Raw genomic sequence first — 72089 nt, 5'->3', positions numbered from 1 at the left:
CGCTGAGCTTTTGGAACAATTTCCATTTTTATAGGTGGATCATAATTGCGGATTTAGAAATATAGAGTGGGGGAGTGTGAATCTCTTCCATGGCACAGTGCAGACTCAACTGGCCAAATGGTTTCTGTATGCACTGTGTCTAATTCCATTAACTTTGTATCTGTAAGTCTTTGTCCTGTTTTTAGCCTTTGTTATTCACATCTATCCTGTCATGTGAATTGCAGAACAGGACAATCGACATTTTGGGCATAAGCCACCACCAAATCGTTACCACCTGACGCCTGGAAGATGAACGCCTCATATTCTGCCTTAAGACCCTGCAACCACATGGGACAAATGTGGATTTCAATGGCTTCCACATTACCCCTCGCTACACATTATTACAGTCTGAAGCATCAAACTCAGCACCGCCCTCCGGACCCACACCTCTCTCCCCCTCTGACATATCACCTCTTCCCCTGCCTCGAACCACCATTCGCTTTCCCAGCTACCTTGCACCCAACTCCAACCCCCTCCCATTTATCTCCCAGCCCACACCCACAACACTCAGTCCTGTTGAAAGACTTATGCCAGAAACGTCGATTCTCCCGCTCCTCGGATGCTGCCTGACCTGCTTTACCTTTCCAGCACGACATTATCACCTTGCCGAAGATAGACGAGCTCTGCTCAGGCTCTTTTTCTGGGAGCGAAGAAGGCTGAGTGAGGAAGTGATTAAGGTGCACATTAAGGGGATCGGTATGTGTGATAGGAACAAACTTCTTATGGGAAGAGTTAACAACCAGGGATCTCCGTTAAACACAAGGGAGAGGGTGCTCAGACGAGATTTCGGAAGAGCGTTTACACTCTTAGAGTGTTGTTTATTTGGAATTCACTGTTTGAACGTTCGTAAAGGTATGAGTCAGCAAAACATTTCAGGAGTATTTAGCTGAAAACTTGAGAAGCTAGAGCACACATGGATAAGGATCATGTACTGGAAAGTGGGGTAAAGCTAAACAGATGTCTGATGAAAGAACCGAACACTGTACAGAAAATACAGAGCATGAAAGCATGGAAAGGGTAAAGGCACAGAAACTACTGGCGATCTATTACAAGGGGTCTGCGGAAAGTTACACTCGTCAAAAGGTTACTGGGGCAGGATGGAGCCAGTGTGACAGGATGGAATAAGAATAGTGGGATGTTCTTACACCAATAAGCAGAGTCAGACTGGGCTGACAGGTTACAATGGCAGGCTGAGATAATAACAATCAGTAAAGTCAGCCTCGCCTACTCAATATCATCATGGCAGTTTGGGACATGTCGTGGCAATACATACTAAGGACATGACTTTAAATAATTAATTGATAGTTAAGTCAGCCTGCTTGATACGCTTGTAGACGGAAAGATATGACATTAAATATCTAATCAGTAGTTCGTAGAGTCAGCTTGGAACAGGGAAACATTGTGATAGATGGGGTAGGTAAGTATCTAATCATGACAGGTTAGTCTGGGATGGAAGTTCATTGTAGCACAGGTGGCTGTAGAATACGTAATAGTGACCGTCGAATAATATTAAGTAGAATTATGAAAAACCATAGTGGCAGAAGTAGAACGATAATGGGAACTAACATTATTGGTTTATTGTATAGCTGGAGTGAGGTAATTCTGACTAACACAGTTGGGCATTTTGATAAGCTAAAAAACATGATTAAAGAAAGGGTAAGAAGTGATGGAATTAAAATAGTGCGTGGCATGGTGGCACAGTGGTCAGCACTGCTGCCTCACAGCGCCAGAGTTCTGGGTTCAATTCCCACCTCAGGCGACTGACTGTGTGGAGTTTGCACGTTCTCCCCATGTCCGTGTGGGTTTCCTCCGGGTGCTCTGGTTTCCTCCCACAGTCCAAAGATGTGCAGGCCAGGTGAATTGGCCATGCTAAATTGTCAGTAGTGCGAGGTAAGGGGTAAATGTAGGGAGTATGGGTGGGTTCTGCTTCGGTGGGGCGGTGTGGGCTTGTTGGGCCGAAGGGCCTCTTTCCACACTATAAGTAATCTAATCTAAAATCACATACATGCTAGGTGCTGCACTTTGGGAAAGCGGCACTGATACACATAATGGTAAGGTCCGAGGGTGTGTTGCTGAACAAAGAGACCTTGGAGTTCAGGTTCGTAGTAGGTAGATAAGATAGTGAAGAAGACGTTTGGTATGCTTTCCTTTTTTGGTCAGTGTGTTGAGTACAGGAGTTGGGAGGTCATGTTGCGGCTGTACAGGACATTGGTTAGACCACTGTTGGAATATTGCAAGCAATTCTGGTCTCCTTCCTATCGGAAAGATGTTATGAAACTTGGAAGGGTTCAGAAAGATTTACAAGAATGTTTCCAGGGTTGGACTTTGAGGTATAGGAAGAGGCTGAACAGGCTGGGGCTGTTATCCCTTGAGCATCGAAGGCTGAGGGGGTGACCTTATTGCGGTTTACAAAATTATGAGGAGCATGGACATTATAAATAGACAAAGTCTTTTCCCTGGATCGGGGAGTTCTGGACGAGAGGGCATAGTTTTAGTTTGAGAGGGGAATGATTAAAAAAGAGACCCAAGGGACAACATTTTCACACAGTGGGTGGTACGTGAATGGAATGATGATGTGGTGGAGGCTGGTACAATTGCAACATTTAAGAGGCATGTGAATAGGAAGGGTTTGGAGGAATATGGGCCAGTTGCTGGTAGGTGGGACTAGATTGGGTTGGGATATCTGCTCGGCATGGACAAGTTAGACAGCAGGTTCTGTTTCCATGCTGCATATATCGATGACTGTATGATTCTATGCCATGGACCCTGAGGTTCGGGGCGATTCAAGCATTTGTATTCTGAATGTCACTGTTTTTGTTTGCAAATAAAAGGTTTACTCCTTGAAAAATTCCCCGCATCTCCTGGTGATTGTTGACATTTTCTCCAACAACCACAACTTTGGGTGCAGTAAAATTGTGGCGACTGCAGCTCTGTGGCGCAATAAAAAGCGTGTCAGATTGCTACAAATTTGGTACCTTTGCTATTCAAAGTTTGTGGGTTGAACCTCACCAGAATTGGAGGTTAGTTCAGTTTTCAGCTGAATCATTGATTGTTGTGCTGATTCATCGCCAATTCCTGTCGTCTGGAGTTCTCGTCCCTGCTACTGACTAGAGGAAATTCCTTGCCTTCTTGGTTGTGAGTTTTTACGGAGTCATGATCGGACCGAAATCAGATGCTCACCCGCAAAACCTGCAAACTTCGTTAAGAAACCCACTGTCTGAAAACACATTTCCCTCTCAAAGTTGCACAGAAATTGTCGATTGCTTAAATGTCTTTATCCCATTGTGTGACAGGTTGTTGTGGATGAGCTGGGTAAAGACATTGACGTGTTTGGTCAGCCATGATGATATCAAACGGATAGTAGGACACGTGTTTGGACAAGCCTCCTACTGTTCCTCTCTTTCTGTGCTGTTTCTTACAGAGGGTTTTCAAAATTAACATGATGAGGGCAATGTGAATCGACACTACGGAATATCAAGGTGCTCCCCTTTACCCCACCGCTCTCACAGCCAGAACAGACAGCTGCTATTGTTGCTTTAGATCAGACAGTGAAGGATTCTCTCAGGCGCTCTGTCAGACTGCATGCTCCTCCACACAGGTTTCCAACTGGGTACTTGGAGCAAGCAAACGTGTGGATATTGGGATTCAGGGACAGATTTCCACTCTGCTAGGCTGCAGTTCTGGTCACATGAATTTCTGACATGCTGAGTCTTTCTGTGCATTCTACCTACTTTACGATTTAAACTGTAATTGAATTTTTGTTATTGCATAACATTCTAACATCTTCAATGTTCATGCAAACTGTGCAACGTGTTCTTGGATGTAGGAATGGTGAAGATTTAAATGAATGCAATATGTTTCATGTTACCTGTATGAACTTTCAGAAGGAAGTTGGTGATGTTTCGTTGATTCGAATTCTGTGCCGATTGAAGCTGATCGAATGAAAAGCCCTGCGACAGCGGCAATGTAACATTGTTTGTAAACAACGCAGGAACCAGTGGAAACCCATTTTTCGATGTAATCTATTTTTCACATTTTTTGTGTCCCTTTTGTATCCTTTTCGTGAACCTGATGCTTCAATAATCACAGATTCATGTCAGTTTCACCTTGTCTGCCTTAGGTTTAATTTCAGAACAAGACGGTTCAGGGAAATGAAGCAGGGTGAGTGACTGAGGTACCAGTGGGCAGCACATCACCACCAAAGCTCCCTCAGTGTTGTGGTTCAGTGGTTAGTACTGCAGCCTCAACAGGGTCCAAATTTCAATTCCAGCCTCGGTGGACTGTTTGTGTCGAGTTTGCACATTCTCCCCGTGTCTGCATGGGTTTTCTCCGGGTGTTCCAGTTTCCTCCCACAGTCCAAAGATTGTGCAGGTCAGGTGAGTTGGTGCATTTGTCAGAGGGGAAATGGTTCTGGTTGGGTTACTGTTCGGAGGGTTGATGTGGACTTTTGGGTCCGAAGGGTCTGTTTCCATACTGTAGGGAATCTAATCATCACAGCAGAACTAGAGCGGTTGAGTTAAACTTCTCCAGGTACGTGTAGGTCACGTGACAGTTTCGCTGTCTGCGGCAACAGTCGCTCAATTGGTCAGAGCCGAATACTTAAAGGTGCATAACATGCCAAGGTTTTATGTTCAATGCTTATCTAAAGATGCTGTTACTGACATTGACCAGGGATTATTGAAACATCAGACTGAAGCGCAGTTGAAAACAATGTTGAGTAAAGTAGCACTTATTTGAAAAGTCCAGTTTCTGACGAGGGGAAAAGATTTGCCTTTGTTAAACATGCCAATTATTAACAGAATATCTGCAAATATTCCCCCAGTGAATATCCATCTGTTGATAGAGAAACAGAGGATAAGTTTCAGCTTAATAACTTTCCTCAAATTGCTGACCCAGCACTGGAATACATCCTGGGAAAGTCTGGAGAAATCGTTTCATATCATTCAATTTCCTGCAAGCTGCACAGCTCATTCAATCAATCGAAAGTATTAGATTTATCTCTTTGTTGAGTTTGCCTGTTGTCAGTAAACTTGGTAAAGGATCTGGGCAAGTAGTTTTGCTGTAGGGAGGAACAAAGGGTCCATCTGGAATAAGGTTGAGTCTTGACGCAGGATTTTTCAAGCGGAGACTCACTCCCCTTTCGGTTGATTATGACCAAACGTTCAAGCCAACAGATGGCAACGATAATGATGTTTTACATCGACAGGCCAAATGTTGCTCACTAGAGGCACCACAGTATTACAGATCAGGTGAGTGGGGGAGATGATGATCCTTGTGGAAACTTGAGAAAGTGCGAAAATTTATCCCACGCTGTTGATCTCACTTTTCTCATAAACCAGTTAGTCAGTGGACTGAGCTAACCGACTTCCATTTAATGTAGAGCTAAACCAAACAGCTCAGTGCATTTACAGTATATAATATATCATGTTGAATGAGTTGCTGCACCTTCCAACTCCACCAGCTCTTCTCATCCTTAACATTTTCAGTTGCAGGTGTTATGCAATTTCTTTCCTATGAATGTTAACCAATTCGATAATGTTTCCATTTGTCATCCCCATCCAGGCAGCTCAGAATCACTGCCACTGTTTAATTCTCCCTGTGTCTGCGTGGGTTTCCTCTGGATGCTCCGGTATCCTCCCACAGTCCAAAAATGTGCCGGTTAGGTGAATTCGCTGTGTTAAATTGCCCGTAGTGTTAGGAGCAGGGGTGCATGTAGCGGAATGGGTCTGGGTGGATTGTGCTTCGGCAGGTCAGTGTGGACTTGTTGGGCCAAAGGACCTGTTTTCAAACTGCAAGTAATCTAATTTAATTTATCTAATTCACTTCTTGTCTGCCTGCACACGCTTTTCAAATATTCTTGAATAAGCTCCTAAAATGATTCTATTTCCGAAAATTCATCTCCGAATTCAATAACTGTCAGAATAAAAAATGCCTACTCTAAATTTCTTGATTGTGCCCCGATGGGTTTGAAGTTCTAACCTCTAGTTTCCACTCACCTAAACGAGGAAATTTCCCTCGTATTTACTCTTAACAACTTCATATCAGCTGGATAACCTCTTTTCGGATACAATTAAGTCTTTCCTGATTTCTCCCGCATTATTCCTTATCTATGCCACCATCCCATTAAACCACTTATTTTCGTTTCTAGTGGCTTTATCTCCAAGTAAACCTCATTTCCATCGTTTCTAATGACATGGCATCATGGCCGCATCATTCCGAACATCTTTAAAGTCCATTAAACACTGCCCGTGTCTTTCATCAAGTCTTTATATCGCTGTATATTTCAACGTGAGAAAGGATGCTGGGTCTAATTCAATGCATGAAAACTCACCACTAAGCTATGCAATCTTGTTGCCGACACAGGAAAGGTGGAAGCAATTTCAATTACAGCTGAATCGATTGGTTGCAACAGAATCGGGTCAAATCCCAGTCCCATACATGACTGTTGTCCTTATGATAATTTGTTCTCTCCGTGTGCTGAAGTTACACAGTGAGGGATCAATTACTATTGCCAGACATACATAAGGGGGTGAGTATGAAATGCTGAAGTTGTGAGATCAGAGTAATTTTTATTGACATAGACCATTCACTGTTCGATTCTCAGTCTTAGGAATTAGACAGAGCGCGATTTTGAGCAAAACTTGAGCAGGGAAGTTTCCCCCATGATGTAACACCAAATTATGTGGTTACTTTGTTGTTTACCTCATTTGTGTGTTTTGCCTCATTGAGGATTTTGAAGTTATCCCCTCTACACAAAAGTTCCATGCTTTTGCACCATTATACAAAAGATGTAGTACAATAACACCCAAAGCTGTTTCAGTCTACTTGTACAGATATTGACCCCTGGAAACAGCACTATGAACTCTCCTCGAGTCTGGAAAATAAGTTGCTGCATTCCCATTCTTATGGCTCTTTTCATTACATCGGCTTCTGTTCTTCACGGAATCCGATTCAGCAGATCTTGTCACTGAGTCATTACTTGGTATGTGTTCAGATCATGTGAGCAGAATATCACAGTCCATAACCCAGAAGTCAGACCATACTCAGGGAACCGTACTCTGCTCTAGATCATTTCATGAACACCAGGAAGAAATATCTATGACCTTCAAAATTTACTCACCTGTTTTTCAGAAGCAAGATAAACAATTCCAGGTTTCGGCTTTTGTTGTCACACAGACCATGGGTGTAAAGGTTGGAACCAGTTGAGTCTGTCCGCTCGCCCACATCCATTTTCTCCCCAGAAAGTTAGTGGGACAGTCCAAAGATGTGCAGATCAGGTGAATTGGCCATGCTAAATTGCCCGCAGTGTTAGTTAAGGGTTAGATGGAGGTGTATGGGTGGGTTGCGCTTCGGCGGGGCGGTGTGGACTTGTTGGGCCGAAGGGCCTGTTTCCACACGGTAAGTAATCTAATCTAATCTTAAAAAAAGTGTTAAAGATGATGGTCTGAATCAGAGTCTTCGAAAAAGAAGAATCTCTTTATCCATTGATTTCTGGTTTATGGGCCCGCTGGGCCTCTGTGTTAGCGCTGATCACAGTGTTCAGCTTTTTTGTAGCAAGTACCTTCGAGGATGACATCACAGGATATTCTCTGTAACTGTATGATACTCTACCAATAGAGACAGCTCGATCAATGGAGGCAGCTCAGTCTGCTGGGATGGGATAATTTCTGCAGTGCGTCCTGCGGATCAGATACAGTGCATTTTATCATTCAGATCATACAGAGTGTGAGCGCTTGAAAAGGTCAAGCGAGGTTTCCCCACAGGAGTATATTGTAGGTGGAACAATACCAGCGGCACCACCCTAACCCAGGAAAGACCTGTTCAGAAGTCCATTTGGCAAGTTTACTTTTCAGACTCTGGTCACCATGATCCACGAACCCTGCAGCTTGTGGGAAATAAGCACAGAACAGTTGGTGGTGGATCCCAAAATGAGAGCATAATTCCTCATTTATATCTCCAATAAAATGGGGGTGGGGGGCATTGTCAGAAGGTAGACAAAATCCAATACCAAAGCAGGTAATAATCTCCTTGAGTAAAATATTTGCAACAGTTTTAGCACTAACATTGGAAGTGGGGTAAGCTTCAACCCATCAAGGAAAAGAAATCGACAATGACCAAAACATATTTATAGTGCTGACACCTTTGCAACTCAATGACGTCTTTAAACATCTTTTACAGTTGGCATTAAGTAGTCAGAGATCGACTCACCCTTGTCAAAGAACATAGAACATAGAAGGTACAGCACAGAACAAACCCTTTCACCCACGATGTTGTGCGGAGAATCAATCCTAATGTAAATATAGTAACAACCTACACACCCCTCAACTCACTGCTATCCATGTGCAAGTGGAGAAGTCGCTTAAATGTCCTCGATAACTCTGCTTCTACCACAACCACTGGTCACGCATTCCATGCATTCACAGCACTCTGTATATTTAAAAAAAACTACTTCTGACATCTCCTTTACACCTTCCTCCTAATATCTTCAAACTATGTGTGTGTTTTTCTGTATATATCTGCTTAATGACAGGAGACAGACTGGTGGTGGTCGAAAGTTGTGTGTGTGTGTATTTCTGTGTATATCTGTTTAATGCCAGGATAACAGGGTGGTGGTGGAGTGTTGTCTGTGTGTGTTTTTTTTTCTGTGTCTGTCTGTTTAATACTGGTGTTAGGGTGGTGGTACAGGGATGTGTATGTTTTTTCTGTAAGTATCTGCTTAATGACAGGAGACAGACTAGTGGTGGTGGAGGGTTGTGTGTGTGTGTTTCTCTGTATATCTGATTAATTGCAGGAAACAGGGTGGCGGTGGAGCGTTCTGTATGTATGTGTGTTTCTGTGTATATCTGTTTAAGGGCAGGAGTCAGGGTGATGGTAGAGGGATGTGTGCGTGTTTGTGTGTATATCTGTTTTAAGGGCTGGAGAGAGTGTGGTGGTGGAGGGTTGTGCGTGTGTGTTTCTGTGTATATCTGATAATCAGCAGGAAACGGGGTGGTGATCGAGGGATGTGTGTGCGTATGTGTTTGTGTATATAACTGCTTAAAGGCAGGAGACAGATGGTGGTGGAGAGTATAGTGTCTGTATTCCTGTATCGATGCGCTTACTGGCAGGAGACAAGGTGGTGGTGGAGGGTTGTGTATGCATGTGCGTTATTGCGTATATCCGTTTAAGGTCAGTAAGCAGGGTGCTCATAGAACATAGAACATAGATCATTACAGCGCAGTACAGGCCCTTCGGCCCTCAATGTTGCGTTGACCTGTCATACCAATCTGAAGCTCATCTAACCTACACGATTCCATGTACGTCCATCTGCTTGTCCAATGACGACTTAAATGTACTTAAAGTTAGCGAATCAACTACTGTTGCAGGCAAAGCATTCCATACCCTTACTACTCTCTGAGTAAAGAAACTACGTCTGATATCTGTCCTATATCTGTCACGTCTCAATTTAAAGCTATGCCCCTCATGTTCGACGTCACCGTACTTGGAAAAAGGCTCTCCCTGTCCACCCTATCTAACCCTCTGATTATCTTATATGTCTCTATTGAGTCACATGTCAAACTTCTTCTCTCCAACGAAAACAGCCTCAAGTCCCTCAGACTTTCCTCGGAAGACCTTGTCTCCATACCAGGCAAGACCCTAGTAAATCTCTTCTGCACCCTTTCCAAAGCTTTCACATACTTCTTATAATGCGGTGACCAGAACTGTACACAATTCTCCAAGTGCGACCACACCAGAGTTTTGTACAGATGTAGCATAACCTCATGGTTCCAGAACTCGATCCCTATATTAATGTCTTCTTAACAACACAGTCAACCTGGGTGGCAACTTTCAAGGATCTGTGTACCTTGACACCGAGATCTCTTTGCTCATCTACACTACCAAGAATCTTATCATAAGGCCAGTACTTTGAATTCCTGTTCCTCTGATCAAAGTGCATCACCTCACACTTGTCCACATTAAACTCCATTTGCCACCTCTCAGCGCAGCTCTGCATCTTATCTATATCTCTCTGTAACATACAACATCTTTCGTCACTATCCACAACTCCACCGACCTTAGTGTTGTCTGCGAATTTACTAACCCACCCTTCTACTCACTCATCCAGGTCGTTTATAAAAATGATGAACAGCAGTGGACCTAACACCGACCCTTGCGGCACATCACTACTAACTGGACTCCAGGATGAACATTTCCCATCAACCACCACCCTCTGTCTTCTTTCAGCAAGACAATTACTGATCCAAAATGCTATATCTCCCACAATCCCATTCCTCCAAATTTTGAACAATAGCCGACTGTGGGGAACCTTATCAAATCCGTTGCTGATATCCATATACACCACATCAACCGGTTTACTCTCATCTACCTGTTTGGTCACCTTCTCAAAGAACTCAATATGGTTTGTGAGGCACGACATAACCTTCACAAGACCGTGCTGACTATCCATTATCAAATTATTATTTTCTAGATGATTGTAAATCCTATCTCTTATAACCTTTTCCAACACTTTACCAACAACTGAAGTAAGGCTCACTGGTCTATAATTACCAGAGTTGTCTCTACACCCCTGCTTGAACAGGGGAATCACATTTGCTATCCTCCAGTCTTCTGGCACTATTCCTGTAGACAATGAAGATTGAAAGATCAATGCCAAAGGCTCGGCAACCTCCTCCCTGGATTCCCAGAGGATCCCAAGCTAAATCCCATCTGGCCCAGTGGACTTATCTATTTTCAAACTCTGCAGGATTTCTAATACCTCTTCCTTGTGAACCTCAATCCAACCTAGTCTAGTAGCCTGTATCTCAGTATTCTCCTCGACAACATTGTCATTTTCTAGAGTGAATACTGTCGAAAAATATTCATTTGGTGCTTCCTCTAACTCCTCCGACTCCTCAAACAACTTCCCATTAATATCCTTGATTGTCCCTAATCTTACTCTTGTCATTCTTTTATTCTTTAAATACTTATAGAAAGCCTTATTGTTTACCCTGATCCTATCAGCCAACAACTTCTCATGTCTCCTCCTGGCTCTTCTGAGCTCTCTCTTTAGGTCTTTCCTGGCTACCTTGTAACCCGCAAGTGCCCTAACTGAGCCTTCACATCCCATCCTAACATAAGCCTCCCTCTTCCTCTTGACCAGAGATTCCACTTCCTTTGTAAACCACGGCTCCCACGCTCTACAGCTTCCTCCCTGCCTGACAGGTACAAAACTATGTAGGACACTCAGGAGCTTTTCCTTGAATAAGCTTCACATTTCTAATGTGCCCATCCCCTGCCGGTTCCTTCACCATCCTATACTTCCTAAATTTTGCCTAATCGCATCGTAACTGCCGCTCCCTCAGCTATAAATTTCGTGGAAGGTTTTGTGTGTGTGTATATCTCCATGTATATCTGTTTGATGACAGGAGACAGGGTGGTCAAGGAGATTTGAGTGAGTGTGTGTGTGTGTGTGTGCGCATGTGTGTGTGTTTGTCTGTGTGTGTGTGTGTGTAATGTTTCCTTGTATATGTGCTTACTGGCACGAGACAGTTTGATGTGTGTGTGTGTCTTTGTGTATATCTGTCCAATGGCAGGAAGCAGGGTGTTCATGGAGGTGTGTGTGTGTGTGTGTGTGTGTGTGTGTGTATGTGAGTTTATGCATATATCTTTTTCATGGCAGGAGACAGGGTGGGGGTAGATGGTAGGTTGTCTGTGATTCTGTGTCTATGTGCTTACTGGTAGGAGACAGGGTGGTGATGGAGGGGTGTGTGTGTGTGTTTCTGTGTATATCTGTTTAATGTCAGGAGACAGAGTATTGGTGGGGGGGATGTTTGTCCATGTGTGTTTTATTTCCTGTGTATGTATGGTTAATGGTAGGTGTTAGGAGGTGGTGCAGAGTTGTGTGTGTTTTTCTGTATATATCTGCTTAATTACAGGAGACAGGCTGGTGGTGGTGGAAGATTATGCATGTGTTTCTGTGTAAAATCGATTAATTGCAGGAAACATTGCGGTGTTGGAGGGTTGTGCATGTGTTTCCGTGTATATTTATTTAATGGTAGGAGGCAGGGTGGTCGTGGAGGTTGTGTGTGTGCGTGTTTCTGTGTGTATCTGATTAACGGCAGGAAACAGGGTAGTGGTTGAGGGATGTGTGTGCGTTTCTGTGTATATCTGTTTAAGGGCTGTGCGTGTGTGTTTCTGTGTATATCTGATTAACGGCAGGAAGCAGGGGAGTGGTTGAGGGATGTATGTGTGTTTGTGTGTATATCTGCTTAAAGGCAGGAGACAGGGTGGTGGTGCAGGGTTGTGCGTTGGTTTCGGTGTCTACCTGTTTAATGTCAGGAGGCAGGGTAGTCATATTGGTTTGTGTGCGTGTGTGTTAATGTGTATATCTATTTAAGGGCTAGGGACAGGGTGGTGGTGGAGGGTGCTGTGTGTGTTTCTGTGTATAATTGTTTAATGGCAGGTGGCATGTTGGTGGTGGAGGGTTGTGTGCGTGTGTTTCTGCGTATATGTGCTTAATGGCAGGAGACATGATGGTGTGTGTGTTTCTCTGTATACCTGTTCAATGGCAGGAGACAGGATGGTCATGGAGGGTTGTGTGTGTTTCTGCGTATCTCTATTCAATGGCAGGAGACACGGTGGTGTTGGAGGGTAGAGTGTCTATGTTTCTGTGTCTGTGTGCTTAGTGGCAGGTGACAGATGGTGGTGGAGGGTTGTGTATGTTTCTGTGTCTATCAGTTTAAGGTCAGTAGACAGGGTGTTCGTAGAAGATTGTATGTTTGTTTCTGTGTATATCTGTTTGATGGCAGGTGACAGGGTGGTGGTGGAGGGTTGTATGTGTTTGTTTCTGAGTATATCTGTTTCATGGCAGGCGATGTGGTGCTTGAGGGTTGTGCGTGTGTTTCTGCTTAATGGCAGGCAACAACATGCTGGTCGGGGGTTTTGTGTGTGTTTGTGTGTGTGTGTTTCTGAGAATATCTGTTTAATGGCATAAAACAATGTGGTGGTCAACAGTTGTGTATTTGTGCATTTCTACGTATATCTGTTTAGTTTCAGGGGATAGTGTTGTGGTGGAGGGTTGAGTGTGTGTGTGTGTGTGTGTGTGTGTGTGTGTGTGTGTGTGTGTGTGTGTGTGTGTGTGTGTGTGTGTGTGTGTGTGTGTGTGTGTGTGTGTGTGTGTGTGTGTGTGTGTGTGTGTATATATAAATGTTTAATTGCGTGGGTTCGAATCTCACCACTGCCATTTCTGCTGATCAACTCCAACGCGGCAGCATTGTTAAAGTGTTGTTTTGGTCCCCACAGCATGTTGATGTTGAAAACAAAAGGAAAATGGACTTGCTTTAGAGAATTAACTGTGGTGTGGGATAGAGCCAAATACTTCAAAGAGTCTCTGCTGTCAGGATCGTGTTCGCCAGTCACGCGGAAAATCGCAAACACCTCTGCTGTTCCAGGCAAGTTGAGCTTTTACTGGAACCGAATGGAGAATGTTATTTCATTGCTGTTGTGAAACAAAGTCCTGCAGTGACTTGACTCGTCGTTATTTGGTTTTCTGGCCAATGAGAAAATCGTTCCAATGAATTTCGATGTGATATGTTATTGAATTTCTCCCATTTCCTTCATTTCCGTCCTGGAGACATCGGAATGGAAAGGTAATCTAATCGAGACTGTGATTGGTGAAATTCACTTTTTATGGCCCATTCTTATTATGTTCTTTCTTTCTCTCTTTACAGCATTGTCTGGGAAGTGATGGTGCACTAAGACTGCAGTATGTTTGGAAGAGTAGTTTGGAATTGCCCTGTTGTTAGTTGTGAGATTAGTTTATAAATCATGCCCTCGGATTGTCTCACATTTTGCATTCATGCATCTCTGTGTCTGAAAATGCATTAGGTTTGCCAGCTTTGTTTGTGTTCCGTGTTAAATGCTTTCTGTTTTGAGATTCGCTCATTACATTACGAATTAACAGGGTTTCTGAGGTAACTTCCAGTTGAAAAAATCCTTAACTGTGGATCTGGGAAAATTTCAGAGTATGGTCAGTCGGAGCAAAAGTAAGGAAGTCGTTCCTTTCTGCAGTGTTTCGCAATACTACCTTTCCCGTGAGCAGTCGAACACACTAAAGGATTGTGCCACAGACTGCGATGGCAAGCTCAGCTAAAAAGTAATACTTTAAAGCCGGTGTAAGCAACACAACGTTATTGGGGTACACCGCGTGGAAACAAATACTTCGGTGTATCTCGAGCATGCTCACCACATAGCCAAATTTAAACAAGTCCAGTTCCCCAGTATTTGGCCCCAAACCCTCGAAACCCATCCTATCCAGAAAATGATCCGATTACCTTTGCAATTTTCTGAGCCTCCTCCACTTCCTCTGGTAGCTCATTCCATACACGCACAACCTTCTGTGTGGGAAATGTGCCTCAGGTCCTTTGTCAATTTCAGCCCAAATTTGGTCTACGGTCTAAACACTGACGACATCCTTGTCTATATTTTGTCATCAATTTCACGTGTCTTTTTTTTACGTTTTCAAGATGTCAATTACGCTGGGAAACAACGAGCTATTGGAAACGAATAATGGCTTCAACTTTCAGTGCTGGATGCCACAAAGCTGCAGCAGGAACGGCAGAGGCTTGTTTCTGTAGTGTAGTGATCATCACGTTCGCCACACACGCGAAAGGTCCCCAGTACGAAACTGGGCAGAAACTGCTTTGTTCTTCAACTGCAGCCTAGACAAGCACAGAGCTTTCTTGCTTGCTTTCCCATCTGCAAACCTGCCTTCGAAGTTGCTTGAACAAATCTGCTCTCGTAGTGAAGTGCAATGTAATTCCATTAACTTACAGTGCAAAGCATTGTAAAGTTTTTCTCCAACCTGGTTCTGATCATATGCCATTCTGTTTGAGAGTGTAGTTACCCCCTTCTGATCCTTCCACGAAAAGCATTACCGCATTTGCATTCCTTGCGCAGGCGGCCCGGTTCAAAGGCAGGGAAGAAGCTGATGCGCTGGTGTCACAGCGCACCACGGATTCCTCAACTAGTCTGTCTGTCAAATGCATCCCAAAGTCGTCTCTGAAAAACCTCATTTGGAAGCTGTCTGTCGTTATTCAACGTGCGAGAATTGGCACCAGAGGTCCTAAATCATGTTTTGGAGCAGTTCGCACGTTCGTGGCTCATTCAATCAGCAACAGCAATGAAAGAAATTACACTCTCAGAGGAACCTCTGGACCTGTGCTTTCATAGCGTCGCTAGTATCAAGGTGCGCCCCGAGATCTAAGCCACGTTGGAACTGAAACGGAGGAGTCGACAGAGAGGCGACAGAATGACATCGCATCCATTTGGTTTTCTTTAAATCACTGAGGAGCAGGAAAATGTAAACGGGGAGGGCGAGTGGGGAAGTGTGGCAGTTGCAGCTCTGGTGAAATTCATTCTTTGCGATTCACTCAGCAACCAGAGACGTGACGGTGACTCAGGCGTGAGAGCTCTTCACATCGAGAACAAAAAGCAATCAAGGGCAGTTAGCACCTCTTCCGGAGTGGGGGTGGGGTGAGGTAATTACCTTTTGACTTCTGTTACTATGTTCAGAAACTGCCTTTTGGATTGAGGTGAACAGAAACTGCATTTCTAAAAAGCACCATGGAACTTGTTAAACTTTATTGAGTCGTTTTTTCTCATCGATTCCCACTCAGGTTTCCAACTCAGTTGGTATCCATGTGGCTCGTGTCCAGGAGTGAACATCTCTGCAGCAAATTGCACTGTTAAGGTAAAAGGCAAGGAAAGTGGCATCTCGAACTGGCTCCGAGGTCAGACCTTCCTCACAATGTAATCTGTCGTTCTCTGATTTTTTTTTTATATTTCAAAAATATACTTTATTCATAAATGATTTGATGGTCTGTACATTTGATCATGCCATACATATGTCCATATTTACAAACACAGATTCAAATTTATCCTTGTCATTTACAATCCTGTGCATTTTTCCATCTTGTACATATACATATATTTGGCTGAGGCATCAGCAGAGCCCAAAACAACGTCCGCATGGGCCCCCTGTTCTTCTTTAGGCAGGCCGATCTTACACGGTGGTCTTTCCCCACCACGCCTTGGCGGCAGCTGCCCCAAGCTTCAGCGCGTCCCTCAAGACGTAGTCTTGGACCTTGGAATGTGCCAGTCTGCAACACTCGGTCGGGGTCAACTCCTTCAGCTGGAAGATCAACAGGTTTCGGACCGCCCAGAGAGCGTCCTTCACCGAGTTGATGATCCTCCAGGCGCAGTTAATGTTCGTCTCGGTGCGAGTCCCGGGGAACAGGCCGTAGAGCACGGAGTCCCGCGTCACGGCGCTGCTCGGGACGAACCTCGACAAGCACCACTGCATTCCTCTCCAGACTTCCTCTGCATAGGCACATTCCAGAAGGAGGTGTGTGACAGTCTCGTCCCCCCCGCAGCCACGTCGAGGGCAGCGTGCGGTGCGGCAGAGAGTCCGGGCATGCATAAAGGATCTCACGGGCAGAGCCCTTCTCACCACCAGCCAAGCCACGTCTTGGTGCTTGTTGGAAAGTTCTGGCGATGAGGCATTCTGCCAAATGGCTTTGACAGTCTGCTCAGGGAACCGCTCGACAGGATCCGCCCTCTCCTTTTCCCGAAGGGTCTCAAGGATGCTACGTGCTGACCACTTCCTGATGGACTTGTGGTCAAAGGTGTTTATCCTCATAAATTTCTCCACGAAGGACAGGTGATACGGGACGGTCCAACTACTCGGAGCGTTCCGCGGCAGCGAGGCCAGGCCCATCCTTCGCAACACCGGGGACAGGTAGAACCTCAGTACGTAGTGACACTTGGTGTTTGCGTACCGGGGATCCACGCACAGCTTGATGCAGCCACACACACAAAGGTGGCCATCAGGGTGAGGGTGGCATTGGGCGTGTTTTTTCCCCCATTGCACCGGTCTTTGTACATAGAGTCTCTTCGGACCCGGTCCATCTTTGATCTCCAAATGAATTGGAAGATGGCCCTGGGTCTGACACGATGACACCAGAGCGGGAAATGACTCCAGCGTGGAGCCGGACAACTACCTCAGCCCTGGGAAGGTCCAGCAGTTTGCTGTCACCACGGGGATGCACGCAGCTACCCCACTGCAGCAAGACCAGAAGAAAATGGACACTGGGAACCCCGTAAACTGTTAAAATGGGGTTTAAAATTGCCAGCATAAATGTGCGTAGCATTAAAGCGGCTACGCGATGTGTTTCAACGCTGGCCTTCCTGGCCAACGTCAAAGCCGATATCCTGTTTCTGCAGGAGTGTGGGATACCGCACCTCAGCAGTTACAGGAGATGGTCGAGCTTGTGGGCCCACGGGCCGTCAGTGTGGTCGGGGGGCAACGATAGCCGCGCCTCTGGCCTGGGTATCCTGTTGAGGGGAGGCAACTTCACCATCTCCGAGGTTAAGGAGGTGGTGGGCGGGCGCCTCCTCGTCGTGGACGTCAAATACAGAAACGCTCCCGTGAGACTAATCAACGTGTACGCCCCAGTGGGTAAGAGTGAACGGTTGGCCGTCCTGCAACAGCTTCCACTGCTGCTGGCTACGTCCAGGCCGGTCATTCTGGCCGGAGACTTCAACTGCATCATTGATGCAGATGGACGATCCGGCGGGGGGGACAGTAAACCGGACGCTACGTCCAGGGCCCTGATGGAAACGGTCAAAGACGCCAAGCTGCACGACGTCTTCAGCGCCCCTGCAGATGGAGCGCAGCGTAGATACACCTGGTCACGGGCAGACGGGTCTATCCGCTCAAGGATAGATTACCTGTTTGTGTCCCGAACGCTCTCGGTCAGATCCACCGACGTCAAGCCGGTGTTCTTCTCTGACCACTGCCTCCTGCTGGCCGACTGTCACCTACAGGACGAACAGCGGGCGGGCAAGGGAACGTGGAAACTGAACACTAAGCTGTTGACCCCGGGAAACATCGAAGAGCTCAAGAGGGATTACGCAGGTTGGAGAACCGTGAAGCCCCTCTTTGAGTCTCCAGCGGACTGGTGGGAAACGGTAAAAGGGAACATCAAGAGGTTCTTTATCCTCAAAGGTGTCCAGGAGGTGAGAGAGAGGCGGGGAAAACTGTCCCACCTCCAGGAAAGTATGCAGAACCTGCTCCTGCTGCAGACGATGGGGGTCGATGTCACGGAGGACCTCAAGGAGGTGAAGGGCCAGCAAGCCTCGCTCTTTGCCTCGGAGGCCTCCAGGATAATCTTCCGGTCCAGGGTCCGCTCGGTGGAGCAGGACGAGACGTGCTCACGTTTCTTCTTCCAGAAGGTGCACAAAGAGAGCTCCGTGCTCAGCAGCCTGAAGAAAGAAGATGGCTCGGTAACGTCATCTCAGGCTGACGTCATGAGGATCAGCAAATCCTTCTACGCCAGCCTGTATGACTCGAAGCCAACCAACAGCGCGGCCTCCCAGTCGTTCCTGTCCTCTATCACGGAGGTCCTAGATGACGGAACACGAGAGAGGCTGGACCAGCCGCTATCTCTGGATGAACTGACCAAGGCCCTCGAGTCCTTCGAAAAGAATAAAACTCCCGGAAGCGACGGCTTACCGGTCGAGGTTTATTCCACTCTTTGGGACTTGATCGGCCAGGACCTGCTGGAGGTGTATGTCAGTACGCTTCGGGCAGGTACCATGAGTGAATCCATGAGGAAAGGCATCATCACCCTCGTCTACAAGCGGAAGGGGGAGAGGGAGGAAATTAGAAATTGGAGACCGATCTCACTGTTAAATGCAGACTACAAAATCTTGTCAAAGGTCATCGCCAACCGGGTCAGGTCTGCTCTGGGATCGGTGATCCACCCGGACCAAACCTGTGCTGTACCGGGCAGGAAGATCTCTGAGAGTCTTGCACTCCTCAGGGATACGATCGCCTACGTGCAGGACAGGGGGGTGGACACCTGCCTCATCAGCCTGGACCAGGAGAAAGCCTTTGACAGGATATCGCATACATATATGAGGGATGTCCTCTCCAAAATGTGCTTTGGGGAGGGAATTGGAAATTGGATCAGACTGCTCTACACCAACATTGTCAGCGCAGTCTCAATCAATGGATGGGAATCAGATAGCTTCCCTGTAAGATCTGGAGTCAGGCAGGGATGCCCTCTCTCACCCGCCTTGTTTGTGTGTTGCATAGAGCCATTTGCCGAATCCATCAGGAAGGATGCGAGCCTGAGAGGGGTGACTATTCCTGGCAGCGGGGGCCTGCAGGTTAAGGCCTCCCTGTACATGGATGACGTCGCTGTTTTCTGCTCGGATCCGCTGTCCGTGCACAGACTCGTGTGCATCTGTGACCAGTTCGAACGGGGCTCGGGGGCCAAGGTAAACCGAGGCAAGAGCGAGGCCATGCTCTTCGGGAACTGGGCCGACCAATCCTCTATCCCCTTCACCGTCAGGACTGACCACCTGAAGGTGTTGGGTATTTCGTTCGGGGGGGCTGGGGCGTGCGCCAAGACTTGGGAGGAGCGGATCAGGAAGATGAGACAGAAACTAGGCAGATGGGGGCAACGGTCGCTCTCCATCGCGGGAAAAAACCTGGTCATCAGGTGTGAGGTCCTCTCAGTATTGCTATATGTGGCACAGGTCTGGCCTATCCCCAGGACCTGTGCCGCCGCAGTCACCCGGGCCATCTTCCAATTCATTTGGAGATCAATGATGGACCGGGTCCGAAGAGACTCTATGTACAAAGACCGGTGCAATGGGGGAAAAAACACGCCCAATGCCACCCTCACCCTGATGGCCACCTTTGTGTGTGGCTGCATCAAGCTGTGCGTGGATCCCCGGTACGCAAACACCAAGTGTCACTACTTACTGAGGTTCTACCTGTCCCCTGTGTTGCGAAGGATGGGCCTGGCCTCGCTGCCGCGGAACGCTCCGAGTAGTTGGACCGTTCCGTATCACCTGTCCTTCGTGGAGAAATTTATAAGGAAAAACACCTTTGACCACAAGTCCATCAGGAAGTGGTCAGCACGTAGCGTCCTTGAGACCCTTCGGGAAAAGGAGAGGGCGGATCCTGTCGAGCGGTTCCCTGAGCAGACTGTCAAAGCCATTTGGCAGAATGCCTCATCGCCAGAACTTTCCAACAAGCACCAAGACGTGGCTTGGCTGGTGGTGAGAAGGGCTCTGCCTGTGAGATCCTTTATGCACGCCCGGACTCTCTGCCGCACCGCACGCTGCCCTCGAAGTGGCTGCGGGGGGGACGAGACTGTCACACACCTCCTTCTGGAATGTGCCTATGCAGAGGAAGTCTGGAGAGGAATGCAGTGGTGCTTGTCGAGGTTCGTCCCCAGCAGCGCCGTGACGCGGGACTCCGTGCTCTACGGCCTGTTCCCCGGGACTCACACCGAGACGAACATTAACTGCGCCTGGAGGATCATCAACTCGGTGAAGGACGCTGTCTGGGCGGTCCGAAACCTGTTGATCTTCCAGCTGAAGGAGTTGACCCCGACCGAGTGTTGCAGACTGGCACATTCTGTCCAAGACTACGTGTTGAGGGACGCGCTGAAGCTTGGGGCAGCTGCCGCCAAGGCGCGGTGGCGAAAGACCACCGTGTAAGATCGGCCTGCCTAAAGAAGAACAGGGGGCCCATACAGACGTTTTTTGGGCTCTGCTGATGCCTCAGCCAAATATTTGTATATATACAAGATTGAAAAAATGCACAGGATTGTAAAGGACAAGAATAAAGTCGAATCTGTGTTTGTAAATGTGGACATATGTATGGCATGATCAAATGTACAGACCATCAAATCATTTATGAATAAAGTATATTTTTGAAATATAAAAAAAAATCCGAGAACGACAGATTACATTGTGAGGAAGGTCTGACCTCGGAGCCAGTTCGAGATGCCACTTTCCTTGCCTTTTACCTTAACAGTGCAATTTGCTGCAGAGATGTTCACTCCTGGACACGAGCCACATGGATACCAACTGAGTTGGAAACCTGAGTGGGAATCGATGAGAAAAAGCGACTCAATAAAGTTTAACAAGTTCCATGGTGCTTTTTAGAAATGCAGTTTCTGTTCACCTCAATCCAAAAGGCAGTTTCTGAACATAGTAACAGAAGTCAAAAGGTAATTACCTCACCCCACCCCCACTCCGGAAGAGGTGCTAACTGCCCTTGATTGCTTTTTGTTCTCGATGTGAAGAGCTCTCATGCCTGAGTCACCGTCACGTCTCTGGTTGCTGAGTGAATCGCAAAGAATGAATTTCACCAGAGCTGCAACTGCCTGACTTCCCCACTCGCCCTCCCCGTTTACATTTTCCTGCTCCTCAGTGATTTAAAGAAAACCAAATGGATGCGATGTCATTCTGTCGCCTCTCTGTCGACTCCTCCGTTTCAGTTCCAACGTGGCTTAGATCTCGGGGCGCACCTTGATACTAGCGACGCTATGAAAGCACAGGTCCAGAGGTTCCTCTGAGAGTGTAATTTCTTTCATTGCTGTTGCTGATTGAATGAGCCACGAACGTGCGAACTGCTCCAAAACATGATTTAGGACCTCTGGTGCCAATTCTCGCACGTTGAATAACGACAGACAGCTTCCAAATGAGGTTTTTCAGAGACGACTTTGCGATGCATTTGACAGACAGACTAGTTGAGGAATCCGTGGTGCGCTGTGACACCAGCGCATCGGCTTCTTCCCTGTCTTTGAACCGGGCCGCCTGCGCAAGGAATGCAAATGCGGTAATGCTTTTCGTGGAAGGATCAGAAGGGGGTAACTACACTCTCAAACAGAATGTCATATGATCAGAACCAGGTTGGAGAAAAACTTTACAATGCTTTGCACTGTAAGTTAATGGAATTACATTGCACTTCACTACGAGAGCAGATTTGTTCAAGCAACTTCGAAGGCAGGTTTGCAGATGGGAAAGCAAGCAAGAAAGCTCTGTGCTTGTCTAGGCTGCAGTTGAAGAACAAAGCAGTTTCTGCCCAGTTTCGTACTGGGGACCTTTCGCGTGTGTGGCGAACGTGATGATCACTACACTACAGAAACAAGCCTCTGCCGTTCCTGCTGCAGCTTTGTGGCATCCAGCACTGAAAGTTGAAGCCATTATTCGTTTCCAATAGCTCGTTGTTTCCCAGCGTAATTGACATCTTGAAAACGTAAAAAAAAGACACGTGAAATTGATGACAAAATATAGACAAGGATGTCGTCAGTGTTTAGACCGTAGACCAAATTTGGGCTGAAATTGACAAAGGACCTGAGGCACATTTCCCACACAGAAGGTTGTGCGTGTATGGAATGAGCTACCAGAGGAAGTGGAGGAGGCTCAGAAAATTGCAAAGGTAATCGGATCATTTTCTGGATAGGATGGGTTTCGAGGGTTTGGGGCCAAATACTGGGGAACCGGACTTGTTTATATTTGGCTATGTGGTGAGCATGCTCGAGATACACCGAAGTATCTGTTTCCAAGCGGTGTACCCCAATAACGTTGTGTTGCTTACACCGGCTTTAAAGGATTACTTTTTAGTGGAGCTTGCCATCGCAGTCTGTGGCACAATCCTTTAGTGTGTTCGACTGCTCACGGGAAAGGTAGTATTGCGAAACACTGCAGAAAGGAACGACTTCCTTACTTTTGCTCCGACTGACCATACTCTGAAATTTTCCCAGATCCACAGTTAAGGATTTTTTCAACTGGAAGTTACCTCAGAAACCCTGTTAATTCGTAATGTAATGAGCGAATCTCAAAACAGAAAGCATTTAACACGGAACACAAACAAAGCTGGCAAACCTAATGCATTTTCAGACACAGAGATGCATGAATGCAAAATGTGAGACAATCCGAGGGCATGATTTATAAACTAATCTCACAACTAACAACAGGGCAATTCCAAACTACTCTTCCAAACATACTGCAGTCTTAGTGCACCATCACTTCCCAGACAATGCTGTAAAGAGAGAAAGAAAGAACATAATAAGAATGGGCCATAAAAAGTGAATTTCACCAATCACAGTCTCGATTAGATTACCTTTCCATTCCGATGTCTCCAGGACGGAAATGAAGGAAATGGGAGAAATTCAATAACATATCACATCGAAATTCATTGGAACGATTTTCTCATTGGCCAGAAAACCAAATAACGACGAGTCAAGTCACTGCAGGACTTTGTTTCACAACAGCAATGAAATAACATTCTCCATTCGGTTCCAGTAAAAGCTCAACTTGCCTGGAACAGCAGAGGTGTTTGCGATTTTCCGCGTGACTGGCGAACACGATCCTGACAGCAGAGACTCTTTGAAGTATTTGGCTCTATCCCACACCACAGTTAATTCTCTAAAGCAAGTCCATTTTCCTTTTGTTTTCAACATCAACATGCTGTGGGGACCAAAACAACACTTTAACAATGCTGCCGCGTTGGAGTTGATCAGCAGAAATGGCAGTGGTGAGATTCGAACCCACGCAATTAAACATTTATACACACACACACACACACACACACACACACACACACACACACACACACACACACACACACACACACACACACACACACTCAACCCTCCACCACAACACTATCCCCTGTAACTAAACAGATATACGTAGAAATGCACAAATACACAACTGTTGACCACCACATTGTTTTATGCCATTAAACAGATATTCTCAGAAACACACACACACAAACACACACAAAACCCCCGACCAGCATGTTGTTGCCTGCCATTAAGCAGAAACACACGCACAACCCTCAAGCACCACATCGCCTGCCATGAAACAGATATACTCAGAAACAAACACATACAACCCTCCACCACCACCCTGTCACCTGCCATCAAACAGATATACACAGAAACAAACATACAATCTTCTACGAACACCCTGTCTACTGACCTTAAACTGATAGACACAGAAACATACACAACCCTCCACCACCATCTGTCACCTGCCACTAAGCACACAGACACAGAAACATAGACACTCTATCCTCCAACACCACCGTGTCTCCTGCCATTGAATAGAGATACGCAGAAACACACACAACCCTCCATGACCATCCTGTCTCCTGCCATTGAACAGGTATACAGAGAAACACACACACCATCATGTCTCCTGCCATTAAGCACATATACGCAGAAACACACGCACACAACCCTCCACCACCAACATGCCACCTGCCATTAAACAGTTATACACAGAAACACACACAGCACCCTCCACCACCACCCTGTCCCTAGCCCTTAAATAGATATACACATTAACACACACGCACACAAACCAATATGACTACCCTGCCTCCTGACATTAAACAGGTAGACACCGAAACCAACGCACAACCCTGCACCACCACCCTGTCTCCTGCCTTTAAGCAGATATACACACAAACACACATACATCCCTCAACCACTCCCCTGCTTCCTGCCGTTAATCAGATATACACAGAAACACACACGCACAGCCCTTAAACAGATATACACAGAAACGCACACACATCCCTCAACCACTACCCTGTTTCCTGCCGTTAATCAGATACACACAGAAACACGCACACACACAACCTCCACGACCACCCTGCCTCCTACCATTAAATAAATATACACGGAAACACATGCACAACCCTCCAACACCGCAATGTTTCCTGCAATTAATCGATTTTACACAGAAACACATGCATAATCTTCAACCACCACCAGTCTGTCTCCTGTAATTAAGCAGATATATACAGAAAAACACACACAACTCTGCACCACCTCCTAACACCTACCATTAACCATACATACACAGGAAATAAAACACACATGGACAAACATCCCCCCCACCAATACTCTGTCTCCTGACATTAAACAGATATACACAGAAACACACACACACACCCCTCCATCACCACCCTGTCTCCTACCAGTAAGCACATAGACACAGAATCACAGACAACCTACCATCTACCCCCACCCTGTCTCCTGCCATGAAAAAGATATATGCATAAACTCACATACACACACACACACACACACACACACACACACACACACACACACCTCCATGAACACCCTGCTTCCTGCCATTGGACAGATATACACAAAGACACACACACACATCAAACTGTCTCGTGCCAGTAAGCACATATACAAGGAAACATTACACACACACACACACAGACAAACACACACACATGCGCGCACACACACACACACACACACTCATTCAAATCTCCTTGACCACCCTGTCTCCTGTCATCAAACAGATATACATGGAGATATACACACACACAAAACCTTCCACGAAATTTATAGCTGAGGGAGCGGCAGTTACGATGCGATTAGGCAAAATTTAGGAAGTATAGGATGGTGAAGGAACCGGCAGGGGATGGGCACATGAGAAATGTGAAGCTTATTCAAGGAAAAGCTCCTGAGTGTCCTACATAATTATGTACCTGTCAGGCAGGGAGGAAGCTGTAGAGCGTGGGAGCCGTGGTTTACAAAGGAAGTGGAATCTCTGGTCAAGAGGAAGAGGGAGGCTTATGTTAGGATGGGATGTGAAGGCTCAGTTAGGGCACTTGAGGGTTACAAGGTAGCCAGGAAAGACCTAAAGAGAGAGCTCAGAAGAGCCAGGAGGAGACATGAGAAGTTGTTGGCTGATAGGATCAGGGTAAACAATAAGGCTTTCTATAAGTATTTAAAGAATAAAAGAATGACAAGAGTAAGATTAGGGACAATCAAGGATATTAATGGGAAGTTGTTTGAGGAGTCGGAGGAGTTAGAGGAAGCACCAAATGAATATTTTTCGACAGTATTCACTCTAGAAAATGACAATGTTGTCGAGGAGAATACTGAGATACAGGCTACTAGACTAGGTTGGATTGAGGTTCACAAGGAAGAGGTATTAGAAATCCTGCAGAGTTTGAAAATAGATAAGTCCACTGGGCCAGATGGGATTTAGCTTGGGATCCTCTGGGAATCCAGGGAGGAGGTTGCCGAGCCTTTGGCATTGATCTTTCAATCTTCATTGTCTACAGGAATAGTGCCAGAAGACTGGAGGATAGCAAATGTGATTCCCCTGTTCAAGCAGGGGTGTAGAGACAACTCTGGTAATTATAGACCAGTGAGCCTTACTTCAGTTGTTGGTAAAATGTTGGAAAAGGTTATAAGAGATAGGATTTACAATCATCTAGAAAATAATAATTTGATAATGGATAGTCAGCACGGTCTTGTGAAGGTTATGTCGTGCCTCACAAACCATATTGAGTTCTTTGAGAAGGTGACCAAACAGGTAGATGAGAGTAAACCGGTTGATGTGGTGTATATGGATATCAGCAACGGATTTGATAAGGTTCCCCACAGTCGGCTATTGTTCAAAATTTGGAGGAATGGGATTGTGGGAGATATAGCATTTTGGATCAGTAATTGTCTTGCTGAAAGAAGACAGAGGGTGGTGGTTGATGGGAAATGTTCATCCTGGAGTCCAGTTAGTAGTGATGTGCCGCAAGGGTCGGTGTTAGGTCCACTGCTGTTCATCATTTTTATAAACGACCTGGATGAGTGAGTAGAAGGGTGGGTTAGTAAATTCGCAGACAACACTAAGGTCGGTGGAGTTGTGGATAGTGACGAAAGATGTTGTATGTTACAGAGAGATATAGATAAGATGCAGAGCTGCGCTGAGAGGTGGCAAATGGAGTTTAATGTGGACAAGTGTGAGGTGATGCACTTTGATCAGAGGAACAGGAATTCAAAGTACTGGCCTTATGATAAGATTCTTGGTAGTGTAGATGAGCAAAGAGATCTCGGTGTCAAGGTACACAGATCCTTGAAAGTTGCCACCCAGGTTGACTGTGTTGTTAAGAAGACATTAATATAGGGATCGAGTTCTGGAACCATGAGGTTATGCTACATCTGTACAAAACTCTGGTTGGGCGCACTTGGAGAATTGTGTACAGTTCTGGTCACCGCATTATAAGAAGTATGTGAAAGCTTTGGAAAGGGTGCAGAAGAGATTTACTAGGGTCTTGCCTGGTATGGAGACAAGGTCTTCCGAGGAAAGTCTGAGGGACTTGAGGCTGTTTTCGTTGGAGAGAAGAAGTTTGACATGTGACTCAATAGAGACATATAAGATAATCAGAGGGTTAGATAGGGTGGACAGGGAGAGCCTTTTTCCAAGTACGGTGACGTCGAACATGAGGGGCATAGCTTTAAATTGAGACGTGACAGATATAGGACAGATATCAGACGTAGTTTCTTTACTCAGAGAGTAGTAAGGGTATGGAATGCTTTGCCTGCAACAGTAGTTGATTCGCTAACTTTAAGTACATTTAAGTCGTCATTGGACAAGCAGATGGACGTACATGGAATCGTGTAGGTTAGATGAGCTTCAGATTGGTATGACAGGTCAACGCAACATTGAGGGCCGAAGGGCCTGTACTGCGCTGTAATGATCTATGTTCTATGTTCTATGAGCACCCTGCTTACTGACCTTAAACGGATATACGCAATAACGCACATGCATACACAACCCTCCACCACCACCTTGTCTCCTGCCAGTAAGCGCATCGATACAGGAATACAGACACTATACTCTCCACCACCATCTGTCTCCTGCCTTTAAGCAGTTATATACACAAACACATACGCACACACATCCCTCGATCACCACCCCGTTTCCTGCTGATTATCAGATATACACAGAAACACACACACACAACCCTCCACCACCACACTCTCTCCAGCCCTTAAAACAGATATACACACAAACACGCACACATCCCTCTACCATCACCCTGACTCCTGCCCTTAAACAGATATACACAGAAACACACATACATACAGAACGCTCCACCGCCACCCTGTTTCCTGCAATTAATCAGATATACAGAGAAACACACACACACAACCCTCCACCACCACTAGTCTGTCTCCTGTCATTAAGCAGATACTTACAGAAAAAACATACACATCCCTGTACCACCACCCTAACACCAGTATTAAACAGACAGACACAGAAAAAAAAAACACACACAGACAACACTCCACCACCACCCTGTTATCCTGGCATTAAACAGATATACACAGAAATACACACACACACAACTTTCGACCACCACCAGTCTGTCTCCTGTCATTAAGCAGATATATACAGAAAAACACACACATAGTTTGAAGATATTAGGAGGAAGGTGTAAAGGAGATGTCAGAAGTAGTTTTTTTAAAATATACAGAGTGCTGTGAATGCATGGAATGCGTGACCAGTGGTTGTGGTAGAAGCAGAGTTATCGAGGACATTTAAGCGACTTCTCGACTTGCACATGGATAGCAGTGAGTTGAGGGGTGTGTAGGTTGATACTATATTTACATTAGGATTGAATCTCCGCACAACATCGTGGGTGAAAGGGTTTGTTCTGTGCTGTACCTTCTATGTTCTATGTTCTTTGACAAGGGTGAGTCGATCTCTGACTACTTAATGCCAACTGTAAAAGATGTTTAAAGACGTCATTGAGTTGCAAAGGTGTCAGCACTATAAGTATGTTTTGGTCATTGTCGATTTCTTTTCCTTGATGGGTTGAAGCTTACCCCACTTCCAATGTTAGTGCTAAAACTGTTGCAAATATTTTACTCAAGGAGATTATTACCTGCTTTGGTATTGGATTTTGTCTACCTTCTGACAATGCCCCCCACCCCATTTTATTGGAGATATAAATGAGGAATTATGCTCTCATTTTGGGATCCACCACCAACTGTTTTGTGATTATTTCCTACAAGCTGCAGGGTTCGTGGAGCATGGTGACCAGAGTCTGAAAAGTAAACTTGCCAAATGGACTTCTGATACAGGTCTTTCCTGGGTTAGGGTGGTGCCGCTGGTATTGTTCCACCTACAATATACTCCTGTGGGGAAACCTCGCTTGACCTTTTCAAGCGCTCACACTCTGTATGATCTGAATGATAAAATGCACTGTATCTAATCCGCAGGACGCACTGCAGAAATTATCCCATCCCAGCAGACTGAGCTGCCTCCATTGATCGAGCTGTCTCTATTGGTAGAGTATCATACAGTTACAGAGAATATCCTGTGATGACATCCTCGAAGGTACTTGCTACAAAAAAGCTGAACACTGTGATCAGCGCTAACACAGAGGCCCAGCGGGCCCATAAACCAGAAATCAATGGATAAAGAGATTCTTCTTTTTCGAAGACTCTGATTCAGACCATCATCTTTAACACTTTTTTTAAAGATTAGATTAGATTACTTACCGTGTGGAAACAGGCCCTTCGGCCCAACAAGCCCACACCGCCCCGCCGAAGCGCAACCCACCCATACACCTCCATCTAACCCTTAACTAACACTGCGGGCAATTTAGCATGGCCAATTCACCTGATCTGCACATCTTTGGACTGTCCCACTAACTTTCTGGGGAGAAAATGGATGTGGGCGAGCGGACAGACTCAGCTGGTTCCAACCTTTACACCCATGGTCTGTGTGATAACAAAAGCCGAAACCTGGAATTGTTTATCTTGCTTCTGAAAAACAGGTGAGTAAATTTTGAAGGTCATAGATATTTCTTCCTGGTGTTCATGAAATGATCTAGAGCAGAGTACGGTTCCCTGAGTATGGTCTGACTTCTGGGTTATGGACTGTGATATTCTGCTCACATGATCTGAACACATACCAAGTAATGACTCAGTCACAAGATCTGCTGAATCGGATTCCGTGAAGAACAGAAGCCGATGTAATGAAAAGAGCCATAAGAATGGGAATGCAGCAACTTATTTTCCAGACTCGAGGAGAGTTCATAGTGCTGTTTCCAGGGGTCAATATCTGTACAAGTAGACTGAAACAGCTTTGGGTGTTATTGTACTACATCTTTTGTATAATGGTGCAAAAGCATGGAACTTTTGTGTAGAGGGGATAACTTCAAAATCCTCAATGAGGCAAAACACACAAATGAGGTAAACAACAAAGTAACCACATAATTTGGTGTTACATCATGGGGGGAACTTCCCTGCTCAAATTTTGCTCAAAATCGCGCTCTGTCTAATTCCTAAGACTGAGAATCGAACAGTGAATGGTCTATGTCAATAAAAACTACTCTGATCTCACAACTTCAGCATTTCATACTCACCCCCTTATGTATGTCTGGCAATAGCAATTGATCCCTCACTGTGTAACTTCAGCACACGGAGAGAACAAATTATCATAAGGACAACAGTCATGTATGGGACTGGGATTTGACCCGATTCTGTTGCAACCAATCGATTCAGCTGTAATTGAAATTGCTTCCACCTTTCCTGTGTCGGCAACAAGATTGCATAGCTTAGTGGTGAGTTTTCATGCATTGAATTAGACCCAGCATCCTTTCTCACGTTGAAATATACAGCGATATAAAGACTTGATGAAAGACACGGGCAGTGTTTAATGGACTTTAAAGATGTTAGGAATGATGCGGCCATGATGCCATGTCATTAGAAACGATGGAAATGAGGTTTACTTGGAGATAAAGCCACTAGAAACGAAAAGAAGTGGTTTAATGGGATGGTGGCATAGATAAGGAATAATGCGGGAGAAATCAGGAAAGACTTAATTGTATCCGAAAAGAGGTTATCCAGCTGATATGAAGTTGTTAAGAGTAAATACGAGGGAAATTTCCTCGTTTAGGTGAGTGGAAACTAGAGGTTAGAACTTCAAACCCATCGGGGCACAATCAAGAAATTTAGAGTAGGCATTTTTTATTCTGACAGTTATTGAATTCGGAGATGAATTTTCGGAAATAGAATCATTTTAGGAGCTTATTCAAGAATATTTGAAAAGCGTGTGCAGGCAGACAAGAAGTGAATTAGATAAATTAAATTAGATTACTTGCAATTTGGAAACAGGTCCTTCGGCCCAACAAGTCCACACTGACCTGCCGAAGCACAATCCACCCAGACCCATTCCGCTACATGCACCCCTGCTCCTAACACTACGGGCAATTTAACACAGCAAATTCACCTAACCGGCACATTTTTGGACTGTGGGAGGATACCGGAGCATCCAGAGGAAACCCACGCAGACAGAGGGTGAGTTAAACAGTGGCAGTGATTCTGGGCTGCCTGGATGGGGATGACAAATGGAAACATTATCGAATTGGTTAACATTCATAGGAAAGAAATTGCATAACACCTGCAACTGAAAATGTTAAGGATGAGAAGAGCTGGTGGAGTTGGAAGGTGCAGCAACTCATTCAACATGATATATTATATACTGTAAATGCACTGAGCTGTTTGGTTTAGCTCTACATTAAATGGAAGTCGGTTAGCTCAGTCCACTGACTAACTGGTTTATGAGAAAAGTGAGATCAACAGCGTGGGATAAATTTTCGCACTTTCTCAAGTTTCCACAAGGATCATCATCTCCCCCACTCACCTGATCTGTAATACTGTGGTGCCTCTAGTGAGCAACATTTGGCCTGTCGATGTAAAACATCATTATCGTTGCCATCTGTTGGCTTGAACGTTTGGTCATAATCAACCGAAAGGGGAGTGAGTCTCCGCTTGAAAAATCCTGCGTCAAGACTCAACCTTATTCCAGATGGACCCTTTGTTCCTCCCTACAGCAAAACTACTTGCCCAGATCCTTTACCAAGTTTACTGACAACAGGCAAACTCAACAAAGAGATAAATCTAATACTTTCGATTGATTGAATGAGCTGTGCAGCTTGCAGGAAATTGAATGATATGAAACGATTTATACAGACTTTCCCAGGATGTATTCCAGTGCTGGGTCAGCAATTTGAGGAAAGTTATTAAGCTGAAACTTATCCTCTGTTTCTCTATCAACAGATGGATATTCATTCACTGGGGGAATATTTGCAGATATTCTGTTAATAATTGGCATGTTTAACAAAGGCAAATCTTTTCCCCTCGTCAGAAACTGGACTTTTCAAATAAGTGCTACTTTACTCAACATTGTTTTCAACTGCGCTTCAGTCTGATGTTTCAATAATCCCTGGTCAATGTCAGTAACAGCATCTTTAGATAAGCATTGAACATAAAACCTTGGCATGTTATGCACCTTTAAGTATTCGGCTCTGACCAATTGAGCGACTGTTGCCGCAGACAGCGAAACTGTCACGTGACCTACACGTACCTGGAGAAGTTTAACTCAACTGCTCTACTTCTGCTGTGATGATTAGATTCCCTACAGTATGGAAACAGACCCTTCGGACCCAAAAGTCCACATCAACCCTCCGAAGAGTAACGCAACCAGAACCATTTCCCCTCTGACAAATGCACCAACTCACCTGACCTGCACAATCTTTGGACTGTGGGAGGAAACTGGAACACCCGGAGAAAACCCATGCAGACACGGGGAGAATGTGCAAACTCGACACAAACAGTCCACCGAGGCTGGAATTGAAATTTGGACCCTGTTGAGGCTGCAGTACTAACCACTGAACCACAACACTGTGGGAGCTTTGGTGGTGATGTGCTGCCCACTGGTACCTCAGTCACTCACCCTGCTTCATTTCACTGAACCGTCTTGTTCTGAAATTAAACCTAAGGCAGACAAGGTGAAACTGACATGAATCTGTGATTATTGAAGCATCAGGTTCACGAAAAGGATACAAAAGGGACACAAAAAATGTGAAAAATAGACTACATCGAAAAATGGGTTTCCACTGGTTCCTGCGTTGTTTACAAACAATGTTACATTGCCGCTGTCGCAGGGCTTTTCATTCGATCAGCTTCAATCGGCACAGAATTCGAATCAACGAAACATCACCAACTTCCTTCTGAAAGTTCATACAGGTAACATGAAACATATTGCATTCATTTAAATCTTCACCATTCCTACATCCAAGAACACGTTGCACAGTTTGCATGAACATTGAAGATGTTAGAATGTTATGCAATAACAAAAATTCAATTACAGTTTAAATCGTAAAGTAGGTAGAATGCACAGAAAGACTCAGCATGTCAGAAATTCATGTGACCAGAACTGCAGCCTAGCAGAGTGGAAATCTGTCTCTGAATCCCAATATCCACACGTTTGCTTGCTCCAAGTACCCAGTTGGAAACCTGTGTGGAGGAGCATGCAGTCTGACAGAGCGCCTGAGAGAATCCTTCACTGCCTGATCGAAAGCAACAATAGCAGCTGTCTGTTCTGGCTGTGAGAGCGGTGGGGTAAAGGGGAGCACCTTGATATTCCGTAGTGTCGATTCACATTGCCCTCATCATGTTAATTTTGAAAACCCTCTGTAAGAAACAGCACAGAAAGAGAGGAACAGTAGGAGGCTTGTCCAAACACGTGTCCTACTATCCGTTTGATATCATCATGGCTGACCAAACACGTCAATGTCTTTACCCAGCTCATCCACAACAACCTGTCACACAACGGGATAAAGACATTTAAGCAATCGACAATTTCTGTGCAACTTTGAGAGGGAAATGTGTTGACAGACAGTGGGTTTCTGAACGAAGTTTGCAGGTTTTGCGGGTGAGCATCTGATTTCGGTCCGATCATGACTCCGTAAAAACTCACAACCAAGAAGGCAAGGAATTTCCTCTAGTCAGTAGCAGGGACGAGAACTCCAGACGACAGGAATTGGCGATGAATCAGCACAACAATCAATGATTCAGCTGAAAACTGAACTAACCTCCAATTCTGGTGAGGTTCAACCCACAAACTTTGAATAGCAAAGGTACCAAATTTGTAGCAATCTGACACGCTTTTTATTGCGCCACAGAGCTGCAGTCGCCACAATTTTACTGCACCCAAAGTTGTGGTTGTTGGAGAAAATGTCAACAATCACCAGGAGATGCGGGGAATTTTTCAAGGAGTAAACCTTTTATTTGCAAACAAAAACAGTGACATTCAGAATACAAATGCTTGAATCGCCCCGAACCTCAGGGTCCATGGCATAGAATCATACAGTCATTGATATATGCAGCATGGAAACAGAACCTGCTGTCTAACTTGTCCATGCCGAGCAGATATCCCAACCCAATCTAGTCCCACCTACCAGCAACTGGCCCATATTCCTCCAAACCCTTCCTATTCACATGCCTCTTAAATGTTGCAATTGTACCAGCCTCCACCACATCATCATTCCATTCACGTACCACCCACTGTGTGAAAAAGTTGTCCCTTTGGTCTCTTTTTTAATCATTCCCCTCTCAAACTAAAACTATGCCCTCTCGTCCAGAACTCCCCGATCCAGGGAAAAGACTTTGTCTATTTATAATGTCCATGCTCCTCATAATTTTGTAAACCGCAATAAGGTCACTCCCTCAGCCTTCGATGCTCAAGGGATAACAGCCCCAGCCTGTTCAGCCTCTTCCTATACCTCAAAGTCCAACCCTGGAAACATTCTTGTAAATCTTTCTGAACCCTTCCAAGTTTCATAACATCTTTCCGATAGGAAGGAGACCAGAATTGCTTGCAATATTCCAACAGTGGTCTAACCAATGTCCTGTACAGCCGCAACATGACCTCCCAACTCCTGTACTCAACACACTGACCAAAAAAGGAAAGCATACCAAACGTCTTCTTCACTATCTTATCTACCTACTACGAACCTGCACTCCAAGGTCTCTTTGTTCAGCAACACACCCTCGGACCTTACCATTATGTGTATCAGTGCCGCTTTCCCAAAGTGCAGCACCTCGCATGTATGTGATTTTAGATTAGATTACTTATAGTGTGGAAACAGGCCCTTCGGCCCAACAAGCCCACACCGCCCCACCGAAGCAGAACCCACCCATACTCCCTACATTTACCCCTTACCGAGCACTACTGACAATTTAGCATGGCCAATTCACCTGGCCTGCACATCTTTGGACTGTGGGAGGAAACCAGAGCACCCGGAGGAAACCCACACGGACATGGGGAGAACGTGCAAACTCCACACAGTCAGTCGCCTGAGGTGGGAATTGAACCCAGAACTCTGGCGCTGTGAGGCAGCAGTGCTGACCACTGTGCCACCATGCCACGCACTATTTTAATTCCATCACTTCTTAGCCTTTCTTTAATCATGTTTTTTAGCTTATCAAAATGCCCAACTGTGTTAGTCAGAATTACCTCACTCCAGCTATACAATAAACCAATAATGTTAGTTCCCATTATCGTTCTACTTCTGCCACTATGGTTTTTCATAATTCTACTTAATATTATTCGACGGTCACTATTACGTATTCTACAGCCACCTGTGCTACAATGAACTTCCATCCCAGACTAACCTGTCATGATTAGATACTTATCTACTCTATCTATCACAATGTTTCCCTGTTCCAAGCTGACTCTACGAACTACTGATTAGATATTTAATGTCATATCTTTCCGTCTACAAGCGTATCAAGCAGGCTGACTTAACTATCAATTAATTATTTAAAGTCATGTCCTTAGTATGTATTGCCACGACTTGTCCCAAACTGCCATGATGATATTGAGTAGGCGAGGCTGACTTTACTGATTGTTATTATCTCAGCCTGCCATTGTAACCTGTCAGCCCAGTCTGACTCTGCTTATTGGTGTAAGAACATCCCACTATTCTTATTCCATCCTGTCACACTGGCTCCATCCTGCCCCAGTAACCTTTTGACGAGTGTAACTTTCCGCAGACCCCTTGTAATAGATCGCCAGTAGTTTCTGTGCCTTTACCCTTTCCATGCTTTCATGCTCTGTATTTTCTGTACAGTGTTCGGTTCTTTCATCAGACATCTGTTTAGCTTTACCCCACTTTCCAGTACATGATCCTTATCCATGTGTGCTCTAGCTTCTCAAGTTTTCAGCTAAATATTCCTGAAATATTTTGCTCACTCATACCTTTACGAACGTTCAAACAGTGAATTCCAAATAAACAACACTCTAAGAGTGTAAACGCTCTTCCGAAATCTCGTCTGAGCACCCTCTCCCTTGTGTTTAACGGAGATCCCTGGTTGTTAACTCTTCCCATAAGAAGTTTATCCCTATCACACATACCGATCCCCTTAATGTGCACCTTAATCACTTCCTCACTCAGCCTTCTTCGCTCCCAGAGAAAGAGCCTGAGCAGAGCTCGTCTATCTTCGGCAAGGTGATAATGTCGTGCTGGAAAGGTAAAGCAGGTCAGGCAGCATCCGAGGAGCGGGAGAATCGACGTTTCTGGCATAAGTCTTTCAACAGGACTGAGTGTTGTGGGTGTGGGCTGGGAGATAAATGGGAGGGGGTTGGAGTTGGGTGCAAGGTAGCTGGGAAAGCGAATGGTGGTTCGAGGCAGGGGAAGAGGTGATATGTCAGAGGGGGAGAGAGGTGTGGGTCCGGAGGGCGGTGCTGAGTTTGATGCTACAGACTGTAATAATGTGTAGCGAGGGGTAATGTGGAAGCCATTGAAATCCACATTTGTCCCATGTGGTTGCAGGGTCTTAAGGCAGAATATGAGGCGTTCATCTTCCAGGCGTCAGGTGGTAACGATTTGGTGGTGGCTTATGCCCAAAATGTCGATTGTCCTGTTCTGCAATTCACATGACAGGATAGATGTGAATAACAAAGGCTAAAAACAGGACAAAGACTTACAGATACAAAGTTAATGGAATTAGACACAGTGCATACAGAAACCATTTGGCCAGTTGAGTCTGCACTGTGCCATGGAAGAGATTCACACTCCCCCACTCTATATTTCTAAATCCGCAATTATGATCCACCTATAAAAATGGAAATTGTTCCAAAAGCTCAGCGAGTCAGGGAGCTCAGTGGAGAGAAGTTACAGTTAACATTGCGAATTAAAAACAGTTCCGAGGAAGGGTCTGTTGACCTGAAACGGTCATTCTGTTTTCCTCCAGCTGCAATTCTGACTTTTGACTCTGATTTACACTTACAGTCCATTTAGATTTCCTTTGCCATTGACCTGAATTGCACACCTTTGCATTGTGGGAAGGAATCAGAGCAGCCAGAGGAAACTTACACGAGAGAGAGAGCATGAGAGTGCGAATTCCACACAGTCAGTCAAACAATTCTGGAATCGAATGCGGGTTTCTGGCGTGGAAATGTGCAATTCTACCCACTGATCCCTCCCAATATGCAAGCATTCATCCTGGAAGCGAATTGAACCGGATCTCACGCAGCGACATGCAGTGGTACTATTCAGAAATTTTATGCGAAAAGAAGCCTATTTGGTATTACTGGATATTAACATTCGCTTAACTATCCGAACACTTCATAAAATCACTTGGCCTATAGCCTCGTCTGTCTTGGCATCTTAGAATTCATATCTGAATACTTCTGAAAGTTATGAGGATTTCTGCATCTCCAACCTTTGTATGCACTGTGTTCCATATTTCAACCAATTGCTGTTTCAAAGCATTTGTCTGCGCATTCACTCAAATCTTTCCTCTTGTATACTTAAGTCTATGCCACCTTCCCTTCCCCCCGTGATCGATCTCACCATCAAAGAGAAACGTTGATTTCAGTCTACACCATCCACATTCCTGATTATTTTGTACATCTCAATCATGTCTCCTCTCTACTTCCTCTGCTTTAAGAAAAACATCTCCAGACTATCCAATTTCTCTTTATAATTGAAACTCTTCTGCCCAGACAATATCCTGGTAAATCGCTCCTGCATCATTTCCAGTGCTATCATATCCGTGGTATCATGCGAATTGCAGAATTGCACACAATAGACTAGATAGAGCCAAATGAGCAAGTGAAATAAATGATGTAGAAGTCCATAGAAAGAGGTACTTCCAAATAAATTTTCTTTTCCTCACTGCTACCCTGTGTCCTTTTGCTGAGCCTGATGTTCCAATAATCTATGGTCCTTGTTGTAAAAGCTGCGACATTAGAAATGATCTCACAAACACGGTATTGAAATGGATTGATTGGTTTGAAAGTGGGGACATGGTTCTTATATGATGGTACAGAGGCACATGAAATGCCAAAGCTGGGAGTGTTCCTGGTCAAACGCGGGGAGGAAGGGCATATTTGTCTCCGTTTATTAGATTATTAAGATACAACAGCAGCATTAACCCGCACTGCAGATTGGCTCAGCTGAAGCATGCTGGAGTCTTAAGCAAGAGTTCGATTAATTGAAAGCATTCTCTGAAATTTTCCTTAACAATGCGCTGTTTTGTTACTTTGACAGTAAGAGCTGTTTTTGATCACATCGTCTCCAAATCAGCCTTTTGCTCTTGGTAAACATTCCAATCCAGCATACATCACTTTCATTCCGACACAGCCGCATATCATATTCGAATTCCCTCTGTGATAGTGAATTTACAGGCCAAGAACAGACCCTTTGGACGTCGAAGCCTGAGCTGATCCACTGTCGAAACCTATCACTAAATTCCAAATCAATTCCTTCTGCACCCCATCTACTCATGCATCTGTCCAGATGCACCTGAAATGGATCTACCATGTTTTCCTCTTCTACCTCTGCTGGCAACACTACCCAAGTACCTACCACCCTCTTAAACTTTTCACCTCTCATCTTGAACGTGTGACATCCCATTATTGAATCCCTCACCTTGGGAAAAAGCTTCTCTCTCTCTACCCTGGCTATACCCTTCATGATTTTGTAAATGTCAATCAGGTCCCCCTCAATCTCGTTTTCGTTAATGAAAACAAACATTATCTATTCAACCTCTGTTCAGAACTAACACCTTCCATCCCAGGCAATATCCTCAGAAACTTTCTCTGCACTCTTTCATAAACGTGCACATCGTTTTGGTAATTTGGTGACCAGAACAGTACACAGCATTCTAAATGCGGTTGAAACAAAATCTTGTCCAATTTTAGCAAGCCAGCTCTTATACTAAATGCCCCGTCCAGTGAAGGCAAGCACTCCATGTGCCTTCTTATCCACTCAATCCACCTGTGCAGCTACATTCAGGGTACAAAGTATCTGAACTCCCAATCGCTCTGCTCTTCCGTTTACAGTATATTTGGCCTGAGAATTAGACTTCCCAAAATGCATCACCTCAGATTTGCTTGGATTCAACTCCATCTGCCAATTATCCGCTCAACTCTCCTGTCTATCTATATTCTCCTTCATTCTTTGACACTCCCCTATGATATCTGCTACTCCACCAATCTTCGTTTCATGTGCAAATGTAATGGCGATATTTGGGCCAGCAACCCTTGGAGAATGGAGCATGGCAGCTGGTAGTAATTAGATTTGATGAATACAATCTGGAATATAAACCCGCTCAGAGGAACAGTGACAAAAAGGTTTACTTTGTTGACAACCCATTCATTCATTTCCCTTCAAAAGTGAAATCTGCCGTCCTGAACGAGACCTGCCAATATATGACTCCAACCACACAATAGTATGGTTCATCCATAAATTCCCTCTGCCTCAGGTCAAGGAGAGTTAAGGGTGAAAAACAAGTGCTGTTCAGATTATGATGGTCACACTCCGTGGGAGAATAAGGAAGGATAAAAAAGATACATGGATGACGGGGATAATTGGGAGTCATCTCAGCTTGGACTAAAATTCAACTGCTTATCTAAACTAAACAGACACAAGGTTACCCACGCCGCAATGAAGTCAGGTCCATGTGGGCAGGGTCTTCAGGAAGGAATTCAATTACCCGCTGAAGTGTAAACTCACTTGCTCAGTCACAACTTGGACAGGTTATTCATCACTCCCACATGTGAGAAGGAATCAGTCAGGTGATCAACCTGCAGAGTCACCATCAGGTTTACAAATGACAGCAAGGGCGCGATTCTGATGTTATTTCAGGTATTTATCCCATCCAAAAATGAACCATGTTTGGATGCCTGTTTCCAGTGGAGTACCACTGTTTCCTGATGTAGATCGATAATTCAAACTTAGTTGTAGGAGTCAAGGTTTAGAAGTTTACAGGAGATACAACAATTGGTTGTATAGTTGACTATGATGAATAATTTCAGGGACCGCAGGGATGTAACAATCAGGTAGAAAGGAAAAATGGCGAATGTAACTGAATCCAGACCAATAAGTGGGAATGAATTTGGGGAGTTGAAACAATAACAGTGGGGATTCTGAGTGGTGTACCGGAACAAAGAGATCTTGGAGTGGACATTCACAGATCTCTGAAGATTGTTGGACAGGGAGATCAATTGCTTGAGAAGGTTTTTGGATATTTTCTATTGTTGACCACAGGCTGAGGATGATATTCGATCTTTAGCAAGCGCCAGTTTAGGAAACAACTGAAGGAATGAGCACAAGTCTGGTCAATGCAATAGTCAATTTTTTAAAAATTGTATGATAAAAGGTGGAGGGCTGAAGTATAACTCTTTGACCATCAAGGCCGCTTCATCACTCAATGAATTTACCACTGACTCCTCTCCAAGTCATGCTGATATGTTCCTTGGAGGGTAATTTGCAAACGGTGACATTTCAGTGCATCTTCAACCTTGTATTATAGTCGGTAAAGTTTTTGAACATTGAAGCTTCTGTCAACAAAACCTGGATGACATACTGCAGTGAATCTTCGAGGTGGTGCACTATGCTGCAATTGTGCCTTAGCAATTAAGGGAATAAATATTCAGGTATTGAAGAATGTGCAGTTAAGTGACTGCATTGTCGTGGATGGTGTCCAGTTCCTTCAGTGGTATAGAAGCAGCAGCCACCAAGGGAAATGGGAGAGTTCTGTTAAAAATCTAATTTGTGCGTTGCGGACAACGTAGGCTTCACGGAGATGAGAATTGAGTTAATAATCAAACAAAATCCACCGACGGACATGTTATTGTTGTCAACTTCTTCATATGGGCGGTTAGGTTCCATTTCTCCTAAATACTCCCTCCCAGGACGATTACACGGAGGAATTAAGTTACAATGAAGCCATTGAATTTCAATCGAATATGATTAGATTCTCATTTGTCAGAGTTATCATTGCTGCATTTGGTCCTTTTGTGGATCAATCCGATTTCAATCGCTTTCTGATTTCAAGTTCCAATTCCCATCTGCTCCTGAACTTTCAACCCGTTTCCTCACCGAAATTTCTCCACCTGTCATATAACTTCGTAAGGACGCTGTAAGAGCCAGCAGAGATTTACAAAATGTTGCTAACTCTGTATAAAATGGAGCTTCGTGGAATGTTTGGTTAGGCTGGGATTATTCTCCTTGAAACAAAGGCGGTGGAGGAGAGCTCTATAATCACATAATAACAATTATAAACGTTCAATATTTACTGGATCTTGACAGGGTAGTTGTAGGCAGGTGGCTTGCCCTATGGTGTGAGGAGAGCACCAATCGAAATGAACACAGAATTAGGTATTGCCTATTTATTTCAGAAATGATGAATAATTTCTTTGCTCAGGGGCCAGAAAGTCTGTGGCATTTTTGTGGCACCCACCGTTGAGGTTGAGTTGTTGGGTATTTTCAAACTGTGCCAGATAGTTAATCAGAAAGATGATGGAACTTTGTCGAGGTAAGTGAGCAGAATCGAGTTGAAGATTATCAGATCAACCATGAGTTTATTGAATGTTGGGGCAGACTCGATGGGCTGAGTGGCATACTTCCACTTTGTTTAACATTTGGACTAATGCCTTATTTTATTCATAAGCTCAGAATTGTGAGGGGATGAGCTGAAGTGATAGGAAATATTTATGAAACAGATCAGACAGATCAGGAACAAGGCTCATAAACTCAGGAAGAAGAAATGTGCTGAGGCCGGGGTGCAACAAATGACACTCGGACAGCACAGGTGGCTGTGTCCAGAAGCTGTGATTGCTGAAGAAAGTTGGTAGACCTTACACAGTTGGCAAGTCAGTGATCACGCTGGATGATGGATCGTTGTATGATTCACACACAGCAGAAAGTTGTGGAAGAATGAAAGGTTCATTCCATTGGAGAAGCTTTCTGCGGTTCCGATTCCGAGTGACTGTTTGAAATACTGATCAAAACATTGTGTGAAGTGTTAGGTTAAAATACTCATGAACAACCCCACTGGATGAACTTGTGCTCCCAATCTCTTGTTATCTGTTTCTCTTTTTTTCGATGTAACTTCACAGAAAGACAAGATGGAATGTGGGGCAGAAAGAAAAATGCGTTCTTTCTTATTACAACAATTTAATGCACAATTGAATAGAATGACTGCTCTCGCTCTTCATTTCGACTTTAATGTGGTACCGATTGCTCGTCAATCTCCCGTGCAGCGAAGGGCAAGAACAAGATTCTTGACCCAGTGTGACGTGCAAAGGAAAACTGCTGGAGCGGTTTGTGAAGTTAGCAACGAGAGTGTGACTCGAATCCGTGAATGTGGAGCACAACAGTATAATAACCCACCACCATACTCGCTCGGTCTCCTCAGCACATTTTGTAAAGCAGTGACATGTGACCTCATCAGGTTACATGCAGTGAACGTCATGGATGAGAAATTTCCAGAGCGGAATCGAATCCACACCATTCTGTTTCTGCTTTCACTAGAATTATAATGACAGCAAATTCCAATAAATAGCCATGCTGGTCAGAATGAATAGCTGTCATTGATACATTCTGAGTCTGAACTGTGTCAGAATCAAACAGAGAAAAAGACTTTTACGTCATATTCTCACCTTCATTTGACTCATAATTTCTTCAGTGACTTCCTCTCTCACGTGAAGAAGCAGCCATGGAGAGGTAAATAAAGGCGATGTTGTGGTTCAATGGCCTTTCTGATATGGCGAACCTGAATTGGATTAAATCGCAAGAAACGCTGTTTGCTCGTTTCATTTTTATTTTGCTGCAACCTGATAATGTTCATTGTAATATCGGAAGTGAATTAGATTTATCTCATTGGAACGATTAATGTTGTATTCAAATTTGCTCCGACTTTATTTCAGCTTAAGGAGAATACTTCTTAGAAAAGCAAAGGGTTAAAGTGCAGTTTTGTTGCTCGTTACTTTGGCAGATTTCACCGAGTATTAAATGGACCAAACATCATGGTGTTTGTCCTCACATCTTTAACGCATGTGATTAAAGCACAAAGTCGATCTCCAAGCAACTGGTCACTTCCTATTCATTATGCAATATCTTCCCAACGCAATAAAAAAAATCCGCTCAGTTCCATTTCCGATGCTTAAAGTGGAATATTATGCCAAATCTTTCTAAACTAAGAGTTTTGGAATCGAATCTTATTCAGCTGCACATCTTCACGAAATGTCTTTACATTTAAAGTCAACCAACTTAGACATTGTTTCCCGCAACTTCCGACCGACTACACCCCAGCTCTGCATCTTTACCGAGCCACACGCTGTCTCTCTTCTTGTGAAATTTATTCCTTGTATGTCACCAAATGTGCCATTTCAAATATTTTGAAAAACAGATTCTCCGAGTGACAGCGATTCTGTTCTCATCATTTCTTTGTCCTTCAAAGGTTTTATTCAAAGTATTTGAATGCCTGACATCTAGAAGTTTAATTACTTGTAAGAGGGAATTTTCCACCCATTTACTCTGTCCAAGCATTTCATAACTGGAAAAAAACCCACTAAGTCTTCCTTGGTTCAGCGATAATTGTTCTCAATTTTCCAAGAAGACAAGTGAATAAAATCTCATCCTTAGTCCACCCCGTCAGCATCTTCTCTAATGGCTTTACACCCCAGTAAACACCAACATTATCCTCTCCGATAGAATCACAGAATCCTACAGTGCAGAAAGGGCATTTCACTCAATCGAGCTGGTGTCGACTCTCTGAAGGTCATCTCACCCAGACCAAGCTCCCCTCCCTATTCCCGTATATTTCACCTGAGGAAGAGGGAGCCCTCCCCCTTATGATTTCAAATAAACCTGTTGGACTATTAGCTGTCGGCCAGTGACGTCTGAACCTGTCCCCACGTTACCCATGGCTAATTCACCTAACTTACTTAATTCACTTCCTGGACAGGAGACGACAATTGAACTTTGTCAATCAACCTAACCGTCCCACTGAACAGCAGTGCAAATTACTGCGACAACGTTCCATCATAGTGAACAACTGCTGTATCTTTTTAAAATGGCTTTATACCCTGGTAACAGCCTCATCAAAACAAAAGAACCCAAATTCAATGTATCGAAATGCTACTCTGTCCTTTACAATCTAATTCGTGCTGCGGGAAATGTTTCTGCACTCATATTTGAATGCGTTTATGTTGTTTCTTACTCAGCTTCCTGCTTCTAGTAAATAATTCAATCCAGAACAAGTCTGTCAAGTGCTTTTCATTCCAACACAGTCACAAGGTGTAGTTTGCAGAAGTCACGTGTTTGGCCGTTCACTTACACTCTGCCTCCCTGAGAGCTGCAGTCCTCCCCACCTTTATTCAGGCAGCACTGTCCTTCGTGTGATATGCCCCATCGAGAATGGAAGGACAGGTATCCATACCCGCCCTTGGGAATGGAGTGACAATTTTAAAACGTTTACACTGTCCCCAGCGAAAAATTGAGCCCTGTGACAGGCGGGGACACTAACCATTATACTACAGAGGACAAGAGTGTCAAAGGACGCCCTTCAACCAAATGTGGCCACACTTGTCAAAAACAACTGCCTAATGAACTGAATCCCATTTTAGAAAGTTTACCTCACAGCCTTATATGTCTTGGCATCAAAAGTTCACATCTGAATATTTATTCAGGTTGTAAGGGTTTCTGCCACTCTGAAAAATGCAGACAGTGTATTCCAAATTCCAACCTTCCACTGGCTGATAAAGCTTTTTCGCACATCTTCTCAAAGTTTTCTGTCTTTCTCCTTAAGTCTCTGGCCCTGACTGATCGATCCCTCTATCAGTGGGAAACTCGTTCAGTGAACCCTGTCCATACCCTAACCAAATCATGTCTCCTCTACATCTCCTTTACACTGCGACAAACACTCCACTCTGTCCTGTCTTTCTTCACAACTGAAACTCTTCAGCCCAAACAATATCCCGGGAAATATCTCCTGCAATTCTCTCAGTGTGATCACATCCTTTCTATAATATGACTTGCAAAACTGCACACAACACTCTTGCTTGAGCCTAATGAGTATTTGTTTTAAAATTTCTGGATTAGTGTGAGGGCGATTCTGGCTAAGCAGAATGTATTACCCATTCCGAATTGCCCAGAGGACAGTTGAGACTCAACCATATTGTTATGAGTCTGAAGTCACATGCAGACCAGACCAAGTAAGGATAGCAAATTCAATCCCGAAATGACATCAGTGAAACAGATTTTGTTTTCAACAATTGTCAATGGATCTATAGTAGTCATTAGATTCTTCCTTGCAGATATTTTTTGAATCCAAATTTGACGATCATGACATGGTGGGATTCAAGCCCGAGTACCCAGACTATTACCTCGGTCTCTGGATTATCAGTCCTATGAAATTATCACAAGACCAACGCAGAAAGCCATAAAAGCTAATCTTTTCCAATGAAATGTCTTTTCACCAAAACTGCCCTGGGTATCTTCCATGAGCCTGACGCTACAATTGTATCTGGCCTATGTCAGTAAAAGCTGCTACATGGGGATTGATTTCACAACCACGGTATCCAAATGGATCGATTTGTTTGGAGGTCCCGATGGTGGTATTGGGGCACGTTCACCCAACAACAGTAACCGCAGCAGCAGCACAGACAGAACAGTATGAATGTAAAGAGAGGGATAGTTTGGGCATTGCCTCAGAGAAATGGGGGGACGGACGGAAAGGAGGTTTAATGATCGTGGGAAGGACCGGAATCTCTGACAACGGGTCCGTTTGAATCCTGATATATGAAACGCAGAGATGCGAGAGAGCGAAACTTGAAGGTAAAACAATTAATTTATTAACGTGTGTCACAAAAAGGACAACGGAGAGAACACTTAGTGCCGTGATTTGGTTTCAAATCGAGGTTGCTGTGGTCACAATGCAAGATACCGACAACCACGATCACAGTAACCACAGAACAGGATGCTTGCAAGCAGCAATATGTATACTAGCAGAGGAAATGTTCGGAAGAACAGCAAATGTACAATATCAGTCCTCAGCGAACAGTGACAGACATGTGGGAACTGAAAATGGCCTGAATCTTTCAGTTGGATGTCCTCAGAGGCTGTGGAGATCACTTTAATGAGAATGTTGAAAACTGAGATTGATAGATTTTGACAAAACATCAAAGACTCAGGGGACAGTACAGGATATTGTTGAAATGTATGCTTCAATAGCATTTTAGCATAACATCGGCGACTTCACCAGCTTCCTAAAGTTGTAATCAGTGTTGCAGATAATCACACACAATCCCAGTTCCCAGCCTCGGAATCAGAGAAACTGCAGCACAGCCGCCCAGATCCAAACGGAAATGGGATGGGAATGTGTCACGGAGTTACTCTCTCGCTCCAGTGATGCAATAGGTGAGCGTGCAGTCCTTTTATGATGGTATAGAGATGGAAGAAATTCCTAGATTGAGAATGCTCCTGATCAAGGGAATGGTTTTTCCCCGTTTATATTCTCATAGGGATCTACAGTGCATCTTGCTAAGACAGCTGAGTGGCAGAACTGGAGCGTGTTGAGCCCTTAACTTTGCAGTGGTGGGTTTAAAAGATGATTTTGCTATTTGGATCTGTGTTTCCGACACTGGCGGTGGCAGCTGCATTTTCTTGCATCAGCTCAGTATCAGTTTCTTCCACACAGTCAAGACTTCAAACTGGAGAAGGTGGTGTTGGGGTGATATCTTAAACTAGTCATCCTTGGGGGTTGGGACACGGAAATGGGTGATGTTTAAGTTCGACGAATAAAACCTGGAATGCAAGCCTGACGACAGGAACAGAGATCATGACTTTAATTTCCTGCAATCCCATTCATTCATGTTCCTTATGTAGGACATCTACAATCTTCACCCAGTCCTGCCTACGAGAGACTCCAGGACCAGAAAAAAACATGAGCTGACCCTTAATTCAGAAATCCCCGTCATGTGGGGAAGCAGGCTAGTCGGCCCTTCCAGTCCACATGGTCCATCCGAAGCGCATCCCACCAGACCCCACGGCTATTCCCTGTTCCATAAGCCTGCATTTCCCATTGTTGATCCCTGTAACTGGCACATCTTTGGTCAGAGGGAGAAATAAAAACACAAACACACAGAGAATGTGCAGACTGCCCACAGACAGACACCCGAGGCTGAGATCCCACCCGGGTTTGTGGTGCAGCCAGACAGCAACGAACGAGGGGCGAAGAATAAATGTTGTCCAGACCAGTCATACTCACACCCTGTGGGTGAATGAGAAATAATGAAAACACATTCACAACATGGAAAACGGAATTTGTACCTGTGTGGACACAATTTGAAAGGATTACAACCACAGAAATCCATCACTTCCTCAGCAAGTTAATTGCGCATGTAAAACACCTTCTCTAGAAAAATGCCTCACATGTCTTTTTTTTTAAATCTCTCTCCATCTTGAACATATGCCCTCTCGTCTTGAAATTCCCCTCCTGGGAAAAGGCCGCTATCGTCAACTCTAACTTCCCTCTCATAAACTTCTGTCAGGTCGCCGCTCAAACCCCGAACCTGGAGTGAAAACAGTCGCAACGAGGAGAACGTGAGAACTGCAGATAAGAGATCAGAATCGAGATTGTTGTGCTGGGAAAGCACAGCAGGTCAGGCAGCATTTGAGGAGCTTGAGAATCGATGTTTCGGGCAAGAGCCTGATGAGTGACACTTGCGCGAAAAGTTGATTCTCCTGCTCCTCAGATGCTGCCTTACCTGTTGTGGTTTTCCAGCACCCCGATATCAAATCTTAAAATAGTCTCAGCCTATCCAGCTTTTCATTAGAACTCAAACATTCCATACACGGCAATATGCGTGTATACCTTTTCTGAACCTGCACCAGCTGAATAATATCATTCCTACAACTGGGCTACCAGAACTGGACATAATATTCCAGAAGAGGCCTCATCAATGTCCTGAAAAACTTAAACCACGTCCCAACTAGTGTATACAAAAGACTAAGCAATGAAGGGAAGTAAGTTAAATGTCTTTGAACCATCCTGTCTGTATGTGATGCAAACTACATGGAATTATGTACCTGCATCACTAGCTTCCGTGTTCTCCAACACGACGTAAAGCCCTACTCTTTTTGCTGTACCAAAATGGAATACCTTCCACTTATCCAGATTGAACTCCATGTCACATTTTTTTTCAGTCCAACGACTCATTGGATGAAGATCCTTTTGAATCTTAGATAATCTTCCTCATTGTCGACAATACTGATGTCGCCTGTAAACCTACGCAGCATGCCTGCAGTGAGTTCCACTGTTTTCTCATATAGATCAATGATTCATATTTACTTGTACTGGCCGTTATTTAGCAGTGTGCAGATCATGCAACAGTTAATCATGCAATTAACCATGAGGAAGAAAGTCGCAGACTGCAGGAAGATATCAAACAATTGGAAATAAAAAATGGTGAAAGCAATTTATTCCAGGGAAGTGGGTGAAAGTGAAGTAAAATCAAATTTCAAACCAGCCGCCCTCGCTCCAGTTGTGGCACTCAGTTATCTCAGCAAGATGCACTGTCGATTGCTATGTTATTATAAAAGGAAACAAATTTTGCCTTCTGCCCCGCCTTTGACCAGGAGCACTCCCAACCTCTGAATTGCTTGCGCCTCTCAACCGTCATAGAAATGCCATGCATTCACCGGTTGTGTTACTTGAGCCATTGAGTATCTATGCGACCTCATTCCCATCCCGATTTCAAATTGGATCTTCGTGACTGCGCCACTCAGCTCCTCTTATTCTAGGGCTGGGAATTGGGACTCTGTGGCAGCAGTGGTTACTGACTTCTGTGGGAAGCTGGTGAAAGAGCCGATGTTAAACTGCATTGCTATTGCAGCGTACATTCCAACAAAAGCTACACTGTCTCCGGAGTCTTTGATGTTTTAGAGAAATCAATTTATCTCAGCCTTCAGCATATTAATGATGGAATCACCACAGCCACTTGGGGCACTGAAGTTAAACGGTCAGCTCATTCTGAGTTCCCGCATATCTGCCACTGTTCGCTAACCATTGATATTGTGCATTTGGTGCTCTGCCTAACATTTCCTATGCTACTGTACTTATTACTACTACGTGGCGTGCTCATCTGTGGGGTGCAATGATCGTATAGTGGTTAGTATTCTGCGTTGTGGCAGCAGCGACCTGAGTTCGAATCCGAGTCACAGCAGAAATTGCTCTATTTGTTCCAGTCTTTTGTGAAACACAAAGGAATCAGTTACTTTAACATGGTAATTCTCTCCAAAGTGATGACTGTTTTCCTTCAAGTTCTGCTCGCTCACATTTCTGTGCATCTGAATTCAAATCCACCCGTTCTCAGAGGTTTCTTCCCTCCTACGATCACGAACCAAACTTTCCATCCCAAACCCTCATTTCATTAATTTAGGGATGCCAGTGTTGGACTATGGAGTACAAAGTTAAAAATCACCCAATACCAGGTTAAGATCTTACAGGTTTAATTGAAGCACTAGTTTTCGGAGTTCTGCTCTTTCATCATGTGTTTGTGGAGTCATTTCCTATTTCATTAAGGCACTGCAGATTCTAACACTGACTCTCACGTTGATACTGATCAGTCTGTGTGGCTGCAGTCACTGTTGCTGGGTGAACGTGCCACAACCCACCACCGGGACCTACAGACCATTTAATCCATTTGGTTACCACTGTTGTGAGATCAATACTCATGTAGCAGCTTTTACTGATATGGACCAGATATTATTGTGGGGTGGGGTGGGGTGTGTTCGGGGTGCGGTCAAGCTCAGGAAAATGGCACAGGACAGTATTGGGGAAAAGCGACTTCACTGGATAAGATCAGTTTCACTGCTTTTCGACAATGGCCGAGCGCTATTACCACTGGCCACTGTACTGTTTATTCAGACACCACGGACTCGGGTTTGACTCTGACCATGCTAGGTGGTAGAATTTGGATTCAGTAAATATCTGGAAACACGAATCTAATAACTCCTGTAAATCTATAGCCAACTGTTGAAAAAAACAAAACCGTCTGACGTCATTTAAGGAATGAAACAGCCATTCTTACCTGTTCGGGCCTCCATGTGACTCCAGACTTACTACAATATGGTTGAATCTCAACTACCCGCTGTGCAATTAGGGAAAGTAATAAATACTGCCGAGCCAGCGACGCCCTCATACTGTAACAGAATCGTTAAAAAAAATGTTCATTCGGTTCCAGCTAGCTTACTGTGTGCAGTCCTGCAACTCACAGAAGAGCATGGATGTGATCACACTGGGAATAATGCAGGAGTGATTTACTGGGATATTGTCTGGGCTGAAGAGTTTCAGTTGTGAGGAGAGATTGGACAAACTGGGGTTGTTTGTCGCCGAGCAGAGGAGATTGGAGAAGACATGACTGAGATGTACAAAATAATGAGGGATATGGATAGGATAGACTGAAAGAAGCGTTTCTTATTGATGGAGGGATCGAACACTGGGGCCAAGAGATTTCGGGAAAAGGCAGAAAAGTTTGAATAGATTTTCGGAAAGGGTCAGAGAGGCGGAAATCCTTCTAACCTGAAAAAAAAGAGATGTGAATTTGTGATGGTAAAACATATAAGACTATGTGCTAAATCATGAAAAACTTGATTCAGGTCGTTAAGCAGTTGTGTTGGACAAGTGTGGCCATAACAGGCTGAAGGGTCTCCTTCGATGTTGTTGTCCTCCACAGTATCGTCGTTAGTGTCCCCGCCTGTCATTGTGCTCAATTCTCCGCTGGGGGCATCGTAAAGGTTTGAAACCTGTCGCTCTGTTCACCAATGAAGGTTATTAATGCTTGGCCTTCCATTCTCGATGGGACATGTCACAGGAAGGACAGTGCTGTCTGAATCAGCTGGGGAAGGACTGCAGCTCCTGGGGAGAGAGAGTGTCAGTGAAAGTGCAAACACGTAACTTCAGCCAACTGCACATTGTGTTTGTGTTGCAATGAAAACCATTATATAGAGTTGTTCCTGACTGATGTGTTTAATTAAAGCAGGAATCTGAGGAAGAAAACAGAGTAAACCCATTCAGATCTGAGTGCAGAAACATTTCCAGCAGAACTACTGAGGTTATACAGCGTAGAACCGCGTTTGGATGCATTGAATTCGGGTTGGTGGGCGCAGCTTGCTTTCACTGGGCGGAGTTACCAGTGTGTAAAGCCATTACACATGATACAGATAGTGTTCAATGAGATGGTACGTTTGCTCAGTGGTTCTCACTGCTGTTAAGTCTGTAGGTTAGGTGGATTGGCCATGTTAAACTGCGCTGATGTGTACATGGAGTGAATTCAGTAAGTTAAGTTATGTAGCCATGGTTAACGCAGTGATAAGGTCAGCAGTCACACGATGTCAGATTTTATTCCAGCAGTTTATTTGAAATCACAAGCCAGAAACCTGCGGGGATAGAGACGAGAGCTAGGTCTGGTTGAGATGCTGTTCAGAGTGCCCCTACAGACTCGATTGGCTTAATTGTACTTTCTGCATTGGAGGGAATCTGTGATTCTATCAGAGAGGACACTGCCAGCGTTTACTGGGCCGCTAAGACATTGGAGACGATGCTGATGGCGTTTAGTGGGGATGGAGTTTTATTTATTTGTGTTTTGGAAAATTTGAAACTAAAGCAAGGAAAACCGAATGGAAGTTTTCCAGAGTATTTGAGGTTTGGAGAGAGTAAATAGGTGGTAAATTCACTCTTTCAAGTTCATAAATTTCTGCAAGTCAAGATTTCAAAACCATCGATGTAGGACAAATAAATGATGGGAGCAGAATTTCTGTCACTCAGACAATCCGTTTCCAAAATATTTGGAAAGGCACATTTAGAGACACAGAAGCAGTGAGTTTCACCAGGAGAGAGACAGCCTGTGGCCAGGTAAAAGTGTAAAGGAGGGTGTAGGGGGTAGAAGGTGCGAGGAAACAATGTCTAATTTGGACGACTTCAGATGCAAAGAAATATCGGAAACGAATGCTGCTAAGTAAGATTCACTAAAAAACCTCAGAGTTTTGAAAGATTTCTATTAATATTCCACATGAAGCATTATAAATGGAACTGAGCAGATTTGGTATATTGTCAAGGAAAGCTATTCCATAATGAATAGGAAGTGACCCGTCTCTTAGAGATCGATTTCCTGCTTTAATCCCATGCCTTAAAGATGGGAGGACGATCGCCATGATGTTGGATTCATTTGATATGCACTGAAATCTGCCAAAGTAACTGAGCATCAAAACTGCCATCTTGTTTTGTAGTTCAACCTTCTGTTTTTCTCATGAGTATTTTCTTTAAGCTGAAATAAATTCGGAGCAAAATTGAATGCAACATTTAACGTTCCAATCACATAAATCCAATTCACTTCCGATCATTGGAATGAACAGAGTGAAGTTGCAGCAAAATTAATAAAATGAAACGAACAAAACTGCATTTCCGGGAATTTTACCCAGTTCAGGTTCAGCGATATGAGAAAGACCATCGAGCTAAAACATCACCTTCACTTCTCTCTCCATATATACTTCTTCACGTGAGAGAGAAACTGCCTGAAGAAATTATGCGTCAAGACGAAATGTGCGTGTGAATGTGACGGGAATTTCATGTTTTCTGGTTCATTCTGAGACAGTTCCGACTCGGAATAAATCAAGGACAAGGTATTCCTTCCAAGGACGACGTCATTTCCTTGGATTTTGCTTGGATCCAGACGCTGTTTCCTAGATAGCAAGATATTAGAAAGCCAAGTGACGTTGTTTACTGAGACATAAAATTATCAGAAAAGATACAACCGGTTTCATCGGGATGATAGAAAGAATGAAGGAGTTTATTCACGAGATTTGAATGAGTAAATTGGGGAAAGTCCCTCTTTCGAGTGAATCAAGAACTTTCATCAGAGCTTCAAAACCATTAGTGAATGATTAAGAAAAGTTTGGATGAGAGTTTCTTCCACTCAATAGAGTTATTTCAATCGTGAACGGCTTTACAGAAATAAAACGTAGAAGCTGACTTCAGAGTGTTTTAAAAGATACACGAACAAACGTACAAGGAGAGAATTTACCATTGAGTGAAAGTCAGTTTGGTTGCGTAACAATTTCGAATTTGTTGACTTCAGATACAAAGACATTTGATGAACACGTACAACTGAATAAGACTGAGTATAACAAGTTCATGGATTGGTAAGCTGTGGCGTATTATTCAAGATGAATCTCTGTAAATGGAGCTCATGTCCTAAAATAACTGCAGACGGAAGTTATATCCTAATGAGTAGGAATTGAATCGTCACTTGGAGAGGCAACACCTACTTTAAAGATTTGACCACATTCACATGATGTTATGTATATTTCGTACATTCTTAACTCCACCCAAGAAATCCGCCAAGAAGACTCTGTCCTTTTGTATTATTAACCCTCTGTACTTCTCTGCAGCACGCCACTTAAGATAAAGTATGCTCAGACCAAAATTCAGTTCGATACAATATTCAAACGGTCCTATGTGATTTCTTTTTTTTATTATTGCAATAACCTATGTGAGTTTGCAACAAACTCTATAACATGAAACCAGTTCAACATCTATTTTCCCAGAATTTAAAGCAGTGCACATGGGAAACGTTATCCATCTGCTGAAAAATCACCTTTGGCTCTTTCTCCACCTACGTTTCTTCAAGTTTAGATACTTGCAGTATGTTTGTAGATCAAGTAGTCATTATCCAGAAAATGTCGTTTCTCAAGCCACAAACACGGGTATTTTCCCATAAACTTGGCTTTGCTCAATATCACCTTCTGTCTGTATCCCTCAACACGACGACAAATTGAAGCTGCTCCATGTGAGACTCAAACTTAAAACTTCGGCACAGCACAGCCAACTATACTGGAACAGAGATACCGTGTACTGGCCACCTTCAGCACAGGAGCAACACATTAATGCTTACCTCCACATTCCTGGTTTTACTTTAACGTTTGGGAATCTGACTTTCTCTGATTCTGTGGCGAGTAACGGGGATTATATGATCATCTTCACCAGTGGTTCTGTCCCCGCGTGAGGAAAGTGGTGAGGTACTCATTGTAAAGATGGGTAGATTGATGAAATGTACAATTTCATATTTTGCCTTCAATAAACCATGAGCTTTTTATTTTGTTTTGCATCTGTAGAAATTTTAAAATCCTCATCTTAACAGACTCAATGACAGATCTCCATTGTGTCTCTGGCATCAAATTCCAAAGTGTAACCCCCCCCCCCCCCCCCGAATTCTTCCACCTCAGTCCACTGTTTGGGAAGTGTTCCTGTTGAGGGAAATGCACTTCCGCGTGTGTCACCTGCTGCTCCCAGCATGCACACTGGCACTGCACTCATTTTCCTTCTGACACTTGCTCACTGTGTTGCTGTGATCATACAGTGACTTGGTGTCGCACGGCCCAGGAAAATTAAACAGATCAAGGTTTTTGCATTGTTGAGTTCAATTGTCAGTTTAGCCTTATTTTGGATTTTGAAATTGTCTGTTCTGTACAAAAGTGCGTGTCAAAAACATCTGAGTGGAAGTTAGGTGTTCCGAATAATGACATTGAGCACTATGCACTCTCCTCCAGTCTGGAAAACAATTCCTCACAGGCAATTTAAAAGACAATACACAGCAGGTGCAGGAGTAGGCCATTCTGCCATTCGAGCCAGCACCACCATTCATTATGATCATGGCTGAACATCCTCAATCTGTATCCTGTTCCTGCCTTAGTCCCATAACCCTTGATTCCACTATCCTTAAGAGCTCTATCCAACGCTTTATTGAAAGAAAACCTCCTGCTGTCTCGGGTTCTTCATTCCGTTGACTTCATATCTTCACAGAATTCAACAGACCTTGTTACATATTCATTTCCTCATTTTTGTTCAGATCACTGTGTGCAGAGTGTGACAATGGGAGTGCACTTGCCTCAAAACCCAGAGATCAGACCATAGTCTTGGAACTGTACTGTGTTATTTATCATTTCACCAACACCAGGGAGAAATATCTGCTGCTCTGCATAATTTACGCAATTCAATTATTCATAAGTTCATCAGCAACCTAGTGTCAGTGACGAGATGACCGCGAGGTTAAGGCAATGGACTGCTCGTCCATTGTGCTCTGCACACGTGGGTTCAAATCCCGCTGTCATTGACTGTTCTCCAAAGACCACAGCTGTTGAATTGAAATCGGGACTCCAATGGTCAGTTTATATGTATCAATGCTATTACAAAATCTCAAAGCATAGTTTGAGCCTGTTGACTAAACTGCATTGAAATCTAGGTTGCATTGGGATAATGAAAAAGAGCGTGATTGTATTTTTCATGTCAAGTTGCTGTGAACGTTTTTTTGTATGAAAGACATCCAGGAAAATCAAATACCGAGAGCTGCGAAGTGAATGTTTATGCAAAGGGATTCTTAATGAATGTTTTGTCAGATGAAATCTGGAGGAGGTTGAGTCGAAGTAATTCATCCTGGTGAGAAGACCACAGCGAGACAACACAAAATAATGGAGATACTTCAAAAGGGGCAGGGCGTGGGTGTAGGGGCACTGAGAACTGGCTGTAAATGCACAGTGGAGAATTGCCGCTGTGGGTGCCGTGCATGGGCACGGAGAGACTTACACATTGGTCTCGCCCTCGCCTCTTGCTCTCGCCATTGATGAATGCTGATCATAAGGCACAGATAAACACAAGATGTGGGAAGCAAGCTCCCTCTCGTTATGCACACACTGGATGCATCACATTGAACTATGAACAACTGGAGAAATCAGCATGTTACCAATAGGGAGTGAAACTAAACTGTGGATCAATAACCGCAGATTCATGCAACATAAACATGAAAAATGATTTAAAATGTAGGGTGTTGTTTTGCTCGCTGAGCTGTAGCTTTGATATCCAGACGTTTCTTTACTTGGCTAGCTAACATCATCATCAGTGGCGACCTCCAAGTGAAGCGAAGCTGTTGTCTCCTGCTTTCTATTTATATTTTTGTCCTCGATTGGGTTCCTGGGGTTTGTGGTGATGTTATTTCCTGTTCGTTTTCTGAGGGGTTGATAGATGGCATCTAGATCTAAGTGTTTGTTTATGGCATTGTTGTTGGAGTGCCAGGCCTCTAGGGATTCTCTGGCGTGTCTTTGCTTAGCCTGTTCCAGGATAGATGTGTTGTCCCAGTCGAAATAGTGATATTTTTAATCCGTATGTAGGACTACGAAGGAGTCTTGTCTTTTTGTGGCTAGCTGGTGTTCGTGTATCCTGGTGGCTAACTTTCTTCCTGTTTGTCTTACGTAGTGTTCGTGGCAGTGCTTGCATGGAACTTTGTAGATGACGTTGGTTTTGTCCACGGGTTGAAGTGTGTCTTTTAAGTTTGTTAGTTTTTGTTTGAGAGTGTTGGTGGGTTTGTGTACTACTAGGATTCCGAGGGGTCTTAGTAGTCTGGCTGTCATTTCTGAAACTTCTTCGATGTATGGTAAGGTGGTTAGGGTTTCTGACTGTGTTTGGTCTGCTTGTCGTGATTTGTTCTTGAGGAATCTGCGGACTGTATTTTTTGAGTATCTATTCTTCTTGAATACGTTGTATAAGTGGTTCTCCTCTGTTTTCCGAAGTTCGTCTGTGCTGCAGTGTGTGGTGGCTCATTGGAATACTATTCTGACGCAGCTTCGTTTGTATGTGTTGGGATGGTTGCTGGTGGAGTTAAGTATTTGATCAGTGTTTGTCGGTTTTCTGTATACGCAGGTTTGTAGTTCTCCGTTGTCCTTTCTTTCTACTGTGACGTCCAAGAATGCGAGGTTGTTTCTGGTTTCTTCCTCCTTGGTGAACTTCTTGCCTGTGAGGGTGTTGTTGATGATGTTAAATGTCGTTACTATTTTGTTTTGTGATGACAAAGGTGTCATCTACATAGCGGACCCAGATTTTTGGTTTGATTGTTGGTAGGGCTGTTTGTTCTAGTCTTTGCATTACCGCCTCTGCTATGAATCCTGATACCGGAGATCTCATGGGTGTGCCATTGGTTTGTTTGTAGATATATTGTTGAAAATGAAGTCGGTGGTGAGGTACAGGTCCACGAGCTTCATTATGTTTTCGTTGGTAATGTGATTGATGGTTGTTGTTGCGTCTGTGATGGTCTCTTCTAAAAGTGTGGTAAGTGTTTCCTTTGTCAGGTTGATGTTGATGGAGGTGAACAGTGCTGTTATGTCGAATGAGATCATTGCTTCTTCTTCCTCTATTTTGGTTTTTTTGATGATTTTTAGGAATTCCTGGGTGGAGTGGATGGAGTGCTGTGACTCTTCTATGCGGCATTTCAGTCTTGCGTGTAGTTCTTTGGCCCGTCTGTAAGTTGGTGTTCCGGGTAAAGAGACTATGGGTCTGAGGGGGGGCTCCTCGTTTATGGATTTTTGGTAGTCCGTTTCGACGTGGCAACACATTGATCCTGGGACAATCTAAGCAAAGACATGCCAGAGAATTCCCAGAGGCCTGGCACTCCAACCACAACGCCATAAACAAACACATAGATCTAAATGCCATCAACCCCGCAGAAAAAGAACAGGAAATGACATCACCACAAACCCCAGGAACCCCATCCAGGAGAAAGATATAAATAGAAAGCAAGAGACAACAGCTTCGCTTTACTTGGAGGTCGCCACTGATGATGTTACGGAGCCAGATAATGAAACGTCTGGATATCAAACCTACAGCTCAGTGAACAAACCTAAACCTTAAACCTTAACCTGAGCTACAAACCTTCATAAACCTTGCGATTTAAAGTGTCTTTATACGCATATCATTAATAGACTTTTCGTTATAATACCCATCTGGTTGAAAGAAGAAGACACCACATTTCAAGATGGATGACAACGTTACCAATTTTGTTTTGACATTGAGATCTATTTGATCATTTTACACAGTGAACAAGTTCATTTTAAATAATGCAAACCACATTCTCTCACCTGGAATAAAAGTGTGATTTCAATATAAACATTGTCCTTGCTAAGTCGCAGTTACTCAACATGAAAAATAGGATGTAATTTTTATTAAGCTTACATCAATTAGCACCATTATCTTACTTCGGCTTGACTGCAGTATGCACATGCTAACTATGGTTTAAGAAAGAATGACTTTTGGAAATAATGATTCGGTGGTGACTAAAAATAATATTAGGTTCTCATGATGCAGATATTCCACCAATGGCTCCAGTGGTAGAAATGTTCAGTGGGCAGTATTTCTATGATGGTATAGAAGTATGTGAGCTGCCAGGGATGGGAGCTCCCACTTCATCTGGAGCAGCGTCTTTTGACGTGGACCAGGGAGCATTGTGACATCAGGCTGGGAGTTCGAACCACACCTGGAGCAGCTTCTGTTGACATGGAGCAGCAGGGAGCATTGGCACATCCGAATGCAAGATCCATCCTCATTTGGAGCAGCTTCAGTTAGCATGGAGCAGGGAGCTTTGCGAGATCCATCTGGGAGCTCCACTCTCACCTGGATCAGCTTTTAATGACATGTAGCGTCAGGGAGCATTGGGACATCAGAGTGATAGATCCAACCTCAACTGGACTTCTATTGACATGGAGGAGGGAACATTGGGACATCAGACTGGGAGCTCCAACCTCACAAGGACCAGCGTTTAAGGACATGTAGCAGCTGGGAGCATTGGGACATCAGAGTGGGAGCTCCAAATTCAAGTAGAGCCGCTTCTATTGACATGGAGCAGCAAGGAGCATTGGAACGTCAGGTTGGGAGCTCCAACATCACCTGGCAAAGCTTGTATTTACATGGAAGAGGAGGGAGGATTGGGACATTAGGCTGGGGGAAAAGATATTCAACTATTTTAATCTGAAGTAAAATATGTTTCAACACCTCAGATGTTAATTGATTTACGAAGAATCTTTCCCGGGAAAATAATTAACTCTTTAGATAGTAAAGACAAGTCCTGAAAATATTCAACTCAGGAAAACGCATTGGTACAGAGAGAAATGGGAGTGATGTTTCATGTCTTTGTCTTTTCTTTTCTGGCCGACTCTGCACTGGATTACATTACCGGAAGGACATTTTCATTCATTTCCTGCAAATACGGACAGGTCATTAACGTAATCTGAATCTGAAAATTAATGGGAATATGCGATGTTATGATTAGGGTGGAGTTTACCTCAAATTATGGTGAAAACGCAGCAAAGTCAGTTGCAATTTCCAAGATCAGCAGTGACCTCATTGATTGGCTGATCAGATTGTGAATGGTCGTTTTTTGAGGACATTTTGAAGTGAATCAATGATGGTGATTATCTTTGCTCTTTGTTCACCTTGTGACTGTTACTGTTATTGCTCGTGTCCTTGTTAACACCACAGCTCTGTAGCGTGTAAAATCTCAGCTGTGCATCTGGCCAGTGGTGCAACCATTCGTATAGCTGGCTACGGATCAGGCGGTTGTCAGTTCGACTTTTACTTTGCGCAAGCGCACTGTGGAGATTCATCACACATCCAACCTAATCATTTTTGTAATGCTGAGGTGGATAATATTTGAAATTTTCATCTTCACGAGCGAAAATTCTTTCACTGTCTTCGATCAGTTAAACATTGCCAAATGCTATCAGAGTAAAAATCACACAGCACCAGATGGTATTGAACAGACGTATTTGGAAGCATCAGTGTTCCATGCACTGCTTCGTCATCAGGTGTTTGTCAACTGTTGGAATCTAAAATTTCTTTGTGTGATTATTAAATGTATCCACCCCAGTCCAACACCAACACCTCCAAGTCATGGGTACCGTCGACACCACGAACGGTCGGTTAAAGTCCAGATGATTTTCCAAAAGATCGCGCATATTGACACACGCACCAAGTTTCTGCAGAAAAACACCCACTTGATGAAGGAGCGGCTCTCCGAAAGCTCGTGCTTCCAAATAAACCTGCTGGACTCTGCCCTGATATTGTTTAATTTTTAACTTTGTCTATTCAACTCAAACACTGGCACTTCCATATCATAGACAACATCAGCCATGTCCCACCGTTGTCAGAGAAGGCAATCCTGGAATAGCCCAATACATTGCACATAGGTACGTTTCATTTTCAGAAACCACCGCAGTCAATCGCTGCAGCTCCTATGTATCAAAAGGCAGAAAAGAAATAGCTGAGACTCAGTTTTGACAATATTTTGAAACTCTTTGGGAAGTGGAATCAGAGGAGAATGGAGGATTAACTGTCCGACTGTGCACAGAGAGGGAAGTCACTTTTCCCTTCTTTGATGAGCTGGGGTATTGACTGATCTAAGGCATGAAACAGATTCCTGGTAGAGCTGCTCTCGCTGCATCAGGAACAAGAGGTCCTGATTTCCTGAACGGTAATGAAACCTAGGCCACTCAGTTAAAGCGCTGAATACTAACCACTAGATCACCAGGGGTGATGGCAGAAGCAGTTGCACCGTTTCTTCATAACACAGTTTTTGGAATTATATCACTGCAGATATGTTTCCCCTCAAAAGCGATTGAATTATCGAGTGTTTACAGCACAGAAATGGGCCCCTTCACCTCATTTCCCAGCACTTGGTCTGTAACCTTGTGAACTCTGACGTTTCACCTGAATGCTAATTTCTCTGGAACGTTTTAATCTCGTAAAACACAATAAATGGGATTAAAGTTTGAGATGGCAACTGAACCCCATTTTTACCCATAGACTGAAGCACGCAGACACATTTCCCCAAGTGTGACGCAGGCCTCGGGAGAAAACAAGGAGAATGTAAGATTTCACCGACTTGTCTGATGTTGTCCCATTTCAGAGTTCAACACCAATGTCTGGTTACAGCAAAGAAAGGAAGCATTCAGCCCCGCCAATCCCAGTGTTCCTTGCCCATTGTTTCCCCATCACTCTGTAGTTTATACTGCCTCACCTCGTTCTTGCTGCCAAACTTGATCACTGATCACTCCCGCTATTTCCTGTCCTGCTGAACGGTTCGCCTCAAGTTCTTGGAATGAAAAACAGGAATGGCCTATTTGAAGCACTTTTCTAGTTTACAAGGACAGTGTCATCGCCACTGAGCAAGCACATTGCCAGCTCAGAGAGAAGGTCTCATCCTTTAGAAACTGAAATGCAAAGATGATTGGATAGCCTCAGTATTGTAAACCAACCAACAAGACCGGAATAGGGCCGAGGGGATCACGCAGAGAAGGATGGGAGAATAGAATGGCGAATCTCATGATGTCCAGGGTGATGTTAACAGAAATCTTCCCTGGTAGTATAGTGATGTGGATTCAGTGATTTCACTGTCATGGCTTGTTAAAGGTTAACCTTTACAGGAATCAATATGAAATGCTGCCTGATATTTCGAAGCAGAATGATGTTGTGCAGCAGACAGAATCGTTTCACTGCATGACAAAATAGGAGAGCTCAGAAGAGCCAGGAGGAGACATGAGAGCCAGGAGGAGACATTAGAAGTTGTTGGCGGATTGGATCTGGGTTAACCCTAAGGCTTTCCATAGGTATGTCAGGAATAAAAGAATGACGAGAGTTAAATGAGGGCCAATCAAGAAAAATGGTGGGAAGTTGTATGTGGAGTCAGAGAAGACATGGGTAACACTAAATAAATATTTTTCGACAGTGTTCACGATATAAAATGAAACTATTGGCTAGGAAGATACAGAGATACTTGCACCTAGATTCGAAGATATTGAGGTTCACAAGGAAGAGGTATTAGAAATACTGCAGAGTGTGAAAATAGACAGGTCCTCTGGGCCAGATGGGATCTATCCTAGGATCTTGTGGGAAGCAAGGAAGGGGATTGCCGAGCCTGTGCCATTGATCTAGATATCATCATTGTCTACAGGAATAGTGCCTGAGTACTGGATGATTGCAAATGTGGTTCCCTTGTTCAAGAAGGGTAGTAGAGACAACCCTGGTATATACAGACCAGTAAGTCTCACTTCACTTGTTGGTAAAGCTTTGGAAAAGGTTATCAGAGATAGGATTTATAATCATCTAGAAAATAATAATCTGATCAGGGACAGTCAGCACGGTTTTGTAAAGGGTAGGCCGTGCTTAACGAATCTTATGAGTTTTTTGACAAAGTGACCAAACAGGTGGATGAGAGTAAATAGGTTGATTTGCTGTATATGGAATACAGCAAGGTGTTCGATAAGGTTCCCCCAGTAGGCTATTATACAAAATGCGGAGGAATGGGATTGTGGGAGACATAGCAGTTTGAATCAGTAATTGTCTCGCTGAAAGAAAACAGAGTGTTGTAGTTGATGCAATATGTTCATCTTGGTGTCCAGTCACTAGCGGCTTTCCGGAAGGGTCGATGTTGGGTCCACTGCTATTCGTCATTTTTATAAATGATCTGGATGAGGGCTTAGAAGGGTGGGTTAGTAAATTTGCGGACAACACTATGGTCGGTAGAGTTGTGGATCGTGACGAAAGATGTAGTAGGTTGCAAATAGACATAGATAGGATGCAGAGCTGGGCTGAGAGGTGGCAAATGGAGTTTAATGTGGACAAGTGTGAGGTGATACACTTTGGACGGAGTAATCAGAATGCAAAGTACTGGGCTAATGGTAAGATTCTTGGGAGTGCAGATGAGCAGAGAGATCTCGGTGTCAATGTACACAGATCCCTGAAAGTTGCCACCCAGATTGACAGGGTTGTTAAGAAGGAAAACAGTGTTTTGGCCTTTATTAATAGAGGGATTGAGTTCTGGAATCAGAAGGTTATACTGCAGCTGTACAAAGATCTGGTACGGCCACATTTGAAGTATTGTGAACAGTTCTGGTCACCGCATTATAAGAAGAATGTTGACGCTTTGGAAAGCGTGCAGAGGGGATTTTCTAGCATGTTGCCTGGTACGGAAGGAATGCATTACGAGGAAAGACTGAGGGCCTTGAGGCTGTCCTCGTTGGAGAGAGGTGACTTAATGGAGACATACAAGATAATCAGAGGTTTAGATAGGGTGGACAGGGAGAGTCTTTTTCCAAGTATGGGGACGGCAAGCACGAGGACCACAACTTTAAAGTGAGGGGAGATAGGTATAAGACAGATGTCAGAGGTAGTTTCTTTACTCAGAGAGTAGTTAGGGCATGGAATGCTTTGCCTGCAACCGTGGTAGATTCGCCAAGATTAAGTGCATTTAAGTCGTCATGGGAGAGGCATATGGACGTACATGGAATAGTGTAGATGGGATGGGCTTCAGATTAGAATGACAGGGCGGCGCAACATCGAGGGCCGAAGGGCCTGTACTGCGCTGTAATGGTCTATGTTCTATATGCTACAGTTCCCCATCAGCAATGTCATCGGCAATTGCCTGACATTCAATCAGTTTCAAACAAGAACGGAGGGGGCGTCAGGAAAACGGAAGGGGAATAGTGGTTTGTGAGAGTTAACTACATGCCCCGTGGAGCCAGGTTCAACGTAGATACTGAATATCGGTTTTCCTGTTTACCTTGGTATACTGATCACTACGGAGCAATTACCCAATATTGTCTGCCCTTTGTGTGTGGTTTTTTTGGACATTTCACCTCGGTTCAGTGCTCTGGGGGCCCACACTTTTTTAAAATTTGGCACGTTTTACTCAGGTCGGTTTTGCAGCTTCATATTAAGGCCAACAATTTTAGGAACAGACAGACATCATTCAGACCATCAAGTCTACTCCTCTATTAAATGGTTTCATATCTGATCTGATAACCTTGAACTGCACTTTCTTGCCTTTCCCCATAACGCTTGATGTCTTTTCTGTTTGAAGATCTGCCGATCTCAGCCTCATTACACCTAATGACACTTCCTCAACAGCCTTCTGCTAAAAGAAAGTCCACTGATGCAGAACTGTCTGAGAGAATAAATGCTTCTTCATCTCTTTATCAATTGTGAGATCCGCATTCTAATACAAAGTTAAAAATCGCACAACACCAGGTCACAGTCCAACAGGTTTAATGGAAGCAATATCGTTTGGAGAGCTGCTCCTTCATCAGGTGGTTGTGGAGTACACAGTGGTAAGGTACAGAATTTATAGCGAAAGGTTACAGTGTAATGTCACTGAAATTATACATTGGAAAAATACCTTGATTGCTTGTTAAGTTTTCCATCTGTTAGAGTGACTATGTTTGGTTCATTTCTTTCTTATGTAAATCGAAAAACTTTCTTTTAACAGTTACATTCTCAGGTGGACTTTACCAATTAGTGTCAGCACAGATAATATGTTGAAGGTGTTAGTCCCTGTGTGCTGCGTCCATGCCATAATGTTTAGACTGACGCTAATCTAAAAAAAAACAACACGCTGCAGGCAAGAATGCCTTAAGGCATGGTACATTGGTGAAGCTGAACGGAGGCTACAACAAGGGAATGGGCGCTACGCATTAATCAACAGACAGGTGTGCCCCTTCTCAGTTGGAGAGCACTTCAGTGATCCAGGACATTCGACCTCGGATCTTCGGGTGACAATCCTCCAAGGCGGTCTTCGGAACAGGCAGCAGCTAAAAGTGCCCCCACAGAAACTGATAGCTAAATTCGGTACCCATTGGGTTCATTTCACTGTACACGTGGTCCCATTGCCCTATCTACAAACAGAGACCGTCCTACACACACACGCACACACACGTCTGCGGGGTGAATTTGTACTTGCAGATTTACATTGTACTTTGCTCAAAAACTGCATGGATCCATGTATGTCTCTGGGAACTCATTTTTAGTATCTAGAATCAGTCTAAACATTATGGAACAGACAGCAGCACGGGGGTGGAGGTGGGGGGGGAGGTGCGCAGACACCAGTTGTTAAACTTCACCTGAGAATTAAACATTAAACTAAAAAGGTTTTGCACTTTTCATGTGAAAGAAGTGAAGCTAACATTGTCATTGTAACAGATTGGAGACTTAGCAAACAATCAAGCCATTTTTCAATGTACAATTTCAGTTACATCACACTGTAAACATATGCTATAAATTCTGTGTCTTACAACTGTGGACTCCACAATCACCTGATGAATGAGCAGTGGTCCAAAAACTAGTACTTCCAATTAAACCTGTTGGACTATAACCTGGTGTTGTGTGATTTTCAAATTTGCATACCCCAGTCCAACTGATTTCAGCGCTTCTTCGCATTTGATTTCATCTCCGATATGCAATTCTCACTGACTCTGACAGAACTGCTAATTTTGCTGTTTTGTGATGTCAGGAAATCATGTTCAATTTAAGATTTCCATAAGGAACAACAAATTTTTTTCCCTGACTGGAAATCAACATTGGGAAATAGCAGTGAGACAGCTGAATTTCAGCACGTTCGCACCAAGGATGACATATACAATGCTTGGAACTTTTCTTGATGACTTTGTTTTTGCCTATTTTGTTCAGTTGAAAAATGACAGTTATTGAGTTTTTAAAAGCATGGCGAATGGTCCTTCAGCCTATTGCATCATCATCAGTTATCAAACATCTGGCTTGTAAACACAGTTTCCAGCACGTGACTCATCGACTGGTGTGTTCGAAAATTTCAAGTCTTAGTTAAATTGTTATTCAATTTCTTAAGGGCTTGAGTGGAACAAAAAGCATCTCTGTGAACTAACTTTTCAAAAAGACAAACTCTTTCTCGGGGCCATTTGTCAGTTTTCCTCAAGATGCTGCGGAAAATGTTTCTGTACTCACATCTGAATTGGTTTACCCTGTTTCTTCCTCAGCTTCCTTCTTCTATCTATTAAATGGTTCAGATTCCAGTACAGACACAAGGTGCAGGTTGCGGAAGTCACGTGCTTGTACTTTTATTGACACTCTGTCTCGCCGGGAGCTGCAGACCTTCCCCACACTGATTCAGACAGCACTGTCCTTCCTGTGACATTGCCCATGGAGAATGGAAGGACAGGCATTAATAACCCGCACTTGGAAACCGAGCGACAGTTTTAAAACATTTCCAGTGCCCCAGCCAGGAATTGAGCTCCTAACTCCCGCATAACATACGGCGACACGAACCACTATACCAGCAAGGACAACAGTTTCGAAGGAGACACTTCAGCCTTTTGTGGTTGCATTTGTCAAAAGCAACTGCTTAATGACCCGAATGGTTTAGCCCATAGCCTTACCTTCTCGAAGATGCCTTGGCAGAACATATTCTCATCTGCATTTTCCTTCAGGCTATAAGGGTTGCTGCCTCTCTTACACTTACAGACTGTGTGTTCCAAATTCCAACACCCGCCGGCCTAAACCGCTTTTCTCCACATCTACTTTAATCTTTCTGTCTCTCTCCTTAAATTTCTGCCCCCCTGTGATCGTTCTTTCCATCGATGGGAAGCGCTTCTTTCAGTCTACCTTATCTATACCCCTCACAAACTCCTCTGGTCGGTGACAAACAGCCCAAGTTGGTCCTGTCTCCCTTCATGACTGAAACTCTTCAGCCTCGACACTATCCGAGTGAATCTCTCCTAGAACTTTCCCAGTGCGATCTCATCCCTGGACAATTCTAGCACTGAGCCGAATGAACATATTTCCATTCTGTAATAGCATCGGGGGTGGCTCTGCAGCATTTATTGCCTTCCGGTTTGGAGTCACGTGGACGCCACACCAGATAAGGACAGTAGTGTCAGTGAAACAGATGGGTTTTTCAGACAACGTATTCTTAATTCTAGGCATTTATTGCATTCACATACTATCATCGTCGTGGTGTGGTGGGAATCCAACCCGTGTCCACAGAACATTACCTGGCTTTGCTGTGTTAACAATCCAGCAATAATACCACTAGGCTATCGCAGAAAGCCCTCCTGGGGGATCTTTTCCAATAGAGTCTCTTTCCCCCAATTATTCCTTATGCCCTTTTATTGAGCCTCACGCTCCAATAATCTCTGGTCCATGTCAGTAAAAGCTGCTAAAAGAGAATTGATCTCACAGCCACGATATCCAAACGGATAGAATGATTTGAAGGTGCCAATGAAGAGATTGGGGCAACAGTGAGTGCAACGGCACAGACTGGATGGTACCAACGTGAAAATGTATGTTAGATTGTGCAATGCCTCAGTCAAATGGGATGAGAGACTTAAAAGGGTGCGAGGGAGAGACATCTTCGAGAACTTTTGGGTTTAAATCCTGGTATTTGAAACGCAGAACAACAAAATTCGATGGAAAAGAAATCATCACCTCGCAGAATATTATCTTGTAAAAAACGATTAATTTCTTACCATGTTTCACCAAAAGTAAAGCTTTGAGAGAACTGACCGCTATGGTGTGGATTAGAGCCGAGGTCGCTGCAATCACAACGCAGAATGCGAACTTCTAAATGTATGGTGCAGTGGAAGGTTGCAGCAGTCCACAGACCACGCTTGCAAACTGCAACCAATATGGTAGCAGAGGAAATGTCAGGAAGAATGTACAATATCAGGACTTAGCGACAGGCATGTGGGAACGTAAAATGAACCGAATCTTTAACTTTCGCATCCCCAGAGACTGTGGAGGTTCCATGAATGAGAGTACAGGAGAATGGGATTAATGAAACTCTCCAAACTTTTGGGAGAGTGCAGAATATTGTTGAAACGTATGCTTCAATAGCATTATATTTGAACATTGGCTACTTCATCACTTTGCCCACACAAGGCAGGAACAACTGCTGCATGCAATCACACATAATCCCAGTTCCAGATCCGGAATCCGAGAAACTGTGTGAAGCAGCCAAGAAGATCCAATTGGAAACTGGGATGGAATGACAGGAGAGAGACGCATGTATTTCCGAGGTTGATCCTGGTCAAAAGCGGGGTGGAAGGGAATACTTGCCCCCGTTTATAATATTATGATCATAAACAGTACATGTTGCTGAGACAGCCGATTGGCGCATCCAAAGCATGTGGAGACTTTAACTTTGGGGTGGCAATGTACGAAATTTCATTTTCCTGTTCGGATCTGTGGTTTTGACATTGGCACCTGCTTTTGTTCGCATCAACTCAGAATCAGCTTCTTGTTCCCAATAAATACTGCAACCTGGAGAAGGTGGTGTTGTGGTTATATAATAAATTAGTCATCCTTGGGGACTCACACACGGAACTGGTAATGTTAAAGTTCGACGAATAAAACCTGGAATGGAAGCCTGACCTCAGGAACAGACACATGCCTTTGTTATCCTTCAATCCCATTTATACATGTCACTTATACAGGGGATGCTACCATCTTTACCCAATCCTACCTACTTGTGTCTCCAGGACCTGAACGAAATAGCTGACCCTTCATCCGAGAATGACGACCCTGTGGGAAAGCAGGCCATTCGGCCCTTCCAGTCGACACCATCTCTCTGAAGAACATCCTAGCAGACCCACATTCCATAACTGTTCCGTTCCTCTTCATTTCCCATGGCTGACCCCAGTAACCTTCACACCTTCAGTCTGTGGGAGGAAACTCACACAAGCAAAGAGTGAATGTGCAAACTGCACACGGTCACACGAGACTGGGATCGAATCCATGTCTCTCGAGCAGCGAGGCAGCAGCGAATCAGGATGAACAACAAATGCTGTCCTGACCAGCGACATCCCCACCCTGTGGATATATCAAGCAGAATAAAAAACACATTCACAACATGGACAACGGGACTTACGTCTGCGTGGACATGATTTCAACCAATCGTTCATCCTGGGTAGATACAAGGACACCGATATCACAGAGAAACCAACGCAATGCGGGATTCAATTACCTGCTGAAGTGGAAACTCATCGACTCAGTCAAACTGGAGACAGACAGTTCAACAGTCCCGTGTATGGGAAGGGCTCAATGAGCAGAAGAACCTCCAGAGTAACCAGCAAGATTACATATCCCAAAAGGAGATCAACTAAACTGTCAACCCTGCTGTTAATCCCAACCAACTGCCAGTTTCATAGTGTCAAAGTCATAGGCTCACGCAGCATGAAAACAGGCCTTTCACTCCTACCAGCTCATACTGAACATAATGCCAAACTAAACGAGTCGCATCTGACGGCTCCTGTAATTGCTGAGGGTTAGTAATGCCCTTGTGATATTATTACTGCATTGTTAATATGAATGTCCAGATATAATTCTGTGGACACTGGTTCAAACCCTGGCATGGCAGATGCTGGAATTTTATTTAAATAAATACCTAGAGTCTAATGATGATGTTGAATCAGTAGATCTGATTCACTAATGCCTGAAAGGGAAGGAAACTGCCTTACCTATCTGGTGTCTGGCTGGTGTGTGACTCCAGATCCATAATATCGTGGTTGATTCTGAACTTCCTTCTGGGCAATAAGTAGTGTACTAGGCATGTATGAATAGCTTTTTTTAATCCCACTGAAACTTTCCAATTCATTTATCGATCCAAATATCCTGTAAATATTGTAAATGTACTTTCATTCATCACTGCCTCAGGAAGTGAATTGCACACATAAACCATCCTCTGTTAAAAAAAAGCCTCTCATCTCTTATTTTAAATCCCTCTTTTCACTTTAAACATTTACCCTCTCGTCTTGAAGTCCCCCCTCCTTGGAGAAAAGACAGTTACAGTTAACTCGAACCGAACTCTCAATAATTTATAAATTTCCATCAGGTCACCTTTCAAACTTCAGTTCTCGAGTGAAAATATTCTCAGCCTATCGAGCCTTTCGTTATAACACAAACCTTCCCCAGTAGCCATACGCTGGTATACCTGTTCTAAACCTACTCCAGCTGAATCATTTCCTTGCTATGCTGGGCGACAAGAACTGGACACAGTATTCCAGAAGACGCAACACCCAATGTCCGATTCAACTTCAACATAACGTACCAACTCCTACGCTCAAAGGACTGAGCAACGAAGGCAGGATGACATTTTTTTTAACCATTCTGTCTGTATATGAAGTAAACTAAAATTAATTATGTACTTGCATTCCTGGCCTCCGTGTTCCATAACACGATGCGACGCCCGATCATTAATTGTATAAGCCCTACTCTTATTTGATGTAGCAAAACGCAATATCTTCCATTTATTCAGATTGAACTTCATGTGACATTTTTCAGCCCAAAGACGCAATGGATTAAGATCCTTCTGGAATCTTAGATCACCTTCTTCACAGTCTCCTATTCTGCTGTCCTCTGCAAGCTTATGAACCATGGCTTCGATGAGTTCTATTGTTTTCTCATATAGGTCAACGATTTTTAATTATTTGTTGTGGCCATCATTTAGCAGTTTGAAAATCAGGTAACAATTAGTCATGTCGTTAACCACGAGGAAGAAAGCCATAGACTGCAGGGAGATTGGAAACAATTGGCAAGAAAATGTGCTGAAAGGAATTCAATCCAGTGAAGTGAGTGATAATGAATTTGAGGACGCACAATGAGAACAGTGTGAATACTGAGAGGTTTAAAGTAATAAAAGAGAAATTGGAGTAGACATTCACGAATGCTTGAAGGTGATTGGACAAGGGATCAAGTGGTCTCGAGGGGTTGGAGATACTTTCTGTTCTTGACCGCAGTTGGGAATATAAGAGCAGGGAAATGATGCTGAAACTTTAGCAACAGCCTATTCAAGATCAATGGACAGGGGAATCAGAATAACGGAAGTGCGTACTGCAGGTGCAGGAAATCAGAATCAAGATTAGAGTGGTGCTGAAGAAGCACAGCAGGTCAGGCAGCATCCGAGTTGCAGAAAAAAATAACCTTTCGGGCAAACGCCCTTCATCAGGAATAAAGCTGGGAGCCTCGAGGTGGAGAGATAAACGGGAGGACTGGGTCTGGGAAAAATTTAGCTGAGAGTGCAAGAGGTGGATAGAGATGGGGTTAAAGGTGATAGATCGGAGAAGAGGGTGGAGCGGATAGGTCGAAAGGAAGATAGACAAGTGGGACAGGTCAGTAGGATGGTGCCAAGATAGAAAGTTGGAACTCGGATAAGGTGGCCGTGGGGAGATGAGGAAACTGGTGAAGACCACGTTGATGCCCTGGGGTTGAGGGTCCCGAGGTGGAAAATCTGGCGTCTGGTGGTGAGGGAATGGTGTGGAGGAGACCCAGGAACTGCATGTCCTTGGGAGAGTCGGAGGGGGAGAGTGTGCTAATTGATGTTTTTGGTCATGGGGCGTTGGAGTTGAATGTTGCGGGTTCCCTGGAAATGTTCTCTGAAGCGCTCTCCGAGAATGTGTCTGTTGGCCCCAATGTAGAGGAGACCGCATCGCGAGTAACAGATGCAATAAATGACATGTGTGGAAGTGCACACGGACATTTGATGGATATGGAAGGCTCATTGGAGCCTTGGAAGGATGTAAGAGGGAAGATGTGGGTGCATGTTTTGCAATTCCTGTGGTGGCAGGGGAAGGTGCCGTGAGGGGAGGGTGGGTCATTGGAGGGCCTGGACTTGACTAGGTAGTCGTGGAGGAAAGAGTCTTTGTCAAAAGTGGATAGGGGTGGGGAGGGAAATATAAATTTCCCTGTCACTGCAGGAAGTGCAAAACCTGCACCCACATCTACCTCCTCACCTCTGACCAAGGCTCAAATGGAGGCTTCCACATCCATCAAAGTTTCTCCTGCACTTTCACACATGCCATTTCTTGTATACATTCCGCCCGATGCGGTCTCCTCTAAGTTGGAGAGAGGAGATGTGTTCTCACACAACACTTCAGAGAATATCTCCAGGATACCCACAAGAAATAACCCCAGTGCCCCATGGCCAAACATTTCAACTCCTCCTCCCACTCTCCCGACGACATGAAGGTCCTGGGCCTCCTGTATCGCCACTGCCTCACGACCCGATGCCTGGAGGAAGAAAGCCTCATCATCTGCCTCGGGACCGTTCAACCCCATGGCATCAATTTGGATTTCACTCGTTGCCTCATTTCCCCTCCCCCTACCTTACCCCAGTTCCCACCTTCCAGCTCAACACTGTCCGCCTGACTTGTCCCATCTGTGCATCTTCATTCCCACCTATCCAGTCCACCTTCTTCTCTGCCATATCATGTTCACCCCCCACCTGCATTCACCTACAGCACTCTCCGCTACCTTCTCCCCAGCCCCACCCCCTTCCCATTTATCTATCCATCCCATGTGCTCTCACTCTCATTCCTGATGAATAGCTTTTGCCTGAAACGCCAATTTTTCCTGCTCCTCAGATGCCGCCGGACCTGCTGTGCTTCTCCAACACCACTCTAATCTGAAGGGGAGTCAGTTGATTGAGAGGGTTTTCGGATATTTTCTATTGTTGACCACAGGCTGTGGATGATAGCAGAACTTTAGTAACCACCAGTTTAGGGAACAGCTAAAGGACTGAGCACAAGTCTGGTCACCGCATAAATCACCATTTTTCTTAAAATTGTAAGATAAAAGATGGAAGGCTGAAGTATGCAACTTTGCCCATCAAGACCT

The sequence above is a fragment of the Chiloscyllium punctatum genome, chromosome 52 (assembly GCF_047496795.1).
Source record: "Chiloscyllium punctatum isolate Juve2018m chromosome 52, sChiPun1.3, whole genome shotgun sequence".
Taxonomy (NCBI): domain Eukaryota; kingdom Metazoa; phylum Chordata; class Chondrichthyes; order Orectolobiformes; family Hemiscylliidae; genus Chiloscyllium; species Chiloscyllium punctatum.
The sequence above is the reverse complement of the archived record's forward strand: the minus strand, read 5'-3'. Positions refer to the sequence as shown.